Genomic DNA, 72,089 nt, shown 5'->3' on the forward strand with positions numbered 1-72,089 from the left:
TGGGATTCGAAAGTGACCCTATGTACTGCCTAACGGGACCTGGTAAAAGGAAAAATAAAACAGAAAAAAAAAACATTTCATAAGGTTGGGGTATACATACCCTGTATTAACAAACAACCACAAAACAAAAAAAAAACAAAAAAACAAAAAAAAAAGAAAAAAAAAAGAAGACTAGAATTCAATCAGGCGTTAGTTAACATATCCTTTCATGCTATTGCGTTGTAAACTAATCAATTATACAAAACCCATTACTTATTCTAGAAGTATTACAACATATACTTAAACTTCTTCAATATCTTTTATTTTTTATGCCTTCATTGTTACATCAGATGGAAAGTCTTAGCATGTACCTGGATGTTGGATACAACAGAAGAAGCAAGGGTTCAGTAGAGCAATAGAAGCAATACCAAACAGCAGCAGTAACAGCAGGTACAAATAGAACAAAATCCCAGTGCAAGAGGCAACTAGAGCCGATGGAGAAATGGCAGAATGAAGCAAATTCCCAGTAGTATGGAATCAGGGATCCAGGCAACTCAATTTCATGAGAAAAAAAACAATACAAATCCAAACAATAGACTTAGCCGATACTTGAAAGAAGACAGAACTGATTTGAACAGTTTGAACAAACTAAGAATCAAACAAACATGGCGTTGTTTCCTATGTGGGCGCTGCAGTGCCCTTCCTGTACTTCTTCCAGCACTCACCTTGTTTGATGTGGCCCAAGGCATTTAGCTAGGGGGCCACCGAACGTTCTTTTGTAGAGATCACCGTTTACTAGGCTGTATCGGGCTGCCTGTACCCAGAGTTTTTTGGCTTCTTTTTTATCTTGTGGTAGTGTTCCATCCTTTAAATAGGCTGCGAAGAGGCTACGCCAGTCCCAAGTTAAGTTTATAGAATGTACCTCGACGTGGTCTATTGCAGAATGAAGGAGGGTGACCACGTTTTCCTTGTTAATATTCTTGGTGGTCGCAGCTAGTTTAGCGAGGCCATCTTCTTCAATATTCTGTGCCCTGGGTATTTGATCGAGGCGGCATTCGTCGAATTCTGGCAGTAGTTTGTGGATTTCTGACTGGTACCTTTGTAGTCTCTGCTCTTTGATTTGGAAAGTCTTGGTGACTTGATTCACCATGAGTTGAGAGTCACAATGGAGGACAAGTCGTCGAGCGCCATGTTTGAGGGCTTACTTCAAACCTGCAATTAAAGCTTCATACTCAGCCTCGTTGTTAGTCATCTCGAGGCATTGTATGGACTGGTAAATTACTTCGCATGTAGGGACCTCGAGGAGGAGTCCCAGTCCCCATCCCGAGGCATTAGAGGCGCTATCGGTTTAGAGGACCCAGAGGTCGATATGTGTAGAAGTGCGGAGTCCTTCCTGTTCTACCTTGGGCAATATTTTCGTGGTGAAATCAGCGACGAAGTCGGCTAGTACCTGCGACTTAATGGCAGTTCGCGGTTGGTACGTTATGTCGTGATCGCTTAGTTCTATGGTCCACTTGGCTAGTCTACCCGATAGTTCGGGTTTGTGTAGGATACCCCTTAGGTGAAAGGTTGTCACCACCTTTATGGGGTGACATTGAAAGTACGGTCTAACTACTTGTTGGCCCGTCCTTTATCGCTTAGCAGTTCTTTTAGGTACCCCTGGTTTAACATCCTAACTACTTTGTCTCAAACCTATGCAATCTTCGGTCTTGTGTTCTCTTTCTTGGTGGAATTCACATAGGACGTTCGACCTCCTGGTGCTTGGATCCGATTTTATCTTTTGCGACCACTGCACTTTCGTGGCTAGTTTTTCCAGTGCGTACACTATCTCTGAAGGGGAAACACAAAAATTATGAGCAGATAGTAGTGGAGTCATACCTCTTTCATTTCGGAGGGGTGCAGTGTGTCGGGGTATGACATCCGCATGTCGTGGAGGGGGCAGGTTGGATGTTCGGATATAGGGTTGATGCCTTTTTCAATTGAAATGTGGTAGTTGATCCCGTCGCCCGTCGTTACGTCGATCTCTCCTTGTCTCGGTCTGGACTGATGCTAACCGCTGAAGCGGGCCATTCAGGTCATCCTAGTCTACCCTCACCTCAGTGCAATAGGCGTTGTGGATCTCTTCCCATGTGGTATGGGGTATTTCATGAGGCTACTGAGTAGTTTTTTGGTTGCTTTTGATCCGTTCCTGTTTAACCCATTTTGAAAGGCTTCTACTGCCATCCCTTATGACATGTTCGGTAGACTCATCCTTACTTTGTTGAATCGGGCTAGGAAATTCTGAAGTCCCTCGCCCGTCGTTTGCCTGACGGTGAAGATATCATTAACCCTAGCCTCGGCCTTCTTCGCTCCTGCGTGAGCGGTGGTGAATTTATCTGCCATCTCTTCGAACGCCGATATCGACCGTGCTGGTAGTTGGGAGTACTATATCAATGCTCCCTTTGTCAAAGTCTCACCGAACTTTTTTAGCAGCACAAACGGTACCTGTTCTTTTGATAGATCATTGCCCTTTACTACAGTAATATAATGGATTAAGTGATCCTCCGAGTTCATGGTCCTATCGTATATTTTCAAGTATGGAGGCATTTTGAAGGTCTTTGGAATAGAATGGGGAGCTGCCCCTTCACTGTATGGTTGTTCGACGAATCTGCCCACATTGTGTTTTGGTAATAACTTCGGAGCGCCTGGTATTTTATCAACCCTCTCCTCATGTTCCTTCATCTGGTCGCGGAGTGTTTTGTTCTCATTTTCCATCTCTTCCATTTTCTTTAAGATGGCCATAAGTGCATCGTCACTTGCATTAGTAACAGTGCGGGTGTTACCTATTCGTGTAGCGCTTGGCTCATCGACAATAGCTGCGATTTCTGTAGGTGGCATGTCTTCGACGTCTCCTTGAGTGGGTTTCTCGAGCATGTTGCTCAAGGCACTTGTTAACCATTCTTCTAGTAGCCTTTTGACTGCTGGTGGCGCTTCTCCTGCCGCGGATGTTGAGGCTCCCCTTTCGCGCAAGATCGTTAGATCCCCGTGTGGAAGAGGTGAGATCTCCCCCTCCGGTGTAGCACTTGGTGTTGTATTTTCACTGACTTCTCCACTGGCTTCGTTTAGGGAATTCATGAGATTATTCGAGACATCTGCTACTGCATTTAGCCTCGTTTCCCCCTTTCCCGCCATCGTTGGTTTTTATGAATGTTTGAAGAAAAGTAATTGTCGCTTTCGAGAATCTAGATGAAAACTATGATTTCAGCTGTAGAAATCCCCACAGACGGCGCCAAATTGTTTGACTCAAAAGATGTTACAAACTTTTTGAATAAATCAATCAAAGATGAAGGGGTAAATCTTAGCTGAATACAATAATCTCTAGACAAGATAATAAATAAAGAGAGAATCATCGATAAGTTTCTTTTCGTTCTAAAATAGTGATTTTCCCAGAGTTTCGATGCCCTGTTACAAGGTTACTATCCTACTTTTATACTAGAGAGAAACTCTTCTAAATTGTAAGAAATAAAATATAAGGAATATTCGAATATTCCTAATGTTCCCTAATGGGTTTACACTACTACAAGGGTCGTGCAGTCTCTTCTTTGCCTTAAGGTCGCCTTCTCCGGACGTCGACTCGAAGATACCCGGTCATTTACCGTACTCGGCATAGGTCGTGGTCAGTCAAATTTGGACCCATACATTACCGTGAACTCACTACAAATAATAATAAGATAATTAAAGAATGAAAAAGGAAAAAAAAAACTAAACACTTCTTCAGCTCTTCCCAACCCCTCCGTCCCCCTCTCTTCCCCATTACTTTTGTTTTCTTATCCCGACATTTTTCACCTCCCAAAACTCATATTCTCTCTCCATTTCCCCTCTTTATTTCTTTTATTTATTGTTCTCTAATTGAAACGAATTTAGGGCCTTTTTCTTCTTCTATTGAGTATACGAATTTAGAGAGGGAGGAAAAACAATATAGAGGATGAACCACAACTTTATTTGAAGCAAATCACTGGAGAAGTTGTCAGAGAAAAAGAATCTGACTTTCTAAAATTGGAATTGGGTCAAAACGGTAGTAAAACATTTAATTTTCTTATTTATTGGGTCTGATTCTTCGAACCGAATCAATTAGGCTCCAACCATTTGAAGTGAAAATGTCTCTCTAGTAAAGTGATGGTTTCTTTGTGAAACTGGGGGGATAGGAAATGGGTTTCTGTTGTCGGACAGATATAGTTTGATTTGATCTGAAAGTGATGGATTTTGGAAGTCTCTTAGAAATGGTTTTAAGAAAAATAATGAAAGGAAATTAAAGTTAACATTTTGAAGAAAAAGGTGTCACTAGAGAAACTTTTTTTGGTGGTTAGTCTGGTGGAATAGTATCAGTGATGGTGGAATTGGTCTTCTTGATCTATGTAGAAGAAAGAGAAAGAAAAAATAAAAAGAGAATTTTATAAATTGAAAAAGTTGGGACCCACAAATTACATGTGTTAAAAAATAAAAGGTTAAAGGTTATTTACGCCATGACTACTGCGAAACATGTTAAGTCGGAGGTGTTTATTAATAACTATTTTGTCAAGTATAAGTGACAAAATGGGAAGCCCATAAGTTTGTTTATCGGCTTGAAAAATCAGTATAAGTTTAAGTGGCTTCGAGATCATTTTATCTTCCTTTAAATGAATTTTCTTTTCTTTTTTTTTTCTTTCTAAAAACAAAGTTAATTTGGGAAGACTGCAAACTAAACATCCTCGTAAAAATTAGAAAACATTGTTTGTTTATATTTTTTTGAATTTTTTTTCAAGTTCTCAAATCAGGTTCAGGATAGTTTTTGGTGAAATTTTTTCTTCTACTCACAAAGCTTTAAATTTTTGTTCAAATAAAATGCATGTCCAAATACAACTTTAACTTTCAAAAATCATTTTTCAACACAACTTCACAAATTCTTTTCCAAATTTCAACCAAATCTATGTTCAAACTCCAAACGCTAACTAAACATCCTACTAAATTAATCTGGGAATCATTTGAGAACTTTTATAGGCAACCAACTGTCACTAGAATTACTAAAATGTTGGTGGTGCTTAAAGAAATAAGTACAGACAAAGACTTGGTTTATTAAATTGTCGCGATGATCTAATTTCCTTTTCTTAAAAAGATAATTCAGCAAAGAAGTCAACTAAAGAGAAAAAATTCTAGATCTAAATATTGTCGTGCAAATTATATATCCATATCTACATTCTTTATATACAGCTATTAATTGTAAGAAAGAAAGAATATGGCAGATGCAGTGGTGAATTTTCTGGTGGAAAACCTATTGCAGCTAGTGAATGAAAACGTGGAACTGATTAAAGGCGTAGTGTCACGACCCGATTCGCCCTCCGTGGTCCATCGTGACGGCACCTAGTCTTTACGATTAGATAAGCCTAAAATACGAAAAAATAACCCAAGCTTATGAAAGAAAGAAAAACAATTTTAAACAGAAATAGAGAAATGAAACAGCATTTTAAAGGTGCCGCTCGGCATACACAACATTTAACTTCTCAAAACCCAATACATACTCCCAAAAACCGGAAACCCATGAATCACAAGCTACGAAACATAGTAAAATGCTCTAACTCTGGAATGTCTACGTCAACAGTAAGATAGAAGGGCTATTACTACAAGATAGAATAAAGAGAGAGATACTCGGTCTGCGGACGCGGCAGATGTACCTCGAAGTCTCCGAAAGATCGCCTCGCCTCAAGAATGGTAGGTCTGAGTAGAGGTACCTGGATCTGCACATGAAAAACATGCGCAGAAAAAACATGAGTACACCACAACGGTACTCAGTAAGTGCCAAACATAACCTCGGTCGGGTAGTGACGAGGAAGGTCAGGGCCTTACTGAAATTAAATAAATATAAAGATGACAAGATAAGATAAGCAGTACAATTGAGAATCTACAGTAAGAATCTATACAGGATAATAAGGAGTACTATAAATGAAATAGAGATAGAGACAAAATACAAGGAAGTACCACTCATAACAAGGATGATAACCGAGGATCTCTCAGTATCCTCAATATATATATGCCAGGGATCTCTTGGTATCCCGAGGATCTCTTCGTATCCTCTATGTATACAAGGGATCTCTTGGTATTTCAAGAATCTCTTGGTATCCTCGATATATGCTAAAGATGTCTTGGTATCCCGAGAATCTCTTGGTATCCTCAATATATGTGCCAGGAATCTCTTGATATCCCGTACCTCATTTCAAATCATAAATACGTATAGGGAATCTCCCGGGATGCCGTCCCGTAGTCCCAAAGTAAAACACACAACATCAACACAAGAATACTCAATTAAGCTAAATTTTGTACTAAGTAAACATGTAACTCTAGCCTAACATGCTTCACGTAATGCAATTAAGGTAGTTTAACTAAATAGGCAAATAAGTCAACTAAACATGCTTTTCTAAACTAACAACACGCTAAATTTGCAAGTAGAATGAATCAGGAAAAAAGGAACTCAATTGAAATACTTAAAGAAAACCGGATTTTCAACAATTAGTCCAAGTACGCACTCGTCACCTCACGTACAAGGCATTTCAATTATCAAATATACCACATCCTAAGGGGAAAGTCCCTCACACAAGGTTAGGCAAGCCACTTACCTCGAACCAGCTCAATTCAATCCGAAACGACGCCCTTAACACGAGTACTCGACTCCAAATGGACCAAATCTATTCAATTCAATTGCATAAGGTAAATAACACTTCAAGTAACTGATTCTACAATTAAATTCTAAGGTAATATGCGAAATTAGGTAAAAGGACCAAAACGCCCCTCGGGCCCACATCTCGGAATTAAGTGAAATTTATATTTCCAGAATCCTCACACTCTCACGAGTTCAGTCATACCAAAAGTACCAAAATCGGACCTCAAATGGTCCCTCAAATCATCACTCAAAGGTCTCCAATTTGTCAAGCCCTAACCCTCCAATTACCACTGGTTTCCTTAATTTTTCATGTTTAAATTGATAAAAATCATTCCAATAACGAGTTTAGAGACCAAAGACCTTACCCCAATGAACTCCTCTGAAAATTCCTCTTGAAAAGTGTTTTCCAAGCTTTTCCCCGTTTCAAAAATGGCTAAATTTCGCGAAGGCAAGAATTTGTATGTTCTGCCCAGCGATTATCGCATCCGCGGTCCAATAATCGCATCTGCGGTGGGGGAACCACTTCTGCGGTTATCACTTAAAAGCTCAATCTCGGACCTGCGACCTCAGATTCCGCATCTGCGATCGTGCATGTGCAGTTCCTTATGTCGCTTCTGCGGTTTCTGGCCCCTTCCTTATTTTCCTCTTCTGCGGTTAAATCCGCCGCTTCTGCGGCTCTGCACCTTCGGTCCCACACTCGCAGTTGCAGTTATGACCGAAAAATAGCTGAAGCTGCAACTCCAATTCCAAAAATCTTTCCGTCAACCATCTGAAATCATCCCGAGGCCCCCGGGACCTCAACCAAAGGCACCAACAAGTCACAAACCACTACCCAAACTTGTACTAATACTTAAAACACCTAAAACAATATCGAAACATCGAATTAACCATGGATTTAAGCCTAAGAACTCCAAAATTCTCAAAATACGCTTTCGATCAAAAAGTCTATCAAACCTCGTCTGAATGACCTGAAATTTTGCACACGCGTCACATTAAACAGTACGGAGCTACTCCAATTTCCGGAATTCCATTTCGTCCCTCGGATCAAAATCTCACTATCGAACTGGAAACTTCAAAAATTCAACTTTTGCCATTTCAAGCCTAAATTAGCCACGGACCTCCAAAATACAATCCGAACACGCCCCTAAGCCCGAAATAACCCAACGGAGCTAACGGAATCATCGGATTTCCATTCCGAGGCCGTCTTCACACTGTTCTGACTACGGTCAACTTTCCAACAATTAAGTTCTCATTTAGGGACTAAGTGTCTCAAAACTCTCCGAACTGCAAAACCGAAAAAACCGAACATCCCGGCAAATCAAAATAGCAAAAATAAACTCGGAAAAAGCAGTTAATAGGGGATCAGGGCGTTAATTCTTAAAATGACCGGACGGGTCGTTACATTCTCCCACACTTAAACATTCGTTCGTCCTCGAACGAGCATAGAGACATACCTAAATTAGTGAAAAGATGAGGGTAACGACTGCGCATATCCTGCTCGGTCTCCCAGGTCACCTCCTTGACCGGCTGACCCCGCCACTGGACCTTTATTACAGCAATGCTCTTTGACCTCAGCTTTCTAACCTGTCTGTCCAATATTTCCACTGGCTCCTCAACATAATATAGATCCTTGTCTAACTAGACTAAACTGAAATCCAACATGTGCGATGGATCACCGTGATACCTCCGGAGCATCGAAACATAAAATAACGGATGAACTCCTACCAAGCTGGAAGGTAAGACAAGCTCATAATCAACCTCCCCAACACGCCTCAATATCTCAAAAAGGCCAATAAACCTCGGACTCAACTTCCCTTTCTTCCCAAATCTCATAACGCCCTTCATAGGCAAAACCCGAAGCAGAACCCGCTCTCCAACCATATAGGAAACATCACGAACCTTTTAGTCTGCGTAACTCTTCTGTCTGGACTGGGCTGTACGAAGTTTATCCTGAATCACCTTAACCTTCTCCAAAGCATCCTGAACTAAGTCTGTGCCCAATAATCTAGCCTCACCCGGATCAAACCAGCCTACCGGGGATCTACACCGCCTGCTATATAAAGCCTCATATGGAGCCATTTGAATGTTGGACTAATAGTTGTTGTTATAAGCAAACTCCGCAAATGGCAAGAACTGATCCCAAGACCCTCCAAACTCAATCACACACGCACGGAGCATATCCTCAAGAATCTGAATAGTGCACTCGGACTGTCCGTCTGTCTGAGGGTGAAATGTTGTACTCAACTCCACCCGAGTACCCAACTCATGCTGAACGGCCCTCCAGAACCGTGATGTGAACTGCGTACCTCTATCTGAAATGATGGACACTGGAATACCGTGCAGACGAACAATCTCTCGGATATAAATCTGTACCAACCGCTCCAAAGAATAAGTAGTACACACAGGAATGAAATGAGCGGACTTGGTCAGCCGATCCACAATCACCCAAATAGCATCGAACTTTCTCAAAGTCTGTGGGAGCCCAACTACAAAGTCTATGGTGATCCACTCCCAATCCCACTCCGGAATCTCTATCTACTGAAGCAACCCACCCGGTCTCTGGTGCTCATACTTCACTTGCTGATAGTTGAGACACCGAGCTACGAATCCAACTATATCTTTCTTCATTCACCTCCACCAATAGTGCTGCCTCAAATCCTAATACATTTTCGCGACACCCGGATGGATGGAATACCACGAACTATGAGCCTCCTCTAGAATCAACTCTCAAAACCCATCAACATTGGGTACACAAATCTGACCCCGCATCCTCAATACCCCATCATCACCAATAGTCACATCTCTGGCATCACCGTGCTGAACCTTGTCCTTGAGGGCAAACAAATAAGGGTCATCATACTGCCACTACCTAATACGATCAATTAAGGAAGATCGAGAAACCACACAAACTAGAACCCGACTAGGCTCCGAAAGATCCAACCTCACAAACTGGCTGGCTAAGGTCTGAACATCCATCTCCATAGGCCTCTCCGATAATGGTAAATAAGCCAAACTCTCTGCCCGGCAACTCAAAGCATTGGCCACCACATTGGCCTTACCCGGGTGATACAAAATAGTGATATCATAATCCTTCAGCAACTCTAACCACCTCATCTGGCGCAAATTTAGATCCTTTTGCTTGAACAAGTGTTGCAAGCTACGATGGTTAGTATGAATCTCATAGGGAACCCCGTATAAATAATGGTGCCAAATCTTTAGGGCGTGAACAATAGCAACTAACTCAAGGTCATGGACAGGGTAATTCTTCTCATGTATCTTCAACTGTCTGGATGCGTAGGCAATCACCCCTACCGTCCTGCATCAACACTGCTCCGAGGACAATCATCGAGGCATCACAATAGACCGTATAAGACCCCGAACCTGAAGGCAATATCAAAATTAGGGTTGTAGTCAAAGCTGTCTTGAGCTTCTGAAAGCTTGCCTCATACTCCTCCGTCCACTAGAACGGAGCACCCTTCTGAGTCAACCTGGTCATAGGGGCTGCAATCGATGAAAATCCCTCCACAAAACGATGGTAGTAGCCTGCCATGCCAAGGAAGTTGCAGATCTCGGTAGCTGAGGATGGTCTGGGCCAACTCTGCACGGTCTCTATCTTCTTCGGATCCACCTGAATACCCTCACTCGATACCACGTGGCCTAAGAATGCACTGAATCCAACTAAAACTCACATTTCGAGAACTTAGCATATAACTTCTTCTCTCTCAGAGTCTGAAGCATAGTCCTCAGGTGCTGCTCATGATCTTCCAGACTCTGGGAATACACCAGAATATCATTAATAAAGACAATGATGAACGAGTCGAGGTACGGCCGGAACACACTATGCATCAAATGCATAAAGGTTGTTGGGGCATTGGTCAACCCAAATGACATGACAAGGAACTCGTAATGACCATATCGAGTCCTAAAAGCAGTCTTCGGGAAATCTGGCTCCCGAATCTTCAATTAATGGTAACCTGAGCGCAAGTCAATCTTAGAAAACACTCGTGCGCCCTGAAACTAATCAAACAGATCATCAATACGAGGCAAAGGATAACGGTTCTTCACTATAACTTTGTTCAACTAGAGGTAATCAATACACATACGCATAGAACCATCCTTTTTCTTCACAAACAAGATAGGAGCACCCCAAGGTGATACACTAGGCTGAATAAAACCCTTATCAAGCAATTCATATAACTAATCCTTCAACTCCTTCAACTCAGGAGGAGCCATACGATACGGAGGAATAAAAATAGGCCGAGTGCCCGGCAACAGGTCAATGCCAAAATCACTATCTCAATCAGGCGGCATACCTGAAAGATCAGCTGGAAACATATCGGGAAAATCCTGTACTACGGGGACTGAATCAACAGAAGGGGTATCAATACTAACATCTTTCACATAAGCTAGATACGCTTCACACCCCTTCTCAACCATACGCTGAGCCTTAAGGAAAGAAATAACTCTACTGGAAGTGTGATCTAAAGCACCCCTCCACTCAACACGCGGTACACCTGGCATAGAAATATGGGGCGACAACTTGTCCATGCCTAAGATAATATCGAAGTCAACCATTCTGAGTAGCAATAAATTGGATCTGGTTTCAAAACCACTAAGAGCAACCAAACACGACCAATAAATGCGGTCCACAACAAGAGAATCTCCTACAGGAGTAGAAACATAAACGGAGAAACTCAAAGAATCCTGAGGTAGACCCAAATACGGAGCAAAATAAGAAGACACATAAGAGTAAGTGGAGCCTGGATCGAATAACATAGATGCATCTCTGTGACAAACCAGTATAATACCTGTGATGATAGAATCAGAGGCAACAGCCTCGGTACGGGCAGGAAAGGCATAGTATCTAGGGCGACCTCTACCTCCCCGACCTCCACCTCTGGCTAGCTGAGTAGGTGGCTGAGCAGGTGGGGTAGCAACTGGAGCTGTAATCATTGTCTAAGAACTCTGCGGGGCACGTTGTGGCTGGGAAGTCTGTGGAGGTTCACTCCTCCCAAGTCTAGGGCAATCTCATACCACATGGAGGGTGTCACCACACTCAAAACAAGCTCTGGGAGGGCGTGGAGGCTGTGACTAGCTCGGGCCAGGTCTGCTGGATTGACCTCTGAAAGCACCCCGCGCAGGAGGCGCGCTAGATACCGGTGGTGCATAATAAGGCTCCTGGGGCCTAGGCGGAGCTGGAGCACTACTGGCTGTTGGAAGTGCTGAATGAACAGGGTGACTCATATAACCCCTACCATGACGACCTGCGACTGGGGCACAGGCACTAGAGAAATGGCTCGACTCTCGAGGCCTCTTGGCCTCCCTCTCATCTCTCCCCCTAGCATGCATACCCTCAATCCTCCTAGCAATGCTCACCACCTACTGATAAGAAATATCCATCTCCAATTCACGAGCCATGCTAGATCTAATGTTGGGAATAAGCCACTCAATAAACCGGCGAACCCTCTCACGAATAGTAGAAACCAAGGCTGGTGTATGCCTAGCCAAACTAGTGTAATGGACTGCATACTCTGAGACAGTCATAGCACCCTGGAGCAAATGCTCAAACTCTGCGCATCATGCATCCCTGAGGTTCTGAGGACTCCGTGAACCATCGTGACGTCACCTAGTCTCTACGACTAGGTGAGCCTAAAATGCAGAAAAATAACCCAAACTTGCGGAAGAAAGAAAAATAATTTTAAACAAAAATAGAGAAATGAAACAACGTTTTAAAGGTGCCGCTCAACATACACAACATTTAACTTCTCAAAACCTAATACATACTCCCAAAACTCTGAAACCCAAGAATCACAAGCTACGAAACATAGTAAAATGCTCTAACTCCGGAATGTCTACATCAACAGTAAGATAGAAGGGCTATCACTACAAGATAGAATAAAAAGAGACTCCTTGGTCTGTAAACGCGGCAGATGTACCTCGAAGTCTGTGAAAGATCGCCTTGCCTCAAGGATGGTAGGTCTGAGTAGAGGTACTTGGATATGCACATGAGAAATATGCGCAGAAAGGGCATGAGTACACCACGACGGTACTCAGTAAGTGTCAAGCCTAACCTCGGTTGAGTAGTGATGAGGGAGGTTAGGGCCCTACTGAGATTAAATAAATATAAAGATGACAAGATAAGATAAGCAGTACAATTGAGAATCTACAGTAAGAATCTATATAGGATAATAATGAGTAATACAAATGAAACAGAGATAAAGACAAAACACAAGGAAGTACCACTCATAACAAGGATGATAACCGGGGATCTCTCAGTATCCTCAATATATATATGCCGGGGATCTCTTGGTATCTCGAGGATCTCTTCGTATCTTCTATGTATACAAGGGATCTTATGGTATCCCGAGTATCTTTTGGTATCCTCGATATATGCTAAAGATCTCTTGGTATCCCGAAAATCTCTTGATATCCTCAATATATGTGCCAGGAATCTCTTGGTATCCCGCACCTCAGTTTACATCATAAATACGTATAGAGGATCTCCTGGGATGCCGTCCCGTAGTCCCAAAGTAAAACACACAGCAGCAACACAAGAATACTCAATTAAGCTAAATTTTGTACTAAGTAAACAGATAACTCTAGCCTAACATGCTTCACGTAATGAAATTAAGGTAGTTTAAGCAAATAGGCAAATAAGTCAACTAAACATGCTTTTCTAAACTAACAACAGGCTAAATTTGCAAGTAGAATGAATTAGGAAAAAAGGAACTCAATTTAATTACTTAAAGAAAATCAAATTTTCAACAATTAGTCCAAGTACGCACTCGTCACCTCACGTACAAGGCATTTCAATTATCAAATATACCATATCCTAAGGGGAAAGTCTCCCACACAAGGTTAGGCAAGCCACTTACCTCGAATCAGCTCAATTCAATCCGAAACCACGCCCTTGACACGAGTACTCGACCCCAAATGGACCAAATCTATTCAATTCAATTGAATAAGGTAAATAACACTTCAAGTAACTAATTCTACAATTAAATTCTAAGCTAATACGTGAAATTAGATAAAATGACCAAAACGCCCCTCGGGCCCACGTCTCGGAATCGGGTGAAATTTATATTTCCAAAATTCTCACACTCTCACGAGTTCAGTCATACCAAAAATACCAAAATCGGACCTCAAATGGTCCCTCAAATCATCACTCAAATGTCTCCAATTAGTCAAGCCCTAACCCCCCCCCCCCCAATTACCACTGTTTTCCTTAATTTTTCATGCTTAAATTGATAAAAATCATTCCAATAACGAGTTTAGGAACCAAAGACCTTACCCCAATGAACTCCTCTGAAAATTCCTCTTGAAAAGTGCTTCCCACGCTTCTACCTGTTTGAAAAAGATGAAAAATGGCTAAATTTTGCGAATACAAGAATTTGTATGTTCTACCCAGCGATGACCGCATTTGCGATCCAATAATCGCATCTGCGATACCGCTTCTGCGGTGGGGGGGGGGGGACCGCTTCTGCGGTTCTCACTTAAAAGCTCAATCGCGCACCTGCAACCTTAGATTCCGCATCTGCGGTCGCGGAGGTGCGGTTCCTTATGCCGCTTTTGTGGTTTCTGGCCCCTTCCTCATTTTCCGCTTCTGCGGTTAAATCCGCCGCTTCTGTGGCTCCACCTGCGGTCTCAAACTCGCAGGTGCTGTTATGACAGAAGAATAGTTGAAGCTGCAACTCCAATTCCAAAAATCTTTCCGTCAACCATCCGAAATCATCCTGAGGCCCCCGGGACCTCAACCAAAGGCACCAACAAGTCACAAACCACTACCCAAACTTGTACCAATCCTTAAAACACCTAAAACAACATCGAAACCTCGAATTAACCATGGATTTAACCTTAAGAACTCCAAAATTCTTAAAATACGCTTTCGATAAGAAAATCTATCAAACCTCGTCCGAATGACCTGAAATTTTGCACACACGTCACATTAAATACTACGGAGCTACTCCAACTTCCGGAATTCCATTCCGACCCTCGGATCAAAATCTCACTATCGAACTAGAAACTTCAAAAATTCAACTTTCGGCATTTCAAGCCTAAATTAGCTACGGACCTCCAAAACTCAATCCGAACACGCCCCTAAGCCCGAAATCACCCAACGGAGCTAACGGAACTATCAGATTTTCACTCCAAGGCCGTCTTCACACTATTCCGACTACAGTCAACTTTCCAACACTTAAGCTCTCATTTAGGGACTAATGTCCCAAAACTCTCCGAAACTCAAAACCGAACGTCCCAACAAATCAAAATAGCGGAAATAAACTCGGAAAAGCAGTAAATAGGAGATCAGAGCGTTAATTCTTAAAATGACCGGTCAGGTAGATACACGTAGACGAAGACTTCAAACTTCTGCTGGAAGAAGTTCGGCGCCTAAACACTTTCCTAGAAGATGCTGCAAAATACCACAGTGATAGCAGTCTGTGGAAACAATTGGTCAGGGACATCAGAGTTACAGTGCATAGAGCTGAGGATGTCATTGACAAATTCCTGGTTCAGGCGAAGCTGCATCAAGAGAAAAATGTAGTGAAAAAGCTTTTTGATTTGGGCCATGTTAACAAAGTTAGGAATCTTGCAAAGTTTATTAAAAGCATCCATGAGAAGGTGAAGGAATTTCGTCAAAATAATCAACAAGCTTTCCAGCCTAAACTTATGCTCCATCAACCACAAAGATCAGTTGCACGGGAGCCTCAGGTAATTAACGCCTGAAATCCAATTACGATCTTGAAAACTTCCGCCCAAATATAAGTTTTCTTCTTCTTTTATTTTCTCTTTCTCATGCCATTTATAATAATTTATCTAATACAGAACTACCCGTTCTAATTTATGTGAACCTATTTTTTTTTGGTCCGTATAAAAAAAATGATCCCTTTCTAAATTTGGAATCAATTTAACTTAAACTTACAATTCTACCCTTAATGAGAAACTTTTATAACTACACAAATATTCTGGGCTCCTTTTTGACTTGTTTAGGTCCACAACTTCCAAAAGTCTTCATTTTTTCTTAAACTTTGTGTCCAGTTAAACAGATTCACATAAATTGAAAAGGAGAGAGTGATAATTATTATTATAAGTAATATTATTATAAATTGGAACGGAGGGAGTAGTAATTATTACTCCATCCGTTCCACTTTATGTGAACCTATTTCATTTTTGGTTCGTTCCAAAAAGAATGAACTCTTTCTAAATTTAGAAACAATTTAGCTCAAACTTCTAATTCTACCCTTAATGAGAAGCTGTTATAACCACACAAATACTCTGGACCCCATTTTAACTTTTTTAGGACCACAAATTCCAAAAAATTTCATTTTTTCTTAAACTCCGTGCCCAATCAAACAGGTTCACATAAATTGGAACGGAGAGAGTATTATTTATAAGTTTTCTTATTATTATTTATTATATTAATAATTAATATTTTAGGTTTTATTACTATTATCATCAGCAGGTGCTATACACTTTGTCCAATGCGGTGTCACGGGACACCGCTTTGTTAAAACTTTTTATTAGATATGTATAAGAAAATTAAAAATATTGGGGATAAATATAAAAAATGACACCTCTTACAACTACAATAATTTATTTATTTATTTATTTATTTTTTCAAATTATGATACCGTTTATAAAAAAATCATGCATACCGCATTGAGCTAATCATCGATATCGCATTAATTGAACAAAATCTAAAGCTCTTGTAAGAAATGACTAGTAGCACAAATTTACCGTATATTGGCAGACCACGAAGAGGAGAATATGAAAGTTAGGAGTAAAAATGAGAAGAAAAACTATTGACATATAAGAGAAAACGTTACTAATTCAGTGTTGCTCTTAACGTTAGGGCTCATTTGTTTTCATGGAATGGTGGTCTTAATCATGTTACAAAATTAAGTTTATTTAATATTTTCTGTTGCAATTGTTTATTAGCTTTTTATAAGTTTGATTAATCATGAAATTTAGATTTTGTATAAAGTATTGAGACATAAATATTCTTGTTAATATATTTTATTATACTCTCGACCATCGCCACCAACTACCAATAAAAGTCGAGCAACACCGAACAATCATCACAACCAACCACACAATCATTACTGCCAAATTATCAACCGCCTCTGTATACTAAGCATCCATCACATTTGTCCACCATCAGCCACCATTTTATATCCGTCACTGCAGGTCATCATCGTGCCGCTAGCTTTTGTGTGTGGTTCATCAAAAAATAATTTATAAAACATCATGTAAAGTTTATCTAATTATTTAATGTGTGGATATATTTTATTAAATAAGTAATTGAATTTTTATTTTTAAAACAAAAATAACTTATATATATTTGAAAAAACAAACAGTATACATTTGTGTAGACAAACGGACCTTGTAATATCTGTGTTTTGACATGTGGAAATCATATTTTGTTCTGCTTCATTCATAACTTTGAGACAGTATTAGTTATATTACAGACCAGAGTTTTGATGTTTGTCCAAAGTGCTTCATTGACAAATACCGGAGGAACTTCCAAAATCCTAGTGGTGTTGAACAGTCTCTTCCTTACTCCCTCCTTAGCCCGTAGGTCTGCCACCCTGTTCTGCTCTTGAAGCTATGACTGATTCTTGGGTTCCCCAACTGGATCATCAATGACCTGCATTCAGAAACAAAGTTGTTATAAGGGATATGACCAATTTTCAGCATTCTAATGATCTCTTTTGAGTTAGTGTTGATCACAAGAGGGGTTAGATTATGTTCCTTTGCCAGCTTAAGCCCTTCTAGCATTGCTAGTAACTCAGCTGGATGAAAGCTTTATCTTTTATTACTCAAGAAACTGGGATACAAATGAAGTTGTTTTCTTAATTATATACGTAATGTTACTCATTTAATTGGTACTAAGTTGACTGACAAAGACTTCTAGCTGATTTTTGCTTAATGAAAAATGATACTATTACTCAATATTCTTAGGAACATGACTATAGTTATTCTAATTTCTCTGGTTTTTGAAAGGTTACCGTGGTTATTTTCTTAAAAGAAACAATTATTTTAGAGATAATTTAACTTCTGATCTCCATGATACTTCTTAATGATCGCTAAACCATTTTTGCATTTTCTTTTGTGTTTATGAAAATTTTCTACAAAAGAAACACGTAGCTTCATTTATAAATTGATTTTGCCAGACAAGTAAACTGCTCGATTCGTAATTAGCCAAAGTGTAAACATGGAGTTTCATCTCATAGTAGCATTACACGAAATTTAAGACTCTTTTTCGTTGCTATTAAATATAGTACTAAACTTGATATGGTTGTTCAAGTTGTAATTGCAAAAAAATCAAAAGATTCTCCACTAATATTTTTGATATCCAATCTATCTGATGATTTTAATAGGAGACGTTCTTGGAGGTTAAACATTTGGTTGGCTTTGATTACGAAGCGGAATATGTAATCAGACGACTTGTTGAAGGATCTAGAATTTGTCCCCATTGTGGGTATGTATGGCTGGTCTTGGCAAAACCACACTGGCAAGAACATTTGGGTTGATGTCGGCCGGTCATACGAACTAAAGAACATCCTATTTAAGATTCTGATATCGTTCACGGAACACATTGCACGAATTAGCTATAATAATATGTGAATTATTTGTGGCTAAAGAAGGTGGTACATGTCTCATTGTCTTGGACGATGTTTGGAACATAGAACTTGTGGATTTGGTCAAAAAAGTATTCCCAGAAAACAACAAACGTCATAGGGTCATGATGAACACAAAAACGTGGCTAGATATGCCCACGAATATCCTCATGATCTGAAATATCTGTCTAACGATGAAAGTTTTCAGTTGCTGGAAAGGAGAGTTTTCAACTGTAGAAGGCGTCCTGATGAGTTGGTAGAACTTGGAAAAAGAATTGCAAGGAAATGTGGCGGATTACCACTTGCAATACTGGTAATTGCTGGAGCTCTGGAAGCTTTTCCGAACAAATACTATTGGGAAAGAATCGAGAAAAATGTGGGGCAACACCTTGTGAAAGAGAATGACCCTACAAGCTGCTGGAAAATTGTGGAAACCAGTTATCATAGTTTGCCTCAAGAAATGAAGGCGTGCTTCTTGTATTGCTTCACCTTTCCTAAAGGTAATAAGATCCCTGCTACGAAATTGATTGGCTTGTGGATCGCGGAGGGACTTATAAAGTCCAGTCCGACGTATACCTTGGAGGAGATGGCAGAGAATTATTTGGAGGAGTTTGCAAAGAGGGGTCTAGTGTGGCTGTCGAGAGATGATTTTGGAATTAAAAAGCTCAGCTTTTACGACATGTTGTATGAGTTCTGCAATACGGAGGCGATTAGGGAAAGTGTTTTTCAAGAGATACGTCTAACCCCTGATCAGATTTTTCCTACTATACAAGATCCAGATATTTCTCGTCCATTTGCGTCTTGAATCCTCTGCTCTGCTTGATTTGATCTCCACAAAACCATTTGTAGAACATGTTAGATCTTTCCTATGTTTTTCATAGGAGGAGAAACAAATCTATCAGTTGTCTGCTCCTGATATACAACTCATCCTCAAAGCATTTCCACTGATCAGGGTCTTGGAAATTGAATCCGTCAAAATTCCCTTCTCTCAGTGTTTCAACTAACTGTTTCATTTGAGATATATTGCTATTTCAGGTGATTTCACAGAACTTCCTGCATCCTTTGGTAAGCTTTGGAATCTACAATTTCTTATAGTTAATACAAGTACATCGGAGCCCATTCTTAAAATAAAAGCAAATATATGGAACATGTAGCGGTTGAGACACCTGCAAACCAACATTCCTGCAAAATTGCTGCCCCCTCCTATCTCAACAGATAAAGGTTCTTGCCTAAAAACTCTTTCTAAGGTTGCACCAGAAAGTTGCAATAAGTTGTGCTTGCAAAGGCTGGAAATCTCAAAGAGTTGAGTATTCGAGGGTGAACACAAGCTTTTCTCAGAACTAACATGGATGGATTCAGCACTTTTCAAGGGCTAGAACACCTAGAAAAACTGAAACTGATGAATACTGGTCCTTACACAAGTGAAGCTCTTCACCTTCCTCCAGCATTGTTCAGTTTTCTACGCAAGCTGAATTAGTTAACTTTGTCAAACACGAGGTTTGATTGGAGCAAGGCGGATAGACTGGGGCAGCTGGAATGCCTTGAAGTCCTGAAGTTGAAAAAAGATGCCTTTACAGGTAAGTCGTGGAAGCCGGAGATTGGAGGTTTTAGCCAACTCCAGCTCTTGTGGATTGAAATTGCTGACCTCGAATACTGGGAGGCTTCAAGACTTCACTTCCCAAGACTTAGGAGATTTGTTATTTGGGGATGTCCTAAGTTTGCGAGTGTGCCAGTTGAGCTATCTCAGTTTCATGACTCGTCATATAGATGATGGAAACAAGAAAAGCAGTCAAATCTGAAACGAAATAAAAACGAGAGAAATATAAATGCATGCTCCTAGAAGCATCAAAAATCTTGCTCAATAAAATTTCTCCTGAAACTGATTCCAGGGCCACTCAGTGATGTTAAAAGGTCAGTTAAATTCATTTTGCCTTGAAATGATTATAACTCTCCATTCTAAGTGGTTAATTATGTGTTTACATTCATGTCCAGCTGGTTTCATTTTTTGGTAACAATTCGAATAAAACCGCATCTATCTCTAAATGATATGTGTTTCAATGTTTCATTTAGTAGAATCTCCTGCATGGTATATTTGTTTAGAGAGTTATCCATGAAATTCCGTAATTACGTATTCTTCCCCTTGTATATATTCTGGATTGCATTTGCTCAAACACTGAATTGAGAGGTATTTTTAGTCAAAGTAAAATATAGAATTTGAATCCCCGTGATATGAGCACGGTCATGGTGATATTCAGTTATTTTTTGTGTTTCACCACTTAAACATGTGGTTGGACCATGATTAAGAATAGAAATATCATATGTCTATATTCTGACATATATCGATTTCTATGGGACTAGACTAGATGGAATGTTGTGATATAAATTTCTTCAGAACCACGAAGAGATTTCCTTTTATATATGTATTCAAAGAAACTTATCTGCAACACTTATGCTCTTTTTCTTTTTCTTTTCTTTTTTCCTTATTTTCCTCTTTTCGGCAGGAAATAATCCGGAGCTGGGATCCTGGTTTCATGGACAAATTCTAGAATGCTCTTTGATACGTTATCACTGCATTTCACGTTTTCTACAGTCCAGTCATCTGATGTTCCTATAAAGAAAACCTGTTTGTCTTTTGTCTATTCAAGTTTCGTGAAGTTGGAAATAAGTAACCTCGTCGTTTTGGAGATATGTTAAATAAATGTTCTCCACTCTTGGCTTGAAATAAGCCTTTTGGGGTCTGCTTCGTTCTCGATCACGGTTGACTGTTTTCTTTCTCAATAGAAGTATTGTTTGCCTGTTTCCGGAATGTTGTGTCTGTATTGATTTACTTCATTGCGTGTTTCATTACTGAAGCATGTCCGATTGTTATTGTTGAAAGACATCTTACTCCAACCAGATCAGCTGATTATGAATCTTATTCACCATGTCTAATTTTTGAGATGATTATATTTTAATTGGATGGTGCTACAAGTTTATATGTTTCGGATTACCTCGTCCTAAAACGTATAGGTAATCTTACTTTGATAGGGTGAATGCACTAATCCACATTCAGTTTCCTGATTATCTAAATGTGCAAATCAGTTTACTACAGAAATTAGTAATTGAGATAAGAATGCATCTTGATATATATATCTATATCCTAGAATGGGACGATAAAACGTGGTACTTCGAATTGCTCTGGCTCAGGAAAGAATGTTAATGGATCATTTCCTCGTGCTTTGATTTGTTAGCTATTTAAGCTTCTTATAATTATTTGTAGAAATTATACTAGATATAAAATAGTACTACATTAGCAGCAAATAAAGTTACAAAATAGCATACCTTGCAAAGAAGTAGCACGTAGTTGGGGAAAACGTGGAGATGATAGATCAGAATCTAAGACGTCAAGGTGCGAAGGAGGGATGGCGCGCTCTCTGTAGAGATGACAAAATGGTTAAAAGAAAACAGTTATCCATCCATATTATCCATTAAAAAATGGGTTGGATAATGAACTTTTTAAAAATGAGTCGAATATGGATAAGAACCATATTATCCACTTAGAAAATAGTTAACCAAATGGATAACTAATGTGTTTAACTTTTACATTTGTAAAGCCTCAAATTGGGGGTTCCTCAAGTTTGGGAGACTAGGAATTTCCCCAAAAGTGATTATATTCAAGAAGCCATGTATGGATATCCATATTATTCGCCGGATAACTCATTTTTTATATGTATCAAATACAGGTCGGGTCGAATAATTTATCCATTATTACCCATTTTCGACCCGCTCATATCCGACCCAACTCGCATGTTTGCCACCCCTAATTGGTTGTTTAAACGGCCACGAGGTTTGTTGGTTTGAAAATTGATGAACTTAATTTTCATGCTCTAAAGGCTGAAAAATCACCTTTTTTAAAAAATTAAAGAAAGCATTTACCCCTCCCCGAGTAGGGTAAGGTCAGCGTACACCCTAACTTCCCCAAACCCTACTAATGAAATTATTACTGGGCTGTTGTTGTTAAAGCATTACACCAAAACTATTGTTAGCCATATGATACTACCATTTATAGACGAATACTTCCATGAATGTCATAGCTCTGCAAAGAAATTGTGTCTTAATAAAATGCATACTTTTGTCAAAACGAGCATATCCTTTTCAAAGACACAAGTAAGGACAGTTATATTTTGATTTATTCGATTTCGAACCAAAGGTCACAAAAATAGCACTATTAGAAAACCTTTTAATGAGATGGTGCAATTATACCCATTGCATAAGTGCCCTATTCAGTAGTGCACTCAGAAAAGTTGTAAAGTTTATAAACTACCATAGTAACAGGTGTACAACAGCAAGATCCATGAAACTCTAACAACCAAACGATGCAACTGCTCATCAGATGGGGCAAATACTGAAATTTATCAAGAATCAAGTGCCAGCACCAAGAGCAATAATGGCCATAGAAGATTTCCAACTGTTCCCGGCCATAATTCAAAAAAAAAATTCTTTTGCATGGAACCACCATCGAGTGTAAGTATTAAATATATGGATTGAGCCATCAAACATATTTATCTAATATTCCTCTTCAGAATCCAAACAAAGGCAGTAAGCAACTAAGCCAACAACTGGAACATAACTGAGATTTCTCACTAAGCCAACTTTATCTTCCTGTATATTTTGCGAGTTGCTCCCTATCAACCAAGGTTGGAATATACTGTAGAGACAAATATCCCAGATGAAGGCATAAGCAAGTCTTTCAGAGGATAGATAGCTGAGCAAGAACTCCCATCTATCAGATATACTCCCAAAATCACCATCTCCTCTCCCGAAAATGGCCCAATATGTCGATAGCAGGCAGGCGGCTCCACCAATCAGTCCAACAATAGATGCACCACGAGTCATGATCGAACCCAGTTGAGATGTTGCTCTTGGACGGTACTCTGGGTCGATCTTATTTAGCCGAATAGCCATGTACGGAATTAAAAATGCTGCATCGAATTCGAAAAAGCTCATTGATAAGTCTCTTGTCAAACCAAAATTTATTCACAAAAGAAAAGAGTTACATTTGAAGGGAGCAGAAAATTAAAGATAGCAAAGAGAAAATATCCAGTAACATTAGGCAAGAAAATCTGTGTCAGAATATCTAGCTCTTGAATGAGCAAGAGAAATTTTAGAAAAGTAAATGCAAATAGTTACTCCCTATGTCCCATTTTATGCAAACACTTTCCATTTCTTAATGTCACCTTTCTATATCCAAAAACAATTTAATTTTAAACTTTTCATTTTACCCTTATTGAAATAATTTTAGATCACAAGTTTCAAAAATCTTTATTTCTTAAACTCCATGCTTATACCGTCACATAAAATGGATAGAGGGAGCAATAGCCATGCCATCTTAATCGCCTAAACTCCTAAGTCCTAGTCAATGATAAAGTTTTCAATTCAGCACCCGAGCAATTTTGGTCGAAGCAATTCCAGTATATTCAGGAAATCATATTATATACTACCATTTATCATCCTAGTTTTCGTCAGTTTGACACTTATTGAGAGTTCCATGGGGATGGAGGACTTTATTTTTGGCCACAACCAGAAGTAAGTGTTTGAAAAGTGCATTACTGTTTGTGAGGAACATTTGAAGGCCCCATAAAAGATCTAGTGATCCCTTGTATCTGTCTCTCTTGCGATCACTGAATAGTAAAGGAGCGAACATGAAAGTCCAGCCAATTACAAAATTAAACAGTCCTTCAGACATCTGGTATAAAAATCAGAGAAGAATGTTAAAAACGAGATCCATGCCAATTAATAAATTTGTATTTTACAAAGTAGTTACCGGATGAAGCACTGGTGCCTCCAGTAAGTGGACACCCCCTACTCTGCCAAAGGGTGCAATGTGTAAAGTTCAATGTCAAATTTATGGTAAATGACAGATTGAAAACCGACATGGAAAGTCATACAAGGACAATATTCATATCAGTAACTGCTTAATTTGTAAATTTATATGCATCTAAAAGAAGCAGGACTAAGTTGAGACACAGTGGTATAAAATGAAAATTCAACATATGGAGAAGGGTTCTGTTTAAGTGCTATAACAACAGAATATATTCTTAAAAGTCATATATAAAAGTGTTTGGTATGTTAGTATGTATACATTGTGAATGACACAAGCATGCATATCAAACGGATGTCAAAGTTGAAACAGAGTTCCCAATTAAGCCAACCTTTAAGGAGTTAGTAATAAATCTGGTAAAGGCCAAGACACAGTGATTATTCAAGAATCAATATTTCTAGTTAGGGCATGCTTCAACATTGAGAAATATAGGTGATAAAGCAGGTTTATCAATGAATAACCAAGGGAAGTGGACCAGATAAAGCAGGTTTATCAAACCTTGATTGATAACCAAGGTTTATCAATCAATTATGGCACCTATTGTCAGCTAAAATATGTGACGAAATTAGCATCTCTAGACAAGAAAGGAATGCAGGTTTACTACTGAAATCTTTGGATTAAACTAATTCGGTACAGTTAATAAGACTTCAACATACCAGCATTCAGAAGAGGCAGAATGAAGAAGAAATTGAGGGAGAGACCAATCAGATCATTGACTGTTTCTGAACTGATTGCCCACACTGGATCTCCCTGCATTATATATCAACATATTTTCAAGTAATATGGAAGTAGAACATTCAGAACTGTTTGTTATGGAGGTATATCACCAAAGAGAAGTCCATGCCGTTGGGCAAAAAAGGAATGTTAAAACTAAGGGTGTCTAATGGGTGGGCCGGGCCGGGCTGGGTAGGAAAAATTAGTAACCGTACCGGTTGGGGTCCGGACCGGTTACGGGTTGGGTCTTACCGAGTTTAAAGGGTTCAGGTTCAACTGGGTAAAAAATGAATCGTAAGGGTTACGGTACAAGGGGCCGGGCCGGGTTAGTGTAATTTTTAATTTTTTTGTATTTTGTATAACTATTGTAAGTTATATTAATATAAAGTAAAAATATAAAGAATAAAATGAAGATGGGAAAAAATTGCACTTATAAATTGCAAGTGCTACATTTATTTCAAAATTACAAATTGAAGTTTGCATTTAACAAGTAAATTAACGAAAAAAGAGTAAAACTAAATTTTCATGCATAATAATACTTCAAATTAATCTAACAAACTAAAATATTAAGCATAAATACATCTAATGATTTTAAAATAACACAAATTGTCTCAAATCAACTTAAATACGAATTTCTGGAGGACGCTCAAGACAACTCTTCATATGCCTCCTTAAACAGCATGTGCCACACTTTGGACGAAGATTTAAGACTCGACCACAGTTCTTGCACTTTACTTTGGGAACTTCTTCATTTTCTTCTATCACCTCAAAGTGTTCCCAAACATATGAGCGCACTCTAGAAGTACGGGGCATGATTTAACTTGAATTGAGAAATTGAGATTGAGAAATAAGAGATGAGTGAAGAAATGAAGAAGAGGGGGGTGTATTTATAGTTTTACAAAGGGTTAAATTTGTAATTACAAAAAGTGTTAATTTTTTAAAAAAAGGCCCAAAAAAGGGCTAATTGTGCAAATCAGTTGCCCAACAATCAGCCTTTGGGCAACGGCTCCTTGGCAGGTGACCGTTGCCAACGGTAACCAAATAAGCCAATCAACAATTTAAAAAAAAAAAAAAAAAAAAAAACTAGCCGTTAACCGGTCTGGGCCGGTCCGGGCCGGTTTAACCGGTTCTACAGTATTTCTGTTGACCAGGTTTGACCGGTCTGGGTAACCGGTTGAAAATAGGTGAACGGACCAAACCCCCTACCCCTTTCACCCAGCCCCACCCGGCCCCCTTGTACCGGTCCGGGCTGGTTCCAGTTTTAACCGGTCTGGGCCGGTTCGGTTACGGTTAAACCCGGCCCGTTAGACACTCTTAGTTAAAACCATATATACTTCTATTGTTCCTATCATGTCCAAAAGGTGAGGAACTAAATTCAGAAGTCTAACGTGCATCACATCATCAATTATAAAGGTGATACACAACCATAGACAGGTAAATGCAACTTCTATAGTGAGCTATGGGAAAATGAGTAACTATCAGAATGAACTACAACAAAATCTTAATATTTTGAGGCTTTTTTCCAAGAAGAAATCTGGATCTAAACAGATTTCTGAAGTTTGAGTATTAACAGAAAAGGAAATAGATTCTAATAGAATGAAATGCAGGCGAAATAGCACTGTGATACAAATGACAGTCTCCAGACTATGGTGTGAAATATTTTCAGAATGTTCAAGAATTTGCTTGTAAGTGAAATGTATCTCTAGTTTCCTTTTCAATATTTTCTGGCAAATGGTAAAGTTAACCTCCAAGTATCTAACAGATATAAGCCGTGGGAGACACAAACTTAAAAACTAGTGAAGAGTAGCCTCGCAATCAAATATTCAGATATACCACTTAGTGAAACTATATTTTCACTTGCCTCAAAAGACAAATTAAGTAGTTTTGGAATGAAATAAGCCCGAAAAGAGTGGAATGGATACAAAGGATTGAGATAGCTGACCCAACAAGTTTGGGATTGAGGCTTAGTTGATTGATACGTTCAAACTCGAGATTGGAGTTTTCCGCCCCATTTAGAAGTTAGGTTCCAATTCCAACAAAAGCCCTTTGCTCTCTGACCTTCACTAGGCCCAAAAGAAAAATTAGAAAGGAAGAAAGAAATCTGTTCAAGTATTCATGTGTGTGACCTAGTAGTCGATGAAGCTGGGAATAAGAACCACGCGATACCATGGTTTGAATTTCAATTGTGATAGTCTCGTATTGTTCGAAATTATCCCGGCAAAATAAGAGAGGTGGAAGGTGGCCCAAACACCCTTATCTTGAATAAAAATTATGTTCAAAACCATAAATTTTCAGCTCGTTTAGATAACAACAGAACCAACACAAGATAATGTATGGTAATGAGCAACTAAGATACAAAAGATGTTGGCTTTATATACTCCATTGCAAAAAAATCACCATAGAATAGACCATATTAGCTTCGGAGTGGTTAAAACATCCATAATTAGAATGATCATTAGTACACGAACAGATGCTAAAAAACAGCTAATTGAAGGTGCTAATTTGAATGCTCATATGAAGAGTCCAGTAGTACAACTAGGCTATATCAAACTATTTAAATTTCAATGTTTGATTTCAGATTTTTCAAATAGTTACAATCTCTTATAACTAAAAATACAACAAAATTTTGTAAAACTCGGTGATTCAAGAAGAAAGAAAAGGATTTTAATGTGCGTAATAGGTGAAACGAAATAAGACAGAGGAAGTAGTACATTACAGGTGCATAGGGAAGTAAGAAGAGCCACAACACGTACACTCCTTCCGCAGTCCACAATATAGCCTGTGTTAATTTCCTTATTTTCTCATCCCTTTCTAGAATTGAATCCATCCCTCCACCTCCACCGCCACCAGCTCCTGTGGTAAAAAGGGTTTTCCGGCGAGCTCTGTTGCAAAGACAAAGCCTTCCTAGTTGTAGCCTTTTCACTTTGGGCTCCAACCCAAAGTGTGCACTAGTCTTGGACCTTTTCGTATTGTGGCCAAATGCCAAGTCAGTTCGTCTGCCATGGCTGACTAATTGATGGCCAAGTGCTAAGTCAGCTTTGGTGCATAACACAGTTGCCGGCAACATTGCCGGAGAATGGCTTAGTTGAAAGTTTTCTCCTTATCCAATCAACTAAACGGGCCCTTAAAAGAGGTTTATCACCCAAGCGTTGTTTTTTTGGGAGAATGACACACTTACCCACTAAAACAAAACTATTTACTCTTGCCTATCTATTTATTTTTCTACTCATCAAACTAATTATATTTCCTACCCATAGTAATTTTTGTGGGAAATTTTTTCTTTTTTCTTCAATTTTTTTATTTCTATGCTTCTTCTTTTTTTCCTTTTTTTCTTTTTTTCTCGTTTTCTTCTTATTTTTTTCTTTTTTCCTTTTCTAATTTCATTTAACTTATTTTTTTATATTCTTTTCTCTTCATAATCTAATTTTATTTACTATTTTCACTATTTTTTATTATTCTTTTTTTATATAATAAGAAAAAATAATTGATATAATAAATATTTGTTCACTTTTTTAAATATAACTAGTATAATATACCTTTTGTCTTTTTTTAATTTTTAAAATTCAGTTATTAAATTGAAATAATATCAGTTGTCACTTGATCTAATTCACTGAATATCACACTGATTGCTGCTGAGCACCATAAATTACATAATCAACTTTTAAGAATCAACACGTGATTGTCATGCAAATCTTGATCTCCTTCCCTATAAATATCAGTACGTACTCTACCATTAGCAGTAATACAACCAATTATGGAGCAAGAAAATATAATCTACGGCCACCAAATCTTCATATACACTAGTTAGAATAGAAATGATAACAAAACATTGGAAAATGCAATAAAAGTATAAGTAGCAAAAAAGACTTCTAGAAACATATGATACCAATATGGTATACATGTATACCAACAGAGTATATGATTGCTCTAGAATATTGCTACAACTATCTGCGACTATACTAATGTACCAAAATATTAAGGATGCAATAAAAGTATGAGAAATTACATGCTCGCAACTAAATATTCGCAAAGCAACTTGCTCATTCCTTATGTTAATAGGGTATATAGTTGTATGGGGTCGTTCCAATAATTATCTATAATTATAAAAACTATTACATAATACACATAATCTATGTTCGTCGGCACAAAAAATTCCAGTACTGCAAATCATGTTCATATAAATAATTTCAGAATAGTAATCACTTAAAAATGCAGCTAAAACAACCAAAAAAATGTTCAAACTACCATATGATACCAATATGGTATATAACTATACCAACATGGTATACAACTTTACTGGTTAATTTCCGGCAACTGTATGACTATACTACTATTATATAACACACATGCATAAAGAGAAAAATAAAAAAATAGTGTACCATATATTAATATAATAAAGTATTTCAAGATATTGTACTATATTACTATTATTAAAAGAAAATTAAATAGTGTACCAATTAAATGCAGCTAATACAACCAAAAGATGACTCAACTAGTATATGATACCATATAGTATATAACTATACGAATAGGGTATATAGTTGTACGGGGTCGTTCCAACAACTGCATATAACTATAAAAACTATTAACTAATATACAAAATCTATGTCCATAGATACAAGAAAATCCAACACCGCAAAATATGATCATATAAATCATTTCAGAATAGAATTCACTTAAAAATGTAGCTAAAACAACCAAAAAATATCCCAACTACCATATGATACCAATATGACATATAATTATACCAATAGGGTATACAGTGCTACTAATTAATTTTAGAAAACTATATATGGCTATACTATTATTACATAATACATATGCATAAAAAGAAAAATAAAAAAATAATGTACCACATATTAATATAAGAATATATTTCAAGATATTGTATTATAATACTATTATATAAAACAAACACATAAAGAAGAAATCAAAATGATTACATAATACACATGTATAAAAGAAAATTAAAAAAAATTCAAGATATTGTACTATTCTACTGTTACTAAAGAAAAATCAAATAGTGCAACAATTAAATATAACTAATACAACAAAAAAATGTTCCAACTAACATATGATACCAACATAGTATATAGCTATACCGACATGGTATACAATTGTACGCAAAGAGTTTAAATTTTTTTTAAAATTCAATTATTAAACTGAAATAATATAGTTGTCACATAATCTAATTAACTCAATGAGAGCTTATGCAATGAATAATACCTCCATGGAATTCCATTAGTGTTAATAAATATTATTATTTATTTATTGAAATTACGGACAAAAATTCAGGACAATCCTTTTGAAATTGTGGTATGCACGACAACCGAGAGTTTCTCCGATCAACTTATTCCTCTTGTCCATTTTTCTCACTGCGAATATCCTATTTTATTTTTATTTTTCAAATAATTATTACTATATATTTCTACAGTCAAAATACATATCATAGACAAAGAGATAGTCAAAAGTAATATTATTCAAGTCATATAATAAAATAAAAAGGGGAATAGATTTGCATTTTCCACATGCCCCTCACGTGGGGTAAAGCAAATTAAAGGGGAAATAGGAAATTGAGTTGTCCGGTAATAAGTTTGTATTGTATAGGTAGGAATTGTAATTAATTTTCAAGTGGGCAACACCGGGTAATTACTTTGGCCTTGATAGGCATTATGTGTTATTTCCTCTTGTTTTTTTTCGTTTTTCTTTTTATAAAAAGAATACGACGCTTTTTTATTTAAAATTAATTTTTGCGACCCCAAAATAATGTTGTATGGTGGGCCGAGCTGGGACCGGGACCGGACCGGGCCGCGGTCCTAACGGGCTAAACGGGTCTGGCGGGCCAGTCCTGGTGTGCCGGTCCTTAATGGTGCAAAAAGCCCGAGGCGGGCCGGGTCACATAAAATAGCCCACGAGCCCGGGACCGCTAAGCCCAGAACCGGTTGGCGGGCCTGGGCCGGTCTTACCGAGCCTAACGGGCCTCTAACAGCTACTTTTAAAAAAAAAATAAAAAATAGCAACGGTCAAAAATTAAAAAAGTAGTCGTTGGGCTGCAATTTTGACCGTTTGGAACTTTCAAAAATAGCCATTTGGCCCCCAAACTTTATATAATTACACTTTTTTCCCAATTCTCAATTATAAATATCCCCTCATTCTTTCATTTTTACTCACCAATTCATCAATCTCTCTACTATAATTGCTTATTTTATTGTTGTTTCGTGAAAAATTGTGAAGTTGGTGAATTGAAGTATTCAAGTCTTCAACGATTTTCAATTTTCAAGAAGTTGTTCGACAATTCGGTAAACTCGTTTCAACTCTTAAGTTTTAAGAATATATTTTTGTGTGTTTTAGTTTGCATAATTGTAATTAATATGACATCTTTGATAAAAATGTTTGGTGGTAAGGGAAAAGCTAAAACTGGTGAAAGTAGTGGCCAACCTACTACCCTTCCCCCGGCTCCCCGACCCAGACCTGGTAGACGTCCTGCTGCTCCTATTATTCTTGATAGTGATAACCCCTGTTTTCAATTTTCTGATAGTCAATTTTGCCATAATGTTGCACCAGGTGAAAATTTAGATGATGAAACTATGAATGCTCTTTATCCTAATCAAACTATCTTTGAAAATGATGAGGAAAATGAGGATGAAGATGAAACCCAACCGGATTTAGATGATACACCTACTAGTCCTTTTAATAACCCAACTGATGTACCGCCCGACCCACCTGTAGAAACCCCTAGTTTTAATAGACAACCTCCTAAACGCCTAGAAACATCATTAGTTTGGAATTATTTTACTCAAGTAAGAGAACAAAATAAGGCTAAATGTAAAACATGTGGGAAATTACTGGCGCATAAATATACTGGAGACCGTAGCGGCACGGGTAGTTTGACTAGGCACATAAAAACACACCCTAGAGATAAAGTTAGATATTTACAAATGAAAGCGCAGCTAGAGGGGACACGTGTAGATTGTGCGGATAGCCCTAGTACAGGTTCAAATCTAGTTCAACCAGGAATTAACACTGTGACCGGAGGTATTTTATATTACGATCCAAATAGAGATCGTGAAGAATTAGCAAAGATGATTACCGTTATGTGCTTACCCTATTCTTTTCCTTCTAATCCTAATTGGGTGCATTATATTAGAAGAGTTTTTAATCCTACTTATAAAGGTTGGCATCGCGCAACAGTTAAGAGCGATATTTATAAATATAAACATGAATATGAACAATATTTCCGGTATTTATTTACTCATATAACTAATCGGATTTCTATTACTACTGATATTGGTAGAAGTGGTAATGATTGTGATTATCTAACTGTTACAAGTCATTGGATAGATGAGGAGTGGACAATGCAAAAATGCATTATTGCTTATAGAATAATTAATTCACGTCACACAGGTAAGTTTATAGCTAACACTGTTGCAGATATTTGTAGATATTTTTGCTTTAGAGATAAAATAATGACAATTTCTATGGATAATGCTTCTAGTAACACTAGTGCTATAGGCATACTTACAACAACACTAAATCCTGCATTTAAGAATATATTCCATGTTAGATGTATTTGTCATATTTATCATTTAATGGTCGGTGATGGTATGCGAATTTTAAATTTAGAAATTGAAAAGGTTAGAATGGCTCTTAATTGGCTTTTTTATTCAAACCGTAGAAGTAGACTTAGAGATTATTTTAAAAAATGTGATGAATATGGTCTTAGAGAAAGAAAGGTTCCTAAAGCTTGCCCGACTAGATGGAATTGTATGTACGAAAGTTTAGTAGTTGCATATGAATATAGAACCCAATTAATGCAACGTTTAATGCTCGGGTAGGTGGTGAGGATGATGATGAAATGCTTACTACTCAAGATTGGACGAATGTTAAAATTCTTATAGATTTGTTAGAACATTTTCAAATTGCTACAAATGCACATTTTGGGCAATATTATCCAACTATTTCAAACTGTTTAGTTTATATTGCAGCACTATGTGATTTGTTTGTTGAATTTTCGGAGGGTGGGGAAATTTATCAACTTGCTATAAATGAAATGAAAGAAAAGTTTAAAAAATATTTTTTCCCTATCCCTCCTATTTATGGTGTTGCTATAATGTTAAATCCTACAATAAAATTAGGAGGTCCTCATTTTTGGTACTCAAATATTTATAAGGCTTTAGATCTTTCAAATGGGGAATTTGCTACACTTGCAGATGCAAAAGCCTCAATTAAAATTAATGCTCAAACAATTTATAATGATTATCAACTTGCCTTAGAGCATGCTAGGCCAAATGTTTCAACCCCTACTTTGTCTAGTTCACAATCGTCTAAAAGAGCGCGGGCTTAAAAGCACTTAAATCCTGGACGGAGTTCACGGGTTCTCAAGGTGATAATTATGATGAAACTTCACATCTAAATGAACTTCAAGTTTATTTGTCGCAGGGACTTGAAAAGGAGAATCCAGACGGCACTTTTGATCTTTTGGAATGGTGGAAGGCAAGGGAAAAATATTTTCCGGTTCTTGCAAGGATGACTCGGGATATTTTATCTATTCAAGCTTCAACTGTTGCATCAGAGAGCGCTTTCAGTCAAGCAAGACTTCAACTAGGTGATCATAGAGCGTCTATGAGGGAGAGCTTGGAAAAATTTGTACTGTTCAGAGATTGGATCCGCTCGAAAAGAAGAAACTTTAGAATTGCGGAATCACAACCGGCGATAGATGAAGCTTATGAAGAAATGATGGCGGAACTTGCGGAGGATACTGCTTCGCCCGGAAGTGGTGATGAATAAGCTGCTTTTCCACCACCACCAACACAACCTCTTCCGAACCTTGAAGGATTTATGAGATTTGTTAGAGATACAATGTAGATTATGGTGTAACACGTACTTTGGCACATCTTCTTTTAGTTTTTTCCCTTTTAATGGTGGTATTAGTACCTTGTTGTGCTCATTCCATTGGGGGAGGAAGACTAAGAAAGATATGCCATTTTTGGTAATAAAAATTATAAGACATGCCCTTGAATATCTTTTTGCAATATTTTTTTGTCTTTAACTTGCAATTATTTATAAGCTATAATATATATACATAACATACAATATATACTACAAGAAAATATATAAGGGAATATATATACATAACATACAATATATACTACAAGAAAATATATAAGGGAATATATATACATAACATACAATATATACTACAAGAAAATATATAAGGTAATATATATACATAACATACAATATATACTACATATATATATATATATATATATATATATATATACTACAAAACATTATAAGAAATTATATTTGGAAATATATATACATAACATACTATATATAGTATACTATACTAGTATACTATATATACTACAAAACAAGATTTTTCAAAATTCAAAATGAGGGCCCCACCCCCAATGACCACCAACGGCCATATTGCACAAATAACCGTTTTTTTTTCAATTTACAAAACTAACCTTCTCTAACACTATAAATACCCCCTCCCTCTTCTTCATTTCAATACTCAATATTCATTTATCAATCTAAATTTCTCTCAATCTCTCAATCTCCAATTTTCAAGACTTCAAGTCTCAATCTTAATTTTCAAGTTACATCATGCCTCGTTCGGAAAGAGTGCGCTTATTTGTTTCGCACTACTATGAAGTGCTTGAAGAAAATGAAGAAGGCCAAATATTAAAGTGCAAGAACTGTGGAAGAGTCTTAAATTTTCGTTCAGGGTGTACCACAGGCATTTTAAGGAGGCATATAACGTATTGTGTTGATGGTATTTATCCGCAAATTCGTCTTTAAGATTTTTCAACAATTTGTGTTATTTTAAAATTATTAGACGTATTTATGCTTCATGTTGTACTTTCTTATTAATTTATTATGCATGGCAATTTAGTTTTACTATCGTTTTGTTATTTTACTTTTTCGTCAAGCACTTTAATAATTAGATTTCTACATATATATACTACATATATATTTTTTATATAGCCATGATATGGTTTACAAGAAATTGCCTTAAACAAATTTTTTTTTAAAAAAAAAATCCTGAAATTAAAAAAGCCCGTTAGGCCCGCTAAGCCAACGAGCCCGACCCGTTTAGCCTAGGACCATATGGGCTTAGGCCCGTCACGGGCTGGTTCCACCCGTTGAGCCCATGAAGCCCGGGACTGTGAGGCCCGGGATCGCCAGAGCCCAGGCCCGCTAAGCCCAGGCCCGCTAAGCCCGACCCGTTTGGCCCATTTAGGCCCGGCCCCGGCCCAGAATACAACATTACCCCAAATCCCACCTTTAAGGATCGTGATGAATACTTAGTTCTAGCCTAACACATGCAGAGAATGTAACAGAATTAACCAACTTGACTGCAAAATGTTAACGCATAATTGAAATAACATAGTCGAATCCGAACAACAGTCACACAACCCCAAAACCGGCAGTACAGAGTCATAAACTCTACTTAACACACTAAAATTTCTAAATACAATACTGTTCTGGAATGAAAGAAAATAGTAGTAATTAAAGACAATAGAAGGTGATTCCGATACCTGCGAACGCAATAACACGTATACTTTGAAGTCTCTACAGCAGCACAGAATCAACTAACTAAAACCGACACACTCCGAGGTACCTGGATCTGCACAAAAATGTGCAGAAGAATAGTAATTATATAAAGCTAACATCGGACCAAATAACAACACAAAACTAAACATGGGAAGAATAATAATTTAAAGCTAGCAATGGTAAGTAAAAGCACCAAATGGCAACATAGAGTAACCCGGCGCTAACGTATCAAAGTAATCATAATGCAATTAAGGTAACAGGGAAACCAATTAAGAAAAAAATACAAGTGATAACCAAATTTTGAAGTAGTACTAACACTAGGTTTACAACGAGAATCACCGTGAGGTACAACACCTCATAATCACATATTACAAGTCTCAAATCACGAATCATATACACATGGCACCTTGTGCCCACATTATCAATCACAATGCACGAACAACTCACATACCAATAACATCAATATATTGGATCAGCATGGACAACCCACGTGTTGCACGGACAACTCACGTGCTAATAGTAACAATGTCTTTTATCTACACGGACAACTCACGTGCCAAAAGTTATAATATCTCATATTCACATGGACAACTCACGTGCCACCAGTCCAATCCACATATAGAAGGAAGATATACAAGAATACATGTACTTGATCAATGGACATCACGATTCATATCCTGAACTGATATAGGTGACATGTTACGGTGTGTGCATGTGCAAGTATACTATCACAACTCAAGTTAACATGTAAAATCAAAGACATCGAGTAGTACATTGAAAATAACAAAACAAATCCCATAATATGCATGACACACACAAGAAAGTCATATCACCACACAAATATAATCAATAACAATACTCTTAGGCCATCACAAATCATCTTTGACATAGCCCCCTTGTCTCACCACGTGCGCAACAATAAAGTAAATGCTCGCCTTGTCTCGCCACACGCGCATAAATAATTATCTCACCTTGTCTCGCCACATGAGCAAACCCGATATATATATATATCCCGCCTTATCTCGCCTCATGTGCAAATATGAAATAATAATAATAATAATAATAAAAATTCACGTGCAAACACCCCGACAATCATCCCAACCAATTCACATGTACCCAAGTCACAATCGACACAACAGTCAATTGGCATTACACATGAATATTACCAAAACAACAATACCAGTATCACAACAACGCATAGCCCACGACTTGACAACAATTTATACAAGAGTTTCAACAACCACACATAGAAACGGAAGAATAAACTCAACAACGAAAGATATTCCATATAATAACAACATCGATCAAGTACATATAAGAGTAAACTCAACAATGAAAGAGATAACATGTACTACCAACTTCAATTAAAGCATGTAAGAGTAAACTTGGCAATGGAAGATATAACATGATATGACAACTTTAATTAAATTCATGTAAGAAACCTAAGAGTCTAAACCAATTAATTTCCACATATAAGACCATGTACACACTCGTCACCTCGTGCACACATCTTCCACATAATTCAAATAGTACAATTAAACCCAATCTTACGGGATAGATTCGCCCACATAAAGTTAGGTTAGATGCTTATCTCTAAAAATACATTTACTCGAAAATTTACCTCCGTTCAGCTCAAATCTGAACAAAATCGACTTAATAACATCAAATAATGGAAGAGAAACTAATTCCAATAAATAAAGTTAAGATCTTTACACAATTTCACAAAAGTCAACATAAGTCAATCCCGAGAGCGCCGATCAAAACCTGGGTCCAAGGGTAAATCTAGACTACCCATAACCCAACGAGTCCATATATATGTTTTATTTTCAAATTCGAGTCCAATTCGACTCTCAAATCTCAAATTTTTATTTTCTAAAACATAGAAAAAATCCCCAAAATTTCCCTTCAAATCTCATGATTTAGATATTAAATCTCATAAATTATTATTTAATATAATTAAAAATTAATCAAAATCACTTACCTAATAGTTGTATGTGAAAATCCCTCCTCAAAATCGCCTCCTACCAAGTCTAAGGCTTAAAAAGTGATAAAATGAAGCTAAGCCCCAAAACCCTAGCTATAAGTTCAATTGCAGGTGTCGCATTTGCGACCTTGGGTTCACAAATGTGGACATCGCAAATGCGGCCCAGGGCTCGCAAATGCGACTATCAGCTCTCAAAAGCGAGGTCTACTAATATTGCAAATGTGGTACATACATCCCAAATGCGATGTCCCCAAGCCCAGGTGCCCATCACAAATGCGATCAGTGAGTTCGTGAATGCGATCTCTCTCCAGCCCCAGCCAAAGACCACCTTGGAAATGCGAGGTCAGCAAATGCGAACTAGATCTCGCATTTGCGAGACCTGAAGCATTAGTCCAAAAACCAACAAACTCATACTCGTTCGAACACTCTGAAACGCGTCTGAAACTCAACTGAACCCCTAGGGCTCCACACCATGCATCCATACAAGAATAATAATATAATACGAACTCTCTCATGCGATCAAGACGCCCAAAATAATATCTGAAATCACGAATTGGATCTCAAAACACATGAAATTTATATTGAAACTCAAGAACTTCTATAAACACAACAACGCGTCTGATTCCTATCAAATCAACTCGGTATGACACCAAACTATGCAGACAAGCTCTAATAACAAAACAGACCTATTCTAAGTCCCGGAACCAAAATTCGATAGCTAATAAATCAAACCATGGTCAAACTTAAGAAAATTCTAAACCTTCAAATTGTCAACTTTCGAAAAAATAAGTCAAATCAACCTAGGAATCTCTGAATTGAATTCCAGGCTTACGCCTAAGTCCGAAATCATAATACGAACCTATCGGATTCATCAAAATACCATTTCGGGGTCGTTTTCACAAAAGTCAAACCTCGGTTAACATTCCCAACTTAAGCTTCTAAAATAAGAATCATTCTTCCTAATCAATCCAGAATCACTCAAAAATCAAAACCGACCATGCACGCAAGTCATAATATATAATATGAGACACTCAAGACCTCAAACCACTGAACGGCACGCTAAAGCTCAAAATGACCGATTGGGTCATTACATTTTCCCCTCTTAAACAAATGTTCGTCCTCCAACGTGCCAATAGTTGTTCCAAATCTATCAAATCACTGTATAAACTTATCATACACATCCACACGGGTGATACCACATCACCCCAATCCATATAAGCCCGACAATACCATCTTGACTGAAGATTATTCCTTACATCCATACCGATAAGCCTTAGAACCAAATTTCAACATCCATCAAAGGCTAATTCTTACATAAACACATTGTATAACCTCACCCAGCTGAAACAACTCATGCACACATCCATAAGGCATAACCACATGACATAACACATCACCCATATGCATATAGCCACAACTATTGCCACAATAGTTGCCCATTACGAAACCCGGTGCCCGTAAATAGCCTCATAATGACTAGAACCTCGTTCCAGGCCTTCATAACACTACTGATGATGTAAGAAATATATGAAACTCATAATTACTCACCCGACCAACAAGCCACACCAAAACCCACCTGGGAACATACACCGTAATACAAACCTAACAAGCATAACTCGAATATGATTGAATATGAAAAAATAAACACATGAGAGAACTATCAAACAAGTCCAACAGGTGCAAGTCCCCATCGGTACCATATTATGAGTCTATTCCACAAGGAAGAAGCAATGCACACGAACTAATCACAAAAAATCCCATCCTAACTTAACTCCACCGTGACACGTATCCCGATTCAAACATACATATCCACAAAGAACACAAGGTTCCCATCCTCGACTCAGGGTCACAAGTAAGATAAACATCCCAACAACTAAAAACCTTCTACTAACTCAATCATGTTGATAGAATATATGGGTCCACCAACTTCAATAGAGAATCAGGTTCTCTATCAGGTTCGACAGTACATACACAAAGCAAAAATTAAATGACATGAGAAATTTTACGTGGAAAATTTCCATCTCAACGGGATTAAAAACCACGACCTATCCTTATAGGATTTCAACTTTACTACTGAGCAATTTTCAGATTACAACCTATGCAACCTAGGAATTAAACTCTTAATCCCTCACTAACTTATAACACACCTATTACAAAGCCACTTTGCAATAACTCTATTACAAAGACTTTGAAACTTGACTAACTCTAGCCAAGACTTAAACATGCAGGTTTAAGGTTTACAAGGGTTCTTATAGAATGCTTCTAAACAATATAGATAGGTATTACAATTTGAAGAACTATTACAAAGTCACAACTCAACTAAGAACACACAATAACTCGATATGGAAACTGGTCCGTAGTTGCTTTGTTCTTTGTTCTTGAGGCACTTGAAACTCACTAGCTGAATAGTCACATGAGTGAGCTTGAGAGGGATTTCTAAGTGTTTAAGTGAAGTTGTTTTACCTCCCTTGAGTGCATATATACATGTGTAACATCACTTACAATGATGCAAGCAAGATAGGTAAAAAGTCTTCCCTGAAAAGTTGACTGCAGCACTGTTCCTGCATTGTAGCGTGTGCAGGCAGCAACTTTCCAACTGGAAAGTTGACTTCGTACAGTCTCCTCGGGATCTGGTCCCTCAGCTGTTCCTTCCACTCTGAAGAGTTGAATCATATTTCCACGTTGAATCCCAACCTGGAATCTTGTGATCTTGAGGTCTTGTAAATGTGTAATAGGTTCCTCATCTGGTTCTGGATAGTAAGTTTGTTAGATCATCAAAACATAAAGTAAAGTACTTATAATCAAAGTACTTTTAACCTATAAATTTCTCCCTTTTACTGATGACAAACGTATAATTGAAAATCCTAGAAGGAGCCACAAAAGAACTAGATTATGAACCAGAAAGACCTTAAGTTCCCCCTGAAGCTCTATATTCCCCCTTAGTCAGTACCTAAACTTTTGTGAGTCCCCCCTAAATGAGTTTCCCCTGAATCTGTATTTTGTTTTCAGATTACTATTCATTCATGCTCTCATTTATTCATGCATTCATACTCTGTATTATTCAATTAAATCATCCCCCTTTTGGCATCATAAAAAGCATAGAACAGGTTAGCAACATAAAGAAGTCTAGCATAGCTAACTCATGCCACTTATTTGCTCACAACATGATAAAAGACAGAAGCAAAAGAGCAGCAACATAGATAGCAAAAAAGAAATCACTTTGATTAACCAGAATTGGACTTTTACAAGCAGGAGCAGAATCATTGTTTTCATCCACAGTCTAGAACAAACAAAAAACAATTGCCAGAAATAACAAAACATCACCAAAAATAACTTAAGAAGATAGACACTGGAAACTGGATACTAAAAGGAGATTCTTTAAGGGACACTGGAGGAAGGGGGCTTGGAAGAGGAGGCAAGAGTTTGAAAGACAAGATCTATGTGAGCATTCACGGACATTTGCTCATTGAGCAGTCTTTCTTTCAGGTCCTCCACCTATTTCCTTAGTTCAGCATTCTCCTTTGTTAGGCGTGCAACCTCTGCGTTGTGAGAACCACTAGAACCAGGTACCTCTTGCAACTAACTGAGCTGACTCTCAAGAATCGCGTTCCTAGCCTTCAACTTCTGGATCTCCTCTATGGCACTATTCTGGGCATTTATCAGTTGAGAGATTGTGGAAGTGCTTCCAACTCCTCCAACTTTGTCAATACACTCACACTCCCCCAGAGTAGTTTTTGAAAATGTTTGCTTTTTGGTGCCCACTTTGACCTGTCCTAGAGGTATTTTGAAAAACTCAAAGACCTATGTGAGAAGGAACCCATAAGGCAGTCCAGGATTCCCATCTTTAAGGTTCTCTACCTTCTGCATATGCTCAATCATTATGGCAGGCAAATTGATAGAAGAGAAATTATCCAAGGTTTCCATAAGGAATAGGTCAACTTTGGATGCAATAGATCTTGTTTCAGCGCGGGGAAGCAATACTTTGTTAACCATCTCAAAGAGTAGTTGATAAACTAGAAGGAGTGCCTTCTTATGCACCTATTCCCCATGTTATACTGTCTTGTCCTTAACAATGACATTTCTGAAGTTTGGTGTGCAGACACCTTGAACAGATGACAATCCTTTGGTAGGAACACCCAGAATTGACCCTAATAAGGTAGAGTCCATCACTATGTCTACCCCATTTACCAACACACAGATTTGATCACCATCAACTGTGAAGAGGCTAGTGTAGAAACTCCGCACCTCGTCCTCATACACTATAGGATCCTCACTTGTAAACAAATTGGTCCACTGTTGAGAATCACAGATATCCACTAATTGTCTCATCCCAGCACTCTCTAGAATGTTAGAGGCAAATGTGAGGCCCCACAACACTTTCTGATTCCCCAACTTCCTTTTCTCAGACCTCAAAGTTCCACTCACTTTTCCTTTCTTGACGGAACCAGGTTCCTCATCATCATCATCCCTCTTTCTTTTCACTGACTTGCCAACAGACTTTTCCTTCTCCACTGACTTGTTCTATCTATGTTCACCAGATTTCTCCACTTCTTCCTCATCAGACTTGTCACCAAGCTCCTTCACTGTCTTGTCACCAAAACTTTTTACCAACTTTTTATTAGAACCAGCAACAACACTCTTGGAAGAACTCTCAGCACCCTTAGAGGTGTGCCTTTCGGATTGAGAGAGAGAGGGTGATTCTTCCTTGAAGACTTGCGGGTCAGGGAACTAGGTTCCTCTTTGGTTTTCTCATCCACATCCACTACAGGAACATCCTCTACTTGTACAACTTTTCCATCTTTGACCAACCTTCTCCTTCTCCGACTCCTTTTACTCTTTTTAGGGCAAACTCTAGAGCCTCCTTTTGCTGCAACCGTGTAGTATGTTGCTTAGGGGGTGGCTCTAAAGTTACCACTGGCTTAGTCCTAGCAGTCATAAAACTAGCATAAACCAAATCATCTACATCTTCTTCACTATCAAGATTTGTCTCAGGCAATACCATATTCAAAGGCTCAGCATCGAAGTGGGGAGAGGGAGCAAGATCAATACTGACCTGGGGAGATGACTCATAGCCTGGATCCTCCATGGAGGGATCAGATTCATCATTTGGGACCCCAGTAGCATCATCTTGTGCCGGTTATTCAAATGGCGCAATTGCTCCCTCTTCTTCTGTCTCTTCCTTCTGAGGCTCAGACCATCCTGCATATTCCTCTATGATGACCTCTTATGGGGCAATGGAAAATGTATTCTTTTTTCCCTTCTTTTCTTGTAGTTCCATGGTGATTTCAACAGACGAAAGAGTGATATCTATAGAGTCACAACTTGTCATGATGGTCTCAGTCTCTTCATGACTAATCACTAGATCTTCACTCAAGTGCTCAGCCATGGATAGAGTTGAAGGTTCCTGAACGAGGTTCCCTTGTTTACCCTATTGACTCTGTTTGACTTGTGAAACTGGAGGAGGACAGACATTCTCAAACTTGCTCAGATGAAGAGTGGACTCGGAGTGGGTTGGAGAGGGAGTGGAGTGTGGAGGAGACTCTTCTTTAGGGTTTGGACTAGTGACTGTGTTGGGAGAGAGGTTCACCGCTGAACTACTGATTGGTGAGGACTCAATCACAGTGTTGTCAGGCACACTAAAGGTTGCTTGATTTTCAGACATGATGAGATTATTCTTAAAGGACTGTGGATTTGAGAAAAGAGAAGACAAACAGTGAATTTTGAGCTTGGAAGAGAAAAGGTTGTGATGTTGATTTAATTATGATGAGGGACCCGTTCTGAAACGGCGGCACCCTTTTGCTTGGGAGATGTATCGTTTAGAAAAGGAGTGACATTTAGGCTGTGACGTCTTGGTTGAAGAGACATGACTTTAAAGAGACTGTCATGCTGATGATGATGTGGCATTGTTTTTTGTCCATTTTAAATTGTGTATGAAAGAACAAAGAAGCTACTAACCTGCATTAAAGAACTAGGTTCCCTGATAGGCCTGACAAGTGAGTTTCATCCCCTTATTCATCATGCACTACAACATCTGCTTCTGTAGTCATCATGCGTGTCTACCTATAACAGTATAGAGGTGAGTTAGACTTAGCCAGAAAACACTTTAGCTAGCTTTTACCTGACTATGACTTTCATAGCCAATAATGAGGAACCATGTTCTCAGTTGGGTTTTATCATCCCCCAGTGCAAGATGATCTTTCTCAGAATGCTTTCTTCAGGGGTTTGGGGAAGATGTTTGCAACTTGATCTTCAGCAGTCATTGTATTTGTCCCTCTTGAGTTGGACTCAAGTTCTTCCAATTTGTTGCTTGGTCCACAACACTTTGTTGCTTGGTTCACAGCACTTGACCATAGCAGGATGCTGATTATGCATATCCTGCTTCAGCTGTTAAGAGTGCCATTGAATTCTGCTTCCTTGAGCCTCATGAGACAAGACAGGAACTCAGGACTGTCCCAATTTAGGCGAGCTTTTCCTATCCATTACTTAGAGGACAGTAGATAACCAGGTTCTGTGTTCTTCTAGGATATCTCAAAATTCTTAAAAAGCCCTTCAGATGAGAATTCTTTGAATTTGACTGAGACTTTGCACAGAACCCGACTCTGACCACGATGTCTAGTTTACTTGCAGTGAGATACAGAAGTGATTCAGTGATGTCTCTATGAAAAAACCCTCTTTCCAACAGCTTGTTTTTCAGCTTCATTTTGTTGTAGATGCAGGACCCGGTTCCTTGCTGGAATCAATGGGCGTTCTCTACCTTGATCAGTATTTTTGTTCTCTTTTTAGACTAGTATGCCGGGAGGATTCCTCCATCTCTTCTACCATCAGATTTTCAAGGCTGACCCTTCCCATTGTTGAGAACATAGCAGTTATACCCAGATATCCTCAATTGAGTCAGGAGCTTTGGTCAATGTTTGCAAACCCTTCATCAATTAATATTGACCATGCCCAATATTCAAGAGTCATTTTCTTCTTTTCAACAACTCCATCTGAGGTGGTGTTCTTTGAGCTAAGTGGTTGAGTAGTTCTTCTTTGAATATAGCATTCATCTACTTATGGCATTATCCAAACCTGTTCCATGATTTAATCTGATGCAAGCCACGTTTGTTTCTATCGGTACCTGGATCTTCTTGACAAAAGCCACAGTTTCTTGAAAGATCTCATCCTTGGTTCTGAAGTGTTATCTGCCCCTTTTGGGATTGAATGAAGATCTGACATGCTTTCCTTTTACACAAGCATTGCACACTTCATGTTACTTGTTACTCAACTTGATCAGACCACGAACCAGGTTCTTCAAATCTAGTTTGTTTAGAGACAGACAACTTACAATGCTCCAGTCTTTCGTCCCATGGTTCAGCATTGTCTTTAACAGCTTCCAACCAACTTATATCTCCACTCTGCAGAAGCTCAATCACAGCAACATAAGTACTCTTCTGTCTTTTGGCTACAACATCACTTCACCAGTCATAGGATTTGAGATTTTACATATCCTGGACAAGCATTCCACCTTATTTCCTTTGACACAAATCTTCCAACTCCTAGAGCGTACCCCCTTCTTAGCCATTTTCAAAACGGTACACTCTCTCCTTGCAGGGTTTTTAGTGAAGGAAAATTCATTGTATTTCCAATCCTGTCCTTTGAGCAGCCATTGTTCATATGTCATTATTGGCTGCTTCCCTTCACTACTCCCTGCACACGGAAATCAAGGGTTAGATTTAGGAACCCAAACAAGTTTGGGTCCCTTGTTAAGAGAAAAATGATAAATGAGTGCTCTCTTAGTCCAAGCAGGAAAAATGTGTTTCCTATTTGATGGTTTCCTATTTGACGGACCAGGTCCTCTTGCAGTAGTTGCTCTCTCAGCAAAGACTTTGTTTCCCTAATGAGACTGAACCCAGGCCATGCAATTTCCTTGAGGTGTCCATTGTTGCCACAATTGGTACATAGCCAATTTTCAGGTATAGTAACATACTTGCTTTGAGGGTTGTAGAGAATCTTTTCCCTTTGAAACCCAATCCCCTGCATGTTTCCCCTAGAGTTGGTGTGAATGGTAGTGATAGCATCCGAGGACCAGGTCCACTTAAGCAATTTCTCAAGATCACTCTTTACTTTCCCTAGTTTTTCATGAAGCTGTATGTTTTTCTCAAGTTCAGCACACAAACTAGCTTTACCAAGTTTAACTCATGTTTCAAGTTTAATGTGTGCTTCACTTGCAACTTCCTTCCCCTTTTTAGAGTTTCCAGGCCTATTTACTGTTTTAAATTCCTCAATTGTTTCTTTCATGTCCACTATCACCACTACTAGGTTATCTCTTTCTTGCTCAATGATAACAACTCTCTCAGTCAAGGTTTTTTTTTCTTTACTTGTACACTCAATGGTTTCTTTTAAGTCTACCACAACCACCATTAAATCATCTCGTTCATGTTCTATACTAGCAATTTTATCTTCTAAGGCATTCTTTTCTCTTTTCATATTCTCTATTGTTTCTTTCAAATCAACTACAACGACTACTAAGTCATCTCTGGTTTGTTCAGTTTCCCCTAGTTTCATAGTTAAAGCATTTTTATCATTGATAAGACTATGGTAAGCATCAATTAGCATATTTGTTAATGACATGAGCTTTTTAGGAGAGTAAGATTTCAGATTTCTTTGAACATCCAGAAATTTTACCTCATTTCCGTCGTCATCTTCATTGTCATCAGATTGAGCCATTAGAGCAAAGATTGAATTATACTCAGTTGTTTCATTTTCCACTGCCATCATTTAACTACCACCATGGTCTTCTTCTTCTTCAGATTCACTGGAGGAGTATACCCATGCAGCAAGAGCTTGCTTTATAATGTTGTCAGCATCATTCTTCCTCTTGAAGCATTTGTCAGGAACCTGGTTCCTCTTTGCTGCTTTGTCAAAGTTGTTATTATACTGATCTTAATTTAGGAGGGGAAAATCCTTGATGAAGTATCCTGGCTTGCCACATTTATGACAGAGGTCATAATTTCTGGGCTTACTAGAGCTTCCCCTTTTTGGAATGCCTCCATTCCTGCGAATCATCTTCTGGAACCTTTTTGTCAAGTAAACCATGTCCCCGTCTTTACCACTTGAGTCATTGATGTCCGTCTTAAGGACCTAGTTCTTCTCCCTCTTAGGCTCTCTTCTTTCATTGTCCTTCTTATTCTTCATTTCATAGGTTTTCAAGTTCCCAACAAGTTCATCCATGGTCAATGTCTGCAAGTCCTTAGCCTCTGTCATGGCGTTAACTTTGCTTTCCCAAGAACTGGGCAGTACACTAAGGATTTTTCTGACAAGCTTGTTTCTTGGAATACTTTTACCAAGAGAGTGAATCTCATTGATGATGGAGGTAAATCGAGTATGCATATCTTGGATGGATCCATCATCTTTCATTCTGAAGAGCTCATATTCTGATGTGAGCATATCGATCTTGAATTGCTTCACCTGAGTTGTTCCCTCCTGAGCTGTCTGAAGAGCCTCTCAAATCTCTTTTGCTAATTGACAAGCTGATATCCTGTTATATTCATCAGGGTCAGTACCACACACAAGAATTTTCTTTGCTCGAAAATTCTTTTCTATGGCTTTTCTATCAATGTCGTTGAGTTATTTCCTCATCTTGGGAATGGCTACAGCTGGATCGCTAAGGTTCTTTGTAGGGACAAAGGGTCCGCCACATATTACATCCCATAACTCATAGTCTTCAGCCATGATGAAGTCATGCATCCTAGTTTTCCACCACCCATCTCTATGTAGACTGGCCTTCTTTGAAGTTTGGAGTAGCAACCATAAGGATCCTTTCTAGGTGTTAACCTAATAGAAAGAACCTGCTCTGATACCAATTGATAGAATATATGGGTCCACCAACTTCTATAGAAAACTAGGTTCTCTATCAGGTTCAACAGTACACACACACAAAGCAAAAATTAAATGACATGAGGAATTTTACGTGAAAAATTCCCAAATCAACGGGATTAAAAACCACAATATACCCTTGTAGGATTTCAACTTCACCACTGAGAAAATTTCAGATTACAACCTATGCAACCTAGGAATTAAACTCTTAATCCCTTACTAACTTGTAACACACCTATTACAAGCCACTTTGCAATAACTCTATTACAAAGTCTTTGAAACTTGACTAACTCTAGCCAAGACTTAAACACGCAGGTTTAAGGTTTACAAGGGTTTCCTATAGAATGCTTATAAACAAGCTAGATAGAAATTACAATTTGAAGAACTATTACAAAGTCACAACTCAACTAAGGACACACAATAACTCGATGTGGGAACTGGTCCGTAGTTGCTTTGTTCTTTGTTCTTGAGGCACTTGAAACTCACTAGCTAAATAGTCACGTGAGTGAGCTTAAGAAAGATCTCTAAGTGTTTGAGTGAAGTTGTTTTACCTCCCTTGAATGCATATACATATGTGTGATATCACTTACAATGATGCAAGCAAGGTAGGTAAAAAGTCATCCCTAGAAAGTTGACTGCAACACTGCTCATGCACTGTAGCGTGTGCAGGCAGCAACTTTCCAACTGGAAAGTTGACTTCGTACAATCTCCTCGGGAACTGGTAGTGACCTGGTCCCTCAGCTGTTCCTTCCACTCTGAAGAGTTGAATCATATTTTCACGCTGAATCCCAACTTGGAATCTTGTGATTTTGAGGTCTTGTAAATGTGTAATAGGTTCCTCAGCTGGTTCTGTATAGTAAGTTTGTTAGATCATCAAAATATAAAGTAAAGTACATATAACCAAAGTACTTGTAACCTATTACCTGTAGAACAAAACCACAGCACGTAACAGACTTTCCATGCCTGTAGAGCACCCAAAACACAAGTCGTGGCCAAACAATTCAGAAATCACATCAAGACCCACCGTATTAAGTAACAGAAAGTCCTCTCTAGCCTCATAACACTACATAGTGACCAAATGTAACAATAAACACGGGCTATTACAATAGAATCCTCCAACTGGCATAGACACATAAACGGAGTACAAGGATCATAAAACACAGCCATATATGAACCAAGGAGGGTGAATCTTACCAACAGATAGGACCAGATCGAAATAATACTGATGCGTCTCTATGACAAACCAAAATTATACCTATAATGACATCATCTGGTGCAACAGACTCAGTCCAACCAGGAAAAGTATAAAAACGGGTCTGGCCTCCCCTTCTAGGACAACCGCTACCTGCCTGACCCTTGCTGGCAGTGTAGGTGGAGCAGCAACCATAGACTGAGTACTCTGTTGCGGTACACCCGCCCAGATTTTAGGACAATCTCTCACCTTGTGCCTAGTATCCCCATACTCAAAATAGCCTTTCTGCTGATGTGGCTATGGAAGCTGTTCGAATCGGGTACTCTAGGACCCATGGATAACTGAAGTACCCTATGAAACCTGAAGTGTCGATTGAACTGGATGACCCATAAAACCTCTAGCATGACGCGCCCTACCTCCAAAGTAGAGATCAGTAGATCCTCCTGGTCCACAAGGCTTCTTAGCCTCCCTGTCCTCCCTCTATAAATCGTGGATACACTCGATCCTCTTAGGGATCTCCACCACTTGATAAAATGAAGTATCAATCTCTAGCTCCCTTGCCATCCCAAGTCGGAGACCCTAACTAAGCCCCTCGATAAATCTGCAGACTCTCTCTCTCTCTCTCTAATAATAGAAACCAAAGTAGGTGCATGACGAGATAACTCACTGAACCTCATAGCATACTCAGACACACCCATAGTCCCCTGCTGTAATTGCTCAAACTCGGCATGCCATACATCCCTGAGGGTCTGTGGGATGAACTCCCTAAAAATATATCCAAAAACTGATTTCAAGTAAGTGGCGCTGCATCAATTGGCCTACACTTTTCATAAGTTGCAACCACTTATATGCTTCCCCTGACAGCTAAAGTATTGTAAATGCGACTCTGCTCACCTCCACAATGCCCATGGTGAGGAGAATACGGTGGCACTTGTCTAGAAAACTCTGTGCATCCTCGATAACTATGCCACTGAAAGTAGGAGGATCATACTTCTTGAACCTTTCAAGCCTCTTCTGCTCCTCCTCAGATGCCTCTGGCCTAACCTCAGGCTGAACCGCGATGACGGGTTTGATTGGCATAATACCCGGAGTACGACCTACATGAGCCCGCTGCTCTGGAGTACGGGTGGCGGGAGTCTCAGCTCCTCCCCCCATCCTTTGAAGTAGTTGGTGCAACTAGAATCAATCCCGCCTGAACCAATTGTACCAAACATGCTCAGGAACTACGCTAAGCTCTCCTGAAGTCCAAAGGTAGCAATAGGCGTCTCAGTTGCCTTCTCCCCAACTGGAGCTACTGGTGGCTCCTCAACTGCTACTCTAGCAGGTGCTCTAGCTATAACGCGTGCTCCTCCTTGGCCTCTACCTCTGCCCTGGCTCCGGTCCTTAACAACACCGGCTCTGGGGGCGACATCATCACTAACTGTAGCTCGTGTCCTCACCATTTGTGAGAGAATAGAATAACAAAAGGCTCAAACTCCAAAATCAATAAATCTGCATGATAGGAATGAACAAAGTGAAGTTTTCTAATAGTTCTATAGTCTCTCGAAGATAAGTATAGATGTCTTCGTACTGATCTGCAAGACTGTGTTAAACTTGTTTATGACTTGCAGGACCTATGAACCTAGAGCTCTGATACCAACTTATCACGAACCCAAAATCTCACCTTAATGATCATGATGGCACCCAGTTCCTAGAACTAGGTAAGCCTAACACATGCAGAGAATGTAACATAATTAACTAATTTAACTGAAAAATATTAACGGATAACTGAAATAACATAGCTGAATCTGAACAACAGTCATACAAACCCAAAATCGGTAGTACAGAGTCATAAGCTCTACTGAGTACACTAAAATTTCTAAATGCAATAGTGTTCCGGAATGAAAGAAAGCAGTAGTAATGAAAGACAATAGAAGGTGACTCTGAGACCTGCGAACGCAATGGAAGGTACACCTTGAAGTCTCCGCAGTAGCACAAACTCAGCTAACTAAAGACCGGCACGCTCTGAGGTACCTGGATCTGCATAAAAATTGTGCAGAAGAATAGTATGAGTACACCACAATCGTTTCCCAATAAGTATCAAGACTAACCTCGATGGAGTAATGATGAGGTACAAGTCAAGACACCTACTAGACATAATAACCTGTGCAGAGTATTTATATAAAGCTAACATCAGAATGAATAACAACACAAAGCTAAACATGGAAAGAATAACAATTTAAAGCTAGCAATGGAAAGTAAAAGCGACAAATGGCAACATGGAGTAACCTAGTGCTAACGCAGCAAAATAATCAGAACCCAGTTAAAGTACCAGTAAAACCAATTAAGGCAAAAAAACAAGTGATAACCAAATTTTCAAGTCGTACTAATACCAGGTTTATAACAAGAATCACCCTGAGGTATCATACCTCATAACCACAGAGCACAAGTCTTAAATCTCGAGTCATATACATATGGCACCTCGTACCCACATTATCATCACAACCGCACAGATAACTCACGTGTTGTACAGATAACTCATGTGCCAATAACATCAATATCTCAGATCCGCACAGATAACTCACGTGCCAACAGTAACAATGTCTCATATCTGCACAGACAACTCACGTACCACCAGTCCAATCCACACAGAAGGCAAATATACAAGAATACATGCACATGATCAATTAACATCAATATTCATCCTCCTAAACTAATATAGGTGACATGTTACGGTGTATGCATGTGCATGTTTACTATCACAGCTCAAGTTAATAGGTAAAATCAGAGACACCAAGTAACACATTGGAAACAACACAACAAATCCCATAATATGAATGACACACACAATGAAGTCACACTACCACTCAAATATTATTAATAACAATGCCCCCAGGGCATCAGAAATTATCCCTGACAAATCCCCCTTGTCTCGCCGCGTGCGCAACAATAAAGTAAATGCATGTCTTGTCTCACCACACGCGCATAAATAATTATCTCACCTTGTCTCGCCACATGCGCAAACCCGATATATACACACACACACATACACACCTTGTCTCGTCGAATGTGCAAATATCAATAATAAGAATAACATGGACAACTCACGTGCAAATACCCCGACAATCCTCTCAACAATTCCACATGTGCCCAAGTCACAATTACCACAACATATCAACGCGCACCACACGTGCCCATATGCCATCAATATTGCCAATATCACAACAACGCATACCCCACAACTTAACAACAATGTATACAAGAGTCTCAACAACCACACATTGAAACGAAAGAATAAACTCAACAACAAAAGATATTCCACATAACAACAACGTCAATCAAGTACATATAAGAGTAAACTCAACAATGAAAGAGATAGCATGTAATAACAACTTCAATTAAAGCATGTTAGAGTAAACTTGACAATGAAAGTTATAACATGATACGATAATTTCAATTAAATGCATGTAAGAAACCTAAGAGTCTAAATCGATCAACTTCCAATATAAGGTCGTGTACATACTCGTCACCTTGTGTATATGTCTTCCACATAATTTAAACAGTACAATTAAACCCAATCCTACAAGGTAGGTTCCCCCACACATTAGGCAAGATACTTACCTCAAAAGTCCTCAATCAATTCTGTAAAAATGTTTTTCCTCTAAAATTCACCTCCGCTCGGCTCAAATCTAACTAAAATTGATTTAGCAACATCAAATAATGCAAGAGAAACCAATTTCAATAAATAAAGTTAAGATCTTTACACAATTCTCCAAAAGTCAACCCCAGGCTCGCCGGTTGAAACCCGTTTCCAAGGGTAAATATCGACTATCCATAACCCCATGAGTCCATATATGTGTTTTGTTTTCAAATCCGAGTCCAACTCGACTCTCAAATCTCAAATTTTTATTTTTTCAAAACATAGACAAAATCCCCAAAATTTTCCTTCAAATCTCATGATTTAGATGTTAAATCTCATAAATTCTCATTTAGTATAATTATAAATTGATCAAAATCACTTACCTAATAGTTGTATGTGAAAATCCCTCTTCAAAATCGCCTCTTACCGAGTCTAGGGCTCAAAAAGTGATAAAACGAAGCTAAGCCCTGAAATCCCAGCTATAAGTTCAGTTGTATGCGAGATGGAGGGCTGCTTTGGTTTGGAGTCATTCCCATTAGGCTGCTTTCTCCTCGCCTTGTCGATATAGCGCATCAGGTGTCGCATTTGCCACCTTGGGTTCACAAATGCGGACATCGCAAATGCGGCCCTTGGCTTGCAAATGCGGAAGCTAACCTTCCCAAGCAATGTCGCAAATGCAACTATCAGCTTGCACAAGCAAGGTATTCTACAATTGCAAATGCAATACATATATCGCAAAGTCCCCAAGCCCAGGTGCCCATCGCGAATGCGGTCAGTGAGTCCGCATATGCAAACTCTCTCCAGTCCCAGCCCACCTCGCAAATGTTGAGCCCTCCTCGCAAATGTGAGGTCCACAAATGCGAACTAGATCTCGCATTTACGAGACCTGAAGCATCAGTCCGAAAACCAGCAAAACTGAAACTCGATTAAACGCTCTGAAACGGGTCTGAAACTCACCTGAGTCTCCGAGCTCCACACCAAACATCCACACAATAACATCATACAAAGTCACTCGTGTGATCAAAACACCCAAAATAACATCTGAAACCACGAATCGGACCTCAAAACATTTGAAATATCAAAACTCAAGAACTATACACACATCAACGCGTCTGATTCCTATCAAATCAATTCGGAGTGACGCCAAACTTTGCAGACAAGTTTCAAATAACAAAACGGACCTATTCCAAGTCTTGGAACCAAAATCCAAACCCGATAGCCAATAAGTCAAACTATGGTCAAACTTAAGAAAATTCTACACCTTCAAATTGCCAACTTTCGGTAAAACAAGTCATATCAATCTATGAATCTTCGAAATAAATTCCGGGTATACGCCCAAATTCGAAATCACAATACGAACCTATCGGAACATCAAAATATCGTTTCTGTTGTTTTTACAAAAGTCAAACCTCGGTCAATATTCCCAACTCAAGCTTCTAAAATGAGAACCATTCTTTCAAGTCAATCCCGAATCATTCGAAAACCGAAACCAACCATGCACGCAAGTATGATACACAATATGAAGCCACTCAAGACCTCAAACCACTGAACAGAATGCTAAATCTCAAAACGATCGATCGGGTCATTACAAATTTCAGTGATCTGCTCCAGTTATGAAAGAAAAATAGTGTTTCCCTGCCCCTTGGTGGACAAGTCATTTTAAGCAATGTTTGATTCAATGGAGTAACGATGAGTTATACGGTATACAAGTTTAAAAAAATTTCCTTACTTTGTATACGTATAAGATTGTAACAAAATGTTCTTGTACAAAGTATACTGGTATTGCATATAACATAAAAAATGTCTACCAAATACAACATAAATACTATCAGAATTTGTACTACGATATTATCTTCTTAATCATGTAACCACTACTTTTGAATGTGTAGAAGAATTCTTACACTGAAACACACTAAATATTGAATCGATCAAATTTAAAATTTTGAATATTCCATTGAATTGTAGGAAACATGTATTCAGATTTAAATAAATCAATAAACTGAATGTAGATTAGTGCAATCACCCTATCAAAGTTAATTATCTGTTTCTTTTAGAACAAGGTAATCGGGCACTGATGACTAGGTTAAAACTATTTTTTACAGTCTAATGATCATCCCTCTTCAAACGTTTAGGCTAATAACTGGGAAACATACGGATTCATAAGCTTTTTTTTTTTTTTTTTGAAAAGGTAACATATACGGATTCATAAGTTGTGTAATCTTCTAATGCAGAATTATCTCAAAGATTCCACATGCTAAATAAGATTCGTAGCAGCTCGTCTGCAGGCTCGGAATTATGTCTTTCAAAGGCCATGTGTTCTAGCCGTGGAAACAGCCTCTTGCAGGGTAAAACTGTGTACAATAGACCTTTGTAGTCCGGCCCTTCCCCGGACCCCGCGCATAGCGGGAGCTTAGTGTAGTGGACTACCCTTTAAGTTTCAACGTAATAATGGTACATTCTTAACCAAAGAAACAACAATGAAGTAAAGTAATACAGCAACAACAAACTGGAAAAAATAGTACTAACAGCTTCACAACTTAGAAAGAAAGCACTCCACATGCAGATGTGAAGCCAGAATTTGAAGCTTATGGGTTTTAAATTTCCAAAAGAACTTGCAGTTCATCTTAGTTACTGGGTTTGCAATTAAATATTTATACATATTTAATAAATTTCCTAGTATAAATACAATATTTAAGCAAAAGTGATTGGGTTCTGCTGAACCCACACGCTATAGGCTAGCTCCACCTCTGTCCACATGATCGGGAACTCAAAATGCAACAGATCCAGGAACATCTACAAAACAAACCACGCGGAGACTTATTTTCAACTTCACAATGCTTGAATAAACAAAAGAGAAAAAAATTCCTTGTATCAGATGATTGGACTGCAGAAACATGAAATGCAGTGAATCCATATCAAAGAGCAATATTCAATTTCTCCATGTATCCCAGGCTTCCAGCAATGTCAATGTCCTAAAAAATATCATAATTTGTGGTTGAAGTTCAAATACTTGGTAGTGGTGATTTTGAAAACGGATTTTCTTTTGGTGAGTCTTGTACACCTGTGTCAACAGCAGCCAATAACTACTTACTCCCGCTCGATGTTTATACCAAACTAAGAAATTTAAGGTTAACAGCTACAAATTAAAGTGAGAACATATATCACTTAGCTATGGTTAAGTAAAATATCTGTATGAAAAGCACAAGTTTTATATTAGTTTGATATAAACACCAGGTATGAATAAAGTTTTTGCGCTCTTTATAAGTACTGAAACTAACCATAATATAGAAGTTTGTCATATGTTCATGAATAGTTCATTTCCTTCAAGATAAGTGAATCATTACAAGAACTAGAACGTCCATAATGACAAGGATAAACCTATCACAAAATAATGCAAATATTCAGAATAAAACTATCAATATCAGAAGTCAGTAAAAACTTCATATATAATATCTCAACGCAAAAAATATTCCAGATTTACCATTGCAGATTCTTCAGCTGCATCTTATTTTCTCTATCTATTAAAACTCTACAGGTTTATGTACAAAGTACACATTCTGCAAAACTATAAATGCTTATATTTTGAAGAACTAACTTATGCTGCTACCAAAAAAGATAAATTAAGACTTGCAAACTTGAGGGATCTAGTAGCAGTTCTTTCCTCAGCAAGACTCTATGTATACCGTTTGCTTCTCCTCCTACACACAATTATATCAATTAGCTGCGGCACCAACATCAGTGATACTACTTCTGCTTCCTTGGAATGAGTTAACACGAAATTGAGTCTCATTCTCATTCTTGATACCTAATGTTGACAATATAGAGCTTTTGCCGCTTCATTTGGATCATCAGTCCGTCAATGTCTTAGGAACCAGTACACATCTCTCTCCTTCTCTCTCCCCCAAAGTATCCGGAGAATGTTTTCCTAATGTCGGTGAACTAGGACTGGTGTTATGGAAGGATTGATCAGAAGAAAGCCACGGTATGTTCCAAGGGTTTGCTACGGTGCATCCCAATAGGGCGGTGCTGGATAGAATGATACTGGAAAGCCAGAATAAGGCCACAGAGCGCCTTGAAAGTACGGTACTTGAGGATGAAATGCCTGAAAATTTTTCCAGGTTAAATCATGCGTACTAGAATTGTTTTCTTTCTCAGTTAAAACTGAGGATGTACTACAGGAAAATCAGTTAAAAAGAAAAGAGATCAGAAGTATAATTAAGTTTCCTTGCCTATAAGGGAATCTCTTCAAGTCATTCTTTACCTGATTGCATTTTATTGGAATTGAGATTATACCCTTGAGAAATTTGACTTCGTTTTTTTGTTTCCAAATTAACTCTCATCAACTAGCACTAGTTTATGGTGGTTTTGGAAGAAATTCATTCACAATATTCTGTCTAGTCTAGTACCATAGTCCATAGAAGTTAATATATGTTAGAATAAAAAGACATGCTATTTATATTCTTAATCATGGTCCAACCATATGTTTTTAAGTAAAGAAACGCGAAAAGAATAGTGAATGATCACAATGACCATACTCATGTAAACAGGGGCTAAATTTATATTGTAATGGGCAAAAAACAAAATACTTCTCAAATCAATGTTTGAGCAAAATGCAATGCAGAGTAAAGAATTTTTTTTTTCATTAAAAAAGAGGAGCTCAACTGACCTTTTAAATCAGTTTCAGGAGGGAATACAATGAGCTAGAGTTTGATGCTTTCAGGAGCGCGACTGGAGAAAATGAGATAACTCAACTGGCACATTCTCAAGCTTAGCACAATTAAGAACAAGTTTCTTAAGTCTTGGGAAGTGATCTCTTGAAGCCTCCCAACATTCGAGGTCAGCCTTTTGAATCCACAAGACCTGGAGTTGTTTAAAACCTCCTTTCTCTGGTTTCCAGGACTTCCCCGTAAATGCATCTTCTTTCAACTTCAAGACCTCAAGGCATTCCAGCTGGCCCAGTCTATCCGCCTCGTTCCATTTAAACCTTGTATTTGACAAAGTTAACTTCTTCAGTTTGCGCAAAAATCTGAATAATTCTGGAGGAAGGTGAAGAGCTTCACTCATGTAAGGAATATCATTCATCAGTTTCAATTTTTCTAGGCGCCCTAACCCTTGAAAAGTGCTGAATCCGTCCTTGTTAGTCTCAAGAAAAGCTCCCAGTCGCCCTTGAATACTTAACTTTTTGAGATTTCCGGCCTTTGCAAGCACAACTTTATTGCAACTCTCTGGTGCAACTTTTGACAGAATTTGTAGGCAAGAGCCTTCAACCGTTGGGTTAGGAGGGGGCAACAATTCTGCGGGGATGTTGGTCTTTAAATGCCTCAACCGTGACAAGTTCCATATATTTGCTTTTATTTTAAGAGTGGGCTCTGGTGTACTTGTATTAACTATGAGAAACTGTAAATTCCAGAACTTACCAAAGGATGCAGGAAGTTCCGCGAAATCACCTGAGATAGCAATATACCTCAAATGAAATAGTTGGTTAAGATACATGGGGAGGAAAATTTTAACAGATTGAATTTCCAAGACCCTGATCAGTGGAAATGCTTGGGAGATGAGTTTAACATCAGGAAGAGACAACTCGATTTGTCTTTCTGTTGTCGAAAAGCATAAGAAAGATCTAACATGTTGTGCATTTAATTGTTTTCTGGAGAGAAAATCACGCAGAACAGATGATTCAATACACAAGCGACGAGAAGTATCTGGATCTTGTATGGAGGGAAGATTCTGATCGGGTGTTAGACGTAGTTCTTGGAAAACACTCTCCATTATTGCCTCTGTCTTGTAGAACTCATACAACACGTCATGAAATCCAATTTCTTTTATTGAATCACCATCCCTCGACAATGTGACTAGACCCCTCAGAGCAAACTCCTCCAAGTAATTCTCTGCTAGCTCCTCGAAGGTACACGTCGGACTGGACTTTATTAGTCCCTCCGCGATCCACAAGCGAATCAATTTCTGCGCAGGGATGGAATAACCTTGAAGAAAGGCGAAGCAATACAAGAAGCACGCCTTCATTTCTTGGGGCAAAATGTTGTAACTGGTTTCCACAATTTCCCAGCAACTTGCAGGGTCATTCTCTATGACAAGGTACAGCCCCACATTTTTCTCGATTCTTTCCCAATAATTTTTGTTCGGACGAGATCTTAAGGCTCCGGCACTTAACTCTACTGCAAGTGGTAATCCGCTACATTTTGTTGCAATACTTTTTCCAAGTTCTACTAACTCGTCAGGACATCTTTCATTACCAAAAGCTCTCTTTTCCAGCAATTGAAAACTTTCTTCGTCGGATAGATATTTCAGACGATGAGGATGTTCACTGGCATAGCTAGCCACATACTCGTCGCGAGTGGTCATCATGATCCGATGACCTCTGTTGTTTTCTTGGAGAATTCTTTTGACCAAATCCACAACCACAAGTTCTTTAGCCCACACATCGTCCAGGACAAAGAGGTATCTACCACCTTCTTTAGCCATAAAATCACATATTACTTCAGCTAATTCGTTCACATCTTTATAGCGAAATTCTTCAATGCGTTCCGTCAACGATTGGAGAATCTTAGAAAGGATACCCTTTAGTTCGTATGACCTGCCGACATAAACCCAAATTTTCTTGGAAAAATTATTTGAAATCTGAGAATGACTACAAACTTTTCTTGCCAATGTTGTTTTGCCAATTCCAGCCATACCCACAATAGGGACAAATTCCAGATCCTTTGATCCTTTAACAAGTCGTTTGATCACATATTCCGCTTCGTAATCAAAGCCAACCACTTCTTTATACTCCAACAGTGTATCCTATTAAGATGAACAAATAGAGTGGATAACAAAAATCAGAGTTGAGAATATTTTGATCTTTTCCACTTAGAACTTGAGCACCCATTTCAAGCTATTAATAGCAAAGGAACAACAACAACAATAACAATTAAGCCTCAGACCAAAACAAGTTGAGGTCGGCATATGAATCCTTAGTGACCTTGTTTCTCCATTTAAACTCATATCAAACCAACATAATATCAAATCAAGAAAAGTAAAAGCACAAGAAGTTCTCTATTTCTTTTACTGGCATATAAAAATCTAAAAGGGCTAAAGATTCATAGAAAGCATAAGAACATACACCTACTCACATGACTAAAGCATATTCCTAACTAATTGTTGCCATATTTTTGTTCCATTATGCTTTATTTTTTACTATAAGTCTCCATGGATTCTAAGAGATTGTAGGTCTTTCGAGACAACTTACTTTCTTGTAAATTTTGGTCTACCCCATTCTTTTTTAACACATTAACTCACCATGGCAATTTTTCATAGTCGTTAAGGGGTGAAAATACACTAGCAATATTTGATGAGCGAGAATATCTGCATTAATAATAGAAAACAACTTCATTTATATCCCACCTGAGTCATAAAATATAAAGATTTTAGCTATATTTATACGGATAGTATCTAGATGTTTACGTTATCAGTGAATATTAACCTATAATAGTAGTTTAGTTATCATTTTACAAGATTTTCAATTAATATTTAATTATATATTAAGAGATTTAGTTATAGTTACCTCATTGTAAAATACGTTTTTGCACTTTAAAGCAAGTCGCCTAGGTTCTTAAGAACAATTTTATTTGATAAAGTAAAGCAGAACTTTACCTTGACTCGGTCTTTATTTGAAGTATAGCATTATAAAATAAAAAAATCAGAAATTCAATAAGTTTATCAAGATTTTGATCAGAAAACCTGAATAAGACTCGACTTTGTTTTTTGCTTGTTAAATTTGTTCTTGTTTTTTATTGGTTGCATAAGAAAACCATCCATCGCGACGGGCTTGGAAGCCACTCCAATATATTTTTGCTTGTTTTGAGGCCCAAGCGAAAACATACATACATCACATAAAACTTAAACTCAAAAAACAAAGCTTTTCAAGTGACTTTCCTGAGATTTCAATATGGAACATTTTTCTTAAGAACAGAAAACCACAAAAGGTTGATTGCTACAGCTTTCTACTTACAGGAAAAAATTATAGATTTATCTGAAATGAGATAGAAGAGGTGTTGGTCATTAGCTTCCCAATGTTGAGTAACATTTGTGATTAAAATTTGTTGAGTCCCATATTGGTGGTATGAGGATTTCCTGTTCTTGAGTAATCCTCACCTCTCTTGAGCTAGCTTTTGGGACTAAGTTAGGCTCAAGGTCCGGAAAATCACCATAAATTAAATGAAGCTAAGCTAACTTTCATTTTCCTGTAATTAATTTTACCTAATTTTCAGGCGAAAGGGGTTCGGGTGAAGTTCCTTCCGCCCCCTAAATCCGCCCCTGCTTATACTCCATAAATGTCAAGATAAAGAGAGAAGAAGGAAAAAGAATACTTTTGGGTTTCAGGCGTTACCTGAGGCTCCCGTGTAACTCTTTGTGGTAGATCGAGCATTGGTTTGGGCTGAAAAGCCTTTTGATTATTTTGGCGAAATTCCTTCACATTTTGATGAATTGCTTCAATATCCTTTGCCAGATCCCAAACTTTTCTAACATGGCATAAATCAAAAGACCTTTTCACTTTATTCTTCTCTTGATGTAGCTTCGCCTGAACAAGGAATTTGTCAATGACATCCTCAGCTCTATGCACTGTAATTCTGATGTCTCTGACCAACTGTTTCCACAGACTGCTATCGCTATGGTATTTTGCAGCATCATCTAGGAAAGCTTTTAGGCGGCGAACTTCTTCTAGCAGATTCTGAAACTCTTTCTCAACACCTGAAATTAGCTTGACATTGTTAGTGACTAGCTGCAGTAGGTTCTCCACCAGAAAATTCACCACTGCATCTGCCATATATATATATATATATATATATATATATATATTATTGGATCGGAAAACTGTAATCGGAGTGTAAGGTTAATAATTTCTTAGCGATGAAATCTTCTTACAATAGCTGCATATAAAGAAGATTAGATGTGGAATTCTTCATCTCCAGTTGACTTCTATGCTGAATTATTGATTATTCTTCATCTCCAGTTGACTTCACTTGCTGAATTAACTAAACCAAGTTTTTATTTAAGAAATAGAAAAAGAAATTCAATCACCACTACAATTTAGTAAACCAAGTCTTTGTCTGTACTTAAGCATGTTCCTATCTATTTGAAAATTATTTATTATATATACCTACCCAATTAAAATTAATTACCCCACGTTCATCTCAACTTTTTTTACCCATTTAACCTAGCTTAGTTTGATTTAGCTTGACTTAAATTGGCTTGACTTGATTTGAATTGACTTGGTTTATGTTTAGGGGCCGGTAAATATTTTCCGCCCATGAGTATTTGCTAAATTTCCCCAATAATTAGTTACTCTAATGACAGCCGGTATACCGTAAAGTTCTTTTCAAGTGATTCCATTTCTATGTGGTCTTCCTAAATTAATTTAGCGAAAGAGGGCTAAAATTGCCTCTCAATATTGCTTCGGGGCTATAAATATTTTTCCCTTCGTCTATCAGTCCAAAAATACCCCTACTTTTATTTTCAGCAACACTAAATTAAAAAAAATATTTAAATTTCATGTGGAGTTTATTACTGATCTAATTTAAATCTTGACTCCAGTTAAATAAATCCACCCTAATACTTGATTTTCTGGCCCCAAATAGTAACCCGCCTGAAAAACAGAAAATCTCAGCAGGAAAATTATTTTTGTCCGTCATTTTTGTTCTACATTCCCCTTCTTTTGTATTCTTTTTTTGGGGTGTAATTCAAAAATAGCCAAATTTATAACTGGTCGTTCAAAAATAGCTCAGTTTCAAAAGTAATCGAAATTTAGCCTCTTTTCATGTAAAGATAAATCTGAGCGAAAACACTGTTCAAAACCCGAAAAATACACCAGTATATTATGCTGGAGTTCCAGCATAAGTATACTTGAACTCCAGCATATTATACTGGAGTTCCAAGATAAGTATGTTGGAACTCCATCATAAGTACATTAGAACTCCAGCATAATATACTGGAGTTCCAGCCAGTATACCGGTCCAACATAATATACCGGAGTTTGGAGCACCGGTGCTCTAGTCTCCAGTATATTATACTGGAGCCTCCAATATGCCGGTCCAACATAATATGCTGGAAGTTCATACACAGGTGCACCAAACTCCAGTATATTATGTTGGACCGGTCTCTATTGCAGCAAAATAGTGGTTATTTTTTAATGACTTCGTAAACGCTGGTTATTTTTGAATGACCAGTCCGAAAACTGGTTATACCGTGCTATTTTTACACGATTTTTGCTCTCATCCTATTTTGTTTTTCAGCCATAGATTTTTTTTAAGACCAACACAATATGCATATCAAACTTTACTAATATATTCATCATATAATCAGACAAGATAATTTAATCAATATGACTAAGAAGTAATATATTAACCCAAATAAAAAAAAAATAAGCAAGGGAGTTTAACTCCTTAGCAATTCTTATTATAAGGGATTTGCGAGACGATAACGACATTAAAAATTTTCAACAAGGCTATAAAGTTGCATAAAACTGGAAAAAGTAGAGATGGCCAGATACTTTTTGAAGGATCAAATTTATTTTTCTTTCTATTTTATTGTTTAAATTTCTATTATTTTTCCACCAAAATTTGTTAAGTTTAAATGTTTCTTAAAACATTATAGTCACTATGATATTGATGATTTTGATTTTTCCAAATTAAAAGTATTAGAAAAAATTGTATAAGAAGAAGATAACACTTTGATTGATATATTCAATCATATAAAAATATTATTCTTTTGTAAATGCCTATAATGCTTATAAAATAGTGGAAACTGTAGACAATTAAAATTTTATTACAAATTTGAATCCACAAGTAATTTGGATTTTATCTTATATTAAATACATAGTAGTCCAAATAAATATCATGGGCTAATATAAATGAGTCAATTATTTAAATCCAATTAAATTGATTTAAATAAAGGTCCAATATACCATTGGACTAGCCCATTAGTTGGTCTTCTATCAAATGGGTCGGCCCATAAGCCTCAAGCCCAATGATCCACTAGGGTTTTCTTGGAGACTACTCCACCCCACGCCTATATAAAGGGGTTAAAGGAGAAGGCTAAAAAAGAAGCAAGTAAGTAGAAGAAAAGGCTAAAGAAGCTCTAAAGAGTAGCATCAAGGTCTCCATCCATATCTGCAATCATCGTCTGTGGTCAAATTCCAAAGGCGAACTCAAATCATAGGCGGACGACTTCAAATCTTCCGTTCGTAATAACCCAACACCAAATCCTGGTTCGTGACAACCTTCAAATAGTTCGTGACGTACTACAAATCTGAAATCCGTCAAGTTCAAGATCAAGCTCTCAAGCTCTTTAACCATCGTCCGTGAGGAGAAGAATCAGATGATTACATCTCTTTAGATTTAGAGATATTTTAGAGATTGTAACCCCATCACTTGAAATCGAATATAATATTTATCGCTATATTTCTTGTCTTGATTATTATTTTTCAGGAACGAAATTTAGTTGTTACAATTATATTCTTAGCGGACTGGAGGACGAGTTTTTCAAAATTAAAATTACTAAAGTCTTACCTTAGATCAACATGTCACAAGAAAAAATAAATGGATTACATATATTTTTGGATAACCAAAGTGGATTGGTAATTTTTAGAAGAAATGTATTATAGAAAATTAATACTCATTATTTTCCATCTCCAAGAGCTATAAAAATAGACTTTAAATAAAAATATATACTCATAAGGTTTTTTTTTTTAAATTACAAAAAATAAAATAAGTCATCTCATCAAAGTTTTGTTTTAGACTACCAACTTCATTGAGCCGCCCCTAATATATACATATATACTAGTCTCTCGGCACGTGCGTTGCACGTGGTACGCCAAGTTTTGTAATTCACAATATTGTAAAAAATATCAATATTATTTTTAAAAAGCTTTGTGAAAAATGAGTCAAGAACCAATATCTAATAAATCAGATGTACTAAGCAGCATCACATACACGGAAAATAGTTAAATTATCAAAGTATTGGAAGAACCCATTATAAGGTATATGAACCGGTAGAGTTGGATCATTCCTTTCTAAGTTATGAAAATGAAACTGGCTTCATAGCAAATAGGGTAATATTCTTATTTCTATACAGTTTTCCAAAAAATGAACAAACCATTAGCCGGATGTACCTTTTTCAAAAAAGTTGGATGGTAAATGGCGTTTTTATCCAAGATGTTAAGATTTTAAATAAAGACTCATATTTACTTATAATTAGCGTAGAAATTAATTCACAAATGGTCATATAATTGTGATTCCTTTTCATAAAAGTCATATAACTTTGTTTTTTCACATAAAAATTATAAAACTTTCACTAACTCACACAAAAATCACAATGACCGAAAAACACAATTTTCAAAAATATTTTCTTATTCCAAGTTCTTTTATTTTTTTATTTTCAATCTAATAAATAATAACCTAATTAAAATAGAAATAAATATAATAGCCGATAAAATATACATTCTTATATATTTATATGTATAATATATATATTCTATATAAGTGTGGGGTGTTGATGATAGGCTATAATTACGTGTTTTAGTTGATTATTACACTCTAATTTACTGCACTTTAGTTGAGTTTGCGCTTTAATCGCTAGTGTTTTGCACTAATTATGTGTTTTATGCCTTGTAGGTGTGATTCCGAGCTATATAGATGTTATGGAATGAATTTAAGTGATTTGAAGCTTTGAAGTCTGAGTAAAAGCTCAAGGAATTAAGCCGGGATCGTGTTCGGGGGTCAAATTTGATAGTTGAGAACAAACGAAGACTCGATGAGGCATATTGCGCACTGTCTAGTAAAATGCACATAACTTTTTACTCAGAACTCCATTTTGGCTCCATAATATATGGTTGGAAATATAACTCAAAGGGCTACAACTTTCATGTTTTACGTTTTTCCAAATTCCAAATAGAACAGGATGAAAAACCGCGGTTTCACCGCGACCGCGGCAGAGTGCAGACGCAGACAATTGAAGAATCAGAGGCCATGTTTGGCCGCGGTTTGACCGCGACCGCGGTAGAACCGCGGCAGGAGGCGGAAATTTCAGGGACTAAAGTGCAAAACACGGGATTTTTAGCCCAAAACCCTATTTTAAACACTAGACTTCTCCCAAGAGAGGCATGTATTGATTTTTAGAGTATCTTGGCAAGAAAAACAATTGTGAGGGATCACCCAAAACATCTTTCTTCTTTTCTTTGATTTTGATTGCTAGTTTATAATGGATCTTATCTTAGTTTGTTTACCCATAGTTATGAGTAGCTAAATCTTTTGTCTAAGGTTTTGATGGAACCTATTGGGGGATGAACTTCTTGTTTATGTGAATACAAATTGCTAGTTTCAATCTTTATTTATTCAACTATGTTCTTGTTGTAGTTAATTGACAGGATCCTCAATTAGCTGTGCCTATTTAGTGTGCATAACTCGGGAGAGAGTGCATATTTAGGTTATTGTTGAATAACACCACTCCTAAAGTATAAGAGGAATCTATAACTGCGGGTTTAAAGGCGGGATTAGGGATAACGAAGCCTTGGGTGCAATCTTAAGTGAACTGTGTTAATTAAAGCTAGCTAGTGTATCTCGGGAGAGTGCAATAGTATATTACTGTGATTACTCGGGAGAGATTTATGGTAAGACGAGCGTTCATGATTGATAGAGAAGTGTTGGTACATTTGTATGAAGCATAAACAGAAGGGATTCCATCAATAGGGGAAATCTTTACCTTAGCTTTATCTCCTCATTGTTTACAACCTTAGCGTTTTAGTTTACAGCCTGTTTAATTTACTTGCAATCTTAGTTATTAAAGAAACCATCAACTTGTGATTCAAACATTTGGGAAGCTGGTTCTGAAGAGTTTAGTGGGTCTAAAGATTGTGATTGATAGGTTAACTCTATGTGGGATTCGACTCCGGACTTGTAAACCGGATTATATTTGCAACGACCGCATTGTCCTTTTTATAAGGCATAGTTGGGCGTGATCAAATTTTGGCGCCGTTGCCAGGGAGTTAATGGAATTATCAATTACCATTGATAGAAATACAAAAATTCTTAGTGTGGTCATTTTTCTCTATACCCAACTTGTGAATATTTGTATAATTAATTTTTCTTACCTTAGTCTATTTTTATTGTTTGGGTCTTGTTTATTTTCTTAGTTTTGAAAAATGGCATCATATAATAAAAATTGGTGGGATGGTAGTTGTTCATACTGTGATAACCCTTGTATTTATTGTGGAGGACCACACTCGTGGCAAAATTGTTTAAATTTTCCCGGTGGTGGATTGTGCACACAATCTCAAACCCATGAGTGTAGTATTCGTGATAAGTGTGGTTTTCAAAATGGTCATTGGGATGATTGTGTTGATTGGTCCTTCCCTTCCCCAAGCCCCCGCTATGATGATTCTATTGTTTTTGATGAAAATGATAGGGCTAACGAATTGGAAGAAGTTGAGAATCGCCGAAAGCGAGAGTTCAAGCTCATGCTGGAGTGCTTACTTGAAGGAGGACACAAAGAACAAAGTGCTTTGGAGGAGCTTTTGGAAAATAGTCTCCAAAATTCCTTGGCACTTAATCACAACCAAGAACTCTCAAATGCCCAAAATGAGAAAATAATGCTCATGTTGGAGACCATTCTTGAAAATGAGGAAGAATGTGAGCTAAAATTTGAAGAGTCAAGAATTGAACCTCCGCCAACCGACCCCATGAGTACCAATGATGCCGAGAAAACATGGACTTAGAATCAACCGGTGTAAATAAAAATCTGGTTGAGAATGACTCTAGTCCGGGGGAAGAAGAGGATGTCAGAATAGAAAAATTGCAAAATGAAGGTTTGAAGTCACATTCCAAGCATTTTTCAACATTAGAATTGTGTAGTGATATAAAAATTGAACTACATGAGTCCGTGAGGGACTGCGAGGAGGAAAGACAACAACCATACATTTTACAATTTGAGGAAACAAAAAAACAAAATGACATTCTTCACATGAGAGCCAAGAAGTGCAAAATGAAGAATTTAAGGCTCGGATCGATAATCAACTTACCACCCCCCATCGCTCGTGGTCACAAGCTTGATTCCAAGCTAGGTGCACAGTTCATATCGTCTAAGTGGCGAGAAAAGTGGTAAAATTGTTTGCGTCGTGCCGCGACTTTAAATCAAGCGCTTGTTGGGAGGCAACCCTATTTTATTTTATTTTATTTTATTTTTTATTTATTATTGTATTATTCTTGTAGTGTAGATTTTTTATTTTTAGGAACATGGAACACAAAGCTATTGGAAGGATGTAGTAACAACAAACCATTGGTTGGAACTAAGTGTGAGGTACCCGCACGAAGGACCAAGATTGGGAGAAGTCTGAGTACCCCATGAGCTGCTAGTGCTTCGGCCTTTGGCCTACCAGGGAGTTTCTTTTACCCTCTTATTAGTATGGTGTGCATTGGGGACAATGCACAATTTTAAGTGTGGGGTGGGAGACTTTCCTTGATACTGTATTGTAGTGTACATAGACGTGGAACATGTTGTAATATTGTATATGTGTTGTTGCATATAGTTGACTGTACTCACATTAGGAGTAACTGACTTGGCCCAACGACGGACGCTTGTCGACGGGTCTCTTGAGGGTCAAAGTCGGATCTAAAAAAAAACAAACAAACAAACAAACAAACAAACAAAGGTACATGACTCTTCTTGAGGACGGACCACTTGGACAGTACTCTTGAGGGAAGTAGTCCATGTAGCTTCTTTTTATTTTATTTTATTGTTCTTTTCTAGGTAGTGTAGTAATTTCCCCTTGGTTTTCCTTTAAACCACGGTTCTTTTCCAAGGGTTTTATTTGAACCGGGTGTAGTTAGTTTTTTTTGGGAGTAGGAGCCATTGTGTTGTGTTTTGAAGTGAAGCAATATCTCTTGACTTTGTTATGCCTTGAGAATAGTGAGTACTTTGGTTGTGACGCTTAGGCTCAGTTTTTGACTCTTGTAGAAGTACCTTAAATTGTATTATCTTAACTTTGCTCAACTGCTTTGACTAGAGTGTCTTGATGAATCCAATCCTGAGTGAGTTATGTGCCATACGTGTGTGAGGTTTGTTGTATTCTGTGCATTGTATTTGATGTCTAGAACTTGTCCTGTGTATTTGCAAAGCGAAATAGTAGTTTTGTTCAGTCTTGGAAGTGATATAAGCGTTTCTTTGTTGAGCCAGATATGTATATTTTACCCGCCTAATTGTTATGTATCGTAGTTAACCCCTTTGAGCCTGTAATCTAGTTTCTTTGGCAACCACATTACAAGCCTTACCCATTTGTTTGAATTAACCATCTATTTGAACTATTGTAACCTCTCATGAGCACTTGAATTGTTATGAACTTTATAAAAGTTAAAATGTGGGGTGGTTGGTTTGGCTTTTGAGTGGAATCAATGAAATAAGGAGAAAGGTGCACTGATTTGAAAAAGCAAGAGCCACTTGAATTGGAAAAAAAAAGGAAAAGAAAAAAAATATTCTTTGATAGTGGTGAATCTTGATATAATTATGCTTAAATAATTTGGGAGTTGATGTATATTGATGTGAAGGTGGAGTTTGGTTTGATATAAGTATGGAGTTTGAATGTTAAATTATATGTATTAAAGTGCTTAGGGAGGTGTAGTCACTCTTATATCTAAATGTATCCTACCCGTCCCGTAGCCTACATTACAACCAAATAAAGTCCTAATTGATCCTAGATTGAATGAGCTCGATTAGTGGAGTAGTACACTACGGGCAAGCTTATGGTGCATCTTTTGTGGCATATGAATATTATTTCTGAGAGTGAGTGAATTCTTTCTATCTTGAGTTCCTAAGTGTTTTTAAATTTTATTGTGTGGAACCACTTTTTTTTTGTTGTGTAAGGGCACTTGATTCATGAAGGAAAGGTAATGTCAGTGACCTCTATATTAGAGTAAGTGGGTGAGTTGTGAATAATGCGTGGTACTTGTGAGTCAAATCTTGAGGTGAAGATGTTACGCTTTTGTGCTTAGTCTATTTTAAATAATCTTGGTATGATGAGTTAGGAAAATTGCTTTAAAAAGGTCGTGTCTATATAAAGTGTAGTTTGATTACTCGAGGACGAACAATGGTTTAAGTGTGGGGTATTGATGATGGGCTATAATTGCGTGTTTTAGTTGATTATTACACTCTAATTTACTGCACTTTAGTTGAGTTTGCGCTTTAATCGCTAGTGTTTTGCACTAATTATGTGTTTTATGCCTTGTAGATGTGATTCCGAGCTATATAGATGTTATGGAATGAATTTAAGTGATTTGAAGCTTTGAAGTCTGAGTAAAAACTCAAGGAATTAAGCTGAGATCGTGTTCGGGGGTCAAATTTGATAGTTGAGAACAAACGAAGACTCGATGAGGCATATTGCACACTGTCTAGTAAAATGCACATAACATTTTACTCAGAACTACATTTTGGCTCCATAATATATGGTTGGAAATATAACTCAAAGGGCTACAACTTTCGTGTTTTGCGTTTTTCCAAATTCCAAACAGAACAAGATGAAAAACCGCGGTTTCACCGCGACCGCGACACAACCGCGGCAGAGTGCAGACGCAGACAATTGAAGAATCAGAGGCCATGTTTGGCCGCGACCGCGGTAGAACCGCGGCAAGAGGCAGAAATTTCAGGGACTAAAGTGCAAAACACGGGATTTTTAGCCCAAAACCCTATTTTAAACACTAGACTTTGCCCAAGAGAGGCATGTATTGATTTTTAGAGTATCTTGGCAAGAAAAACAATTGTGAGGGATCACCTGTCACACCTCCTTTTTCCGCCCCCGCGAGGGTACATGAGTTTTTTCCAATTAAAGGACAGTCAAACGGGATTTGTTTATTTATTTCAGAGTCGCCACTTGGGAGATTTAGGGTGTCCCAAGTCACCAGTTTAATCCCGAATCGAGGAAAAGAATGACTCTGTATTACAGTTCGCGAACCAGAAATCCGGATAAGGAATTCTGTTAACCCGGGAGAAGGTGTTAGGCATTCCCGAGTTCTGTGGTTCTAGCACGGTCGCTCAACTGTTATATTTGGCTTGATTATCTGATATAATACGTATTATAAACTTATGTGCCAATTTATCCCTTAGCCGCTTTTATTATTATTATTATTATTCTTTCTATTTATTGTTATTATTTTACGAAGAATTGCAACATTGTGAAAACGTATTTCAAATCACGTCGCAATCAATGCACCCGTGATTATCGACACATTTCGACTCCGTTGAGATTTAGATTTGGGTTACATAAATGCACACCCGTATTTAAGAAAATAACATTATTAAATACGTGCCTAGAGCGACTAGCGTATCATTATTTTGGATAGGGCCGTGAAATTTGCTAAAACGGCTCCTCCCTAATTCTAAGCGATTAAATGTACATTTATTGAGGGCCCCGCAATCTATACATTTCATTAAGCGAGGCTCATCTCATTTATTTTAAATGGACAAATCTTAAAACGACTACATTTTTCTATAAAAATTAGTCTCTAAAATAAAGAAAGAAAATCCTAACTAATTACTAGCTTTTTATTATTTTAAGAAGACATGACATGCTAATTGCTTGATTAATACAAATATTGATGAAAAAGGAATTTTACTCTTAATTTTGAAATTATAAATAAAATAAAAATTCAACAACTAATATTCAAAATAAACAAATATAGCTAGATTAAAACTCAGCATTGTTATTTTTTTAAAAAAATATTATTGAGATTAATTATTCACAATCATTTGAAACTAGATTTAACCATAATTACTAAAGCTTATTAGAAAGTTTATTAGACTTAAACGTTCTTTTAATCTTGCTTAAGCTCAAGTCATGCCTTAATGCCTAATTTACGATGTTTAATTTAAATTCGTGTCTTAGCTAAATTTAGCTACTTGTTCATGATCAACCTATAATCTTGAAGCCTTCATAACTAGTGAATTAACCTATTTTGCCGAACTGATTTATTACAGACTAACTTATGATATTATTTTTTTTATTCCAGTTATTATTTAGTAATTCATGAAATAGCTTAAATACAATCAACAAAAGGAACAAAGAAAAAACGAAATTAAAACTTCAAATTTTCATTCTTCATATGTATTCACGCTTCATATTTCGGATTACAATAAACAACTTTTCAGTTGTGTACCTGATATTGGAAGCAAAAGAAAATGAATATGAGAATCAGCAGCAGCAGTAAAATCAGTACAACACAGCAATAATAGCCCAGCAACAGTAACAACCCAGTAACAGACCGGTGGAGTAGTAATCCAAAAAAAGCAAAAGCTTCCAGCTTTTATGAAACAACAATTAATTCTGATTTCAAACAACAAAAGAAAGCAGAATATTTTTTTTAGTTTTTTTTTATTTGAAAGCTTAAATATTTTTCGGAATTTTCTATCTCTTAAATATTCAGCCCTTTTCTCTCTCTTATTTTCAGATTTGTTTCTCTCTCCCGTTTTTTTTCTCTATCCCTCTTCTCTTTGATTTCAAGACTTCTTATAACTCATCCCATAAATCTTTTCATTAATTAAAATCAATAGTTTTTCTCTACCCAACCCATTATCTTTCCACTCATCCCCATTACATTAAATAAACATATCACACCACCCCATTATATTTTGTCCCGCATGCTTCACTTAAAATAATACAAGATTCCCCCACTAAATTTTGTCTTGTCCCCCATTTATATTAAATAACCATATCACAACCCACCCCATTTCATTTTGTCCCCCATGCTTCATATAAACAATTACAAAATGTACAATTCCTAAACTACCCCTCCGACCCTATTGCAAATTACTATTTTACCCCCGAAAGTACTATAAATTACCAAACTACCCATCAGCTATAACACATCAATTAATCAAACTTAACCAAAATATAGACAATATGATTAATTTCTAACAATGTTCAAACAACAAATTTCATGAACATGATTTCTTCAACATTTCAACAACAAATCACATGAACATGATTTCTTCAACA

The 72,089-nt window shown here is 37.6% G+C and overlaps 2 protein-coding genes and 1 long non-coding RNA gene across 8 annotated transcripts; 1 reads left to right on the forward strand and 2 right to left on the reverse strand.

Annotated features, from left to right (window-relative positions):
* Positions 1-15,065: 15,065 nt before the first annotated feature.
* Positions 15,066-21,182, forward strand: LOC107801345 (uncharacterized). Its single transcript, XR_001651619.2, has 3 exons — positions 15,066-15,358; positions 18,028-20,178; positions 20,769-21,182. It is a non-coding gene; the product is annotated as an uncharacterized LOC107801345 (long non-coding RNA).
* Positions 21,183-22,468: 1,286 nt separating this feature from the next.
* On the reverse strand, positions 22,469-27,992 carry LOC107801346 (uncharacterized). Of its 2 annotated transcripts, XM_016624654.2 has the most exons (5): positions 27,558-27,990; positions 24,784-24,877; positions 24,071-24,108; positions 23,857-23,992; positions 22,469-23,228 (listed from the first exon to the last, which is right to left on the reverse strand). In XM_016624654.2, exons 1-5 carry the CDS (start codon positions 27,906-27,908, stop codon positions 22,813-22,815), a joined length of 1,035 nt encoding a protein of 344 aa, XP_016480140.1. In that variant the 5' UTR covers positions 27,909-27,990; the 3' UTR covers positions 22,469-22,812. The 2 variants fall into 2 exon arrangements, with proteins under 2 accessions (XP_016480140.1, XP_016480141.1); XM_016624655.2 differs by lacking the exon at positions 24,784-24,877 and having other exon boundaries at positions 24,071-24,113; positions 27,553-27,992.
* A 26,605-nt stretch (positions 27,993-54,597) lies between these two features.
* Positions 54,598-61,178, reverse strand: LOC107803156 (putative late blight resistance protein homolog R1B-14). Of its 5 annotated transcripts, none has more exons than XM_075233356.1 (4): positions 60,980-61,178; positions 60,444-60,805; positions 56,724-58,858; positions 54,598-54,850 (listed from the first exon to the last, which is right to left on the reverse strand). In XM_075233356.1, the coding sequence occupies exons 2-3, from the start codon at positions 60,480-60,482 to the stop codon at positions 56,774-56,776; spliced, it is 2,124 nt and encodes a 707-aa protein (XP_075089457.1). In that variant the 5' UTR covers positions 60,483-60,805; positions 60,980-61,178; the 3' UTR covers positions 54,598-54,850; positions 56,724-56,773. The 5 variants fall into 5 exon arrangements, with proteins under 5 accessions (XP_075089457.1, XP_016482278.2, XP_016482280.2 ...); XM_075233357.1 differs by lacking the exon at positions 54,598-54,850 and adding an exon at positions 55,489-56,159 and having other exon boundaries at positions 60,980-61,141; XM_016626792.2 differs by lacking the exon at positions 60,980-61,178 and having other exon boundaries at positions 60,444-60,961.
* Between the last annotated feature and the right edge of the window lie 10,911 nt (positions 61,179-72,089).

This window comes from Nicotiana tabacum, chromosome 16, assembly GCF_000715075.1.
Source record: "Nicotiana tabacum cultivar K326 chromosome 16, ASM71507v2, whole genome shotgun sequence".
Classification (NCBI taxonomy): domain Eukaryota; kingdom Viridiplantae; phylum Streptophyta; class Magnoliopsida; order Solanales; family Solanaceae; genus Nicotiana; species Nicotiana tabacum.

Coding starts and splice junctions, on each gene's coding strand:
- LOC107801346 (XM_016624654.2), bottom strand. CDS start 27,908: ATGTTGCCGGCAACTGTGTTATGCACCAAAGCTGACTTAGCACTTGGC. Junction 24,109..24,783: donor TCTGCCTCTTCTGAATGCTG/GTATGTTGAAGT, acceptor TTGGCAGAGTAG/GGGGTGTCCACTTACTGGAG. Junction 23,993..24,070: donor AGGCACCAGTGCTTCATCCG/GTAACTACTTTG, acceptor TTTTTATACCAG/ATGTCTGAAGGACTGTTTAA.
- LOC107803156 (XM_016626792.2), bottom strand. CDS start 60,881: ATGGCAGATGCAGTGGTGAATTTTCTGGTGGAGAACCTACTGCAGCTA. Junction 58,859..60,443: donor GAGTTACACGGGAGCCTCAG/GTAACGCCTGAA, acceptor TCATCTTAATAG/GATACACTGTTGGAGTATAA.